Source organism: Pithys albifrons, chromosome Z (genome assembly GCF_047495875.1).
Source record: "Pithys albifrons albifrons isolate INPA30051 chromosome Z, PitAlb_v1, whole genome shotgun sequence".
Taxonomy (NCBI): domain Eukaryota; kingdom Metazoa; phylum Chordata; class Aves; order Passeriformes; family Thamnophilidae; genus Pithys; species Pithys albifrons.
In genome coordinates, this window is record NC_092497.1 from 27,949,678 (window position 1) to 28,021,766 (window position 72,089).

The following is a 72,089-nucleotide window of genomic DNA, read 5'->3' on the forward strand; positions in this document are numbered from 1 at the left end:
GTAGATGAAAGAATTATAAATTTGCCTGCATAAGCACATACTCAACATAACCAAATATTGGCAACCTGACCTATGTTCTCCACAGGCTGCAGAACAGAAGGGTCCTGTAGACTCAGCTGTTAACTCTGGTTGTTTCTGGTCTCATTAGCATTCTGCCAGCTTATTCCTGAACAGTTTGTTGCAAACAGGAAAACACAGAAGAGAGTGACTTATGGAAAACAATTAGGTGTCCCTCAGCTTTTTTGTCTCTGAATGAGAACTGTATTATTTTAACTCAGCTAAAATGCCCCAGGTATATTGTAGACTGAAAGGAAGATATTAATCTTCTTTTTTTCACAGACAGTTCATATACATATGGTTATTGTCCTAAAGCAATCAAGAAAACCAGTAAGTGTTTCTGGATTTTGCCTCTGGCTTCATTTTCTTGGGATAAAGTGGAATACAATTGCTGCTGCAGTTACCTCTGTGTTCTTTCTTATTTTGCTGGATAGGAGCTCATTGATTTTAGCATAGTGAGTGTGTTTATTTCATTTTTATTTTTAACTTATGATAAAGCATCTACTGCTACCATTGGGAAGAGACTGTGAAACAAAATTTATTGCATACTGAAGTAAAAAATGTAAAAAAGAAGAGGAAAAAAAGATAAATAAGGACCTTAACTTCTTAGATGTCAGTCCGATTGAGCATCTAATGTGATCATATTATTCATGCTACTAGAGGAATCTTCCTGGTCCTCAGTAATTACCATGACCATGAACACAAGAATGTTTTTTGAGGCCACTCCTTACAAGACATTATATACTGGACCTGGGAAGAACTTGCACTTGATGTCATTCATTTAACTGCACTGAGGCTGGACTGTATCTTTCTAAATTTGTATCATGGCTTCATTTTGGTAACCACAGAGGGAGAAAAGGTTAAAAAAAACAACTAACCAAACAACCAAAAACCGAAGGCAAACACTTCTTTCAGAAATATGTTCTGAAAGCAGATTAACTTGTCCTTTAAAACTTGGGGAACTATCATAGTGCCATCTCTTATTACTTGATTTTTTTTTTTACTCTAAATATCAGTGATTTTGGTCAGGTTTATTTTTCTCCACAGTCAGTAGTTGCAGAGCCATGACCTTGCAAGGTATTTTTCTGGCATGACAGTGAGAGTTTCAGTGTCTCTTCCTCCTTGGGTTGTGATTTTCTGGCAGTAGATGGGAGGAATTGAGAATAGTAAGAACAGCTCAAGTGCTTCAGTGGTGTCACACTGGGAAGCAAGGTTACTCTACCTGGACTTGGCCAGGGCAACTAAATTAAGTCCTGATCTCTTAGATGGTGGAAAGGCTGCTGACAATGAGACGTGAGACAAGATTTACCAAAGGCAGACCTTACATCTCCTGCTGTCCTTGTTGAAGCAAGGGGCTCCCACAGTCTCCAATCAGAATAGCAAAGTCTCATAATCTACTGAAGATGCTTCATAGATTTTTGGGTTCATCTTCTTAGTTTTGCAATCCTCAAAAAGGGGAAAACTGCTCTTTGAAGAAGTACTGATGAGACTATTAAGCTCTTCTTGGAGGGCTATACAGACTATCACATACCCTCAGTGACCCTCAGTTTGGAATGATCTAAACTTGATCAATATAGGTTTCCAACTACACTTCTGCAATGGCTTTCCAATGGACAGAAAAAAAAAAGCTACATAATGGCAGTCTTCAGGGTCTCATTAGCCTGTTGTGCCTGGCAAATAAATAAATTAAAGTAGTTTAAAAGGCCTGGAATCTGCTACTATCTTCAAGATCTTGAAAACAATTTGGAAACAATTTGAAAACAAAATGATGGGTTTTGAGCTATTGGATTGACTCCACAGGACAACACATTACTTTGGTGTCTTTCCATGCCTCCTTACTTTCCTTGTGCTCAGTATGCACAGGAGATGTATTTAATGAGGGCCTTCACTCCCAAGGCAGAATTAATGACTTCATTTGCAGTACACAACCTAAATGCATTGTATTCTTTGGCTTTTAAAATTCAACCTCCTGTTATGCTTTTGCCCATTTCAGTCCTGGTGATGTATTAAAGCCAGAGATCACTCATAGCATTTGCACTTCTCAGTTAAATAGTGAGGCCCATTATCAAAGATTTCACTCTCTGAATATTAAAATAAAAGCCAAGCAATTTTTTATTATCCAGCCAAATAGTTGTTAGATACCTTCTGAAAATAGCACTGGGAACTACATGAAGGAATATAAGTGCTAAAAGAGCTACTTCCTATATTGGTTTATAGCTTATCAATTTTCGTTTTTGCATAATAAAAGAAATAGTTATCTTTATGGGACAAGTCACTAACTTGTCCTCCCATTAGATTTCAATAACACTGATCCAGTTATTATTACCAGGTCAAAGTCTGGATGCAGAGTGTACAGGATAGGGCCATTTTCCAAGGTGCTTTTTTTTTAATATCTTTCACAGAACTCAACCCTGAATTTCTTGCAGAGAAGCAGCTCCATCTTCAGTACTGCATTACCAAACTAACTAAAACCATAACCACTGTGACAGTGCAAAGGTGTTTGCTGGCAAGAATATTAGAATGGAAAAACTTAACAGGAAAAAAGTCAGCATCTAATGATTATAAGTGACCTTCAGATGACAGATAAAGTTAGGGGAAAAAATACAAGCAAACAAAAACACAGTGGAGCACAATGAACTAAACTTATCCCAAGTACAATTCCAGCCATCTGGCCAGTATCTGCTTGTCAAAATATGTTTAATGGGGAAAGAAAGAAATTAGATATAAAATCTGCACGAGAACATAGCATATTGGTATTATTTGGATAGATCAAGATGCCCTTGGTAATGCCATGCTTTGAGATTAAATACTTGCTAATGCTCCTCCAAAATCAAACTATGATTCTTAACATTTTTTCATCACTTTCATCCCCCTGCTTTTTGTTTGTTGTTTTTTTCCCCACACAGCATTTTATAAACATCCAATGTGCTATTTTCCTGTGATCAGAGTAAAGAGGGGATTTAGGCATTTTTTTACCTATATCACCATGGAAACAAGATCTGTGTATGCATCTACAGTCCCTCTTTCTCTAGAGTAAAAGCTTTCATTATCTGTGCAAGCTTATGGCTAATTGTTCTGCATAAGATATGAGTATCTTATTCCTACTCACTATTTAGGAAATTCATTTCATATAGTTGTGCATAACAGTCTATAAAGAAGGTTTTATGAAGCCAATAATGCAGATACAATACTTGAGGAATTCCTTTTGGATTGGACATATTTATTTTTCCAAACATTTTGTTTGAGAGAAAATGAGATTGCTATCTGCTGTTTCCTTATTTTTTTGCAGGAAAGCAAAGGGTTGTTGACTTCCTCTCCCCTCCCTTCCTTCCTTCTTTCTGAAGGTACTGTACTCATCTGAAAAAAAAAAAGAGAACGAAATTATTGTTCCTGTTCTCTTTCTTAAGTCATTTGAAACATTGTCCCTGGTAGTTTTCTAAGTTTACTGCAATCTCTGAAGTGGGGGGGGGGGAGAAAGAGGGAGAGAGAAAGAGATATTACGAACTTGAGAGCAGGTAGAGTTTAGGGCAAGACTCCTTCCAGCTTCAACAATTGGTAAGTTAAGTAAAATGCTTTTATGGTTAACTCCTTAAAAGTGCAATATATATATATATATATATATATATATGCTTTTGCATTAAGAAAAAGCGTGAATCAGATACGCATTTAACTGACATAAGGATAATAACCATATGCTTTGACAAGCAGTTTATTTATGGTATAGATAACTATAGTCTTTTTTAGATACTTGTGCTAATAGTGTATGGTTTAACCTATGCAGATAGGAAAGTATTTTCCAGTGAGACTGATAATATTCATAATATTATCTGATTTGAATTCTGTGTATATGAATCCTGCTACCAGAGTTGTGTTATGGACTTCACTAACTTTATCCTAACAGCTTCAGAAAGAGTCACTGGACCATTGCTGAAATATAGACAGTAGCTGTGTCATAAGCAAATCAATGTATTTTATTTACTATCTGCCATTTATCCACTGAAGTCTGCTCCAACCCACGAACCTGTGCTATAGTGGGAGAAGAATTACTAGGGTCATTGGGGTTTTTTTCCTTCAAACTGTGCTGTGTTTAGGACATGTTTATCTCTACTCACCTGTGCATATGATTAGTCTAGAAACAGCAACATTTAAGAAGTGGCAAGACAGTTCCCAGTTCTCTCAAGGAAAAAAATACAAATCAAAACAAAAAGTTCATGTTATGTAGTACATAACAACACTGAGACTGATCACCTGTGTCAGCAATAGGATGGACTCAAATGTTCGTCTGTTGTTTGCCTTGTTGTAGACAACAATAGCATTTTTTTTATGTTGGTCATAAAGGTATCAGAACTGGCATGTGAAATGAGTGACTGAATGCAAGAGTTATGATTCAAATATTGAAAGAGGAAAATCCTCTCCTGCACACCTTTGTAGAAGCAGAATGCAGAGGTGAGGGAAGCATTAGGACAGGCATCCATTTCTTTGCAGAAGGAGAGTTGATTATCTTATGATTCAGTATTTCTTCAAGCTGCAGCTCTCTGAAGTGCAGGGTCCTCTTCAGAATGCCCAGAGCCCTGAAAGAGAGGCTACAAATGGTGGGTAGACATGGGAGAGGGCTGGCAGCCCTGGTCCCACCACGATACCTGGGCTGCGCTTCCACTCTGGGACAGCCTTCTGCTTCCACCCCTCCACTGAACCAGCTAGTGGAAAGGACTTTCTGCCCCACTTCATCTGGCATCTTTATGCAAGCTTATCCATAAGAAGGAATGCTCCACCACAGATCCAGCCCAGATTCTGAGTAAGTTGTAGATTTCTTTTGCTTTGGGAGCAGCTTATGGGTTCTGCCAAAACAGAAGGAAATAACTTTTTTCTTGAAATTCTTAGCTTCATATTGCAGCTTGGTCTAATTTGGCAGCAGTTACTATATTTGTTTGGTTATACTTAACCCACAAAGAATCCTCAGCTAATAGCAGGTGTATGCCCGGTGTTGCCATGTAAACTACTTGTCACATCTTTTGCTTGGGATATCTGGGTTTATTTTTATGTGACTACACACTGATTCAAATTAAATAGACAGTCTGGACATCTATTTTGACAGTTACATGTCAAACATCTGGAATACTACTCTGTACTTCAAGTAAGAAGTAGAGGAGTCTCCAAAACATAAAAAAATGCCCCCTCGTAAGCTCTGTATTTGTAGTGGTATTTTGCTCGAACTCCATAATGTTAGCCTGAATTGCAATAACTTGGAAGTTTTGGTCTGGTTGGTTCAGTAGTTCAGTTTGCCATAGAGGTAAGAGCCAGTTCTAGTTTTTAGGTAGATTTTGTTTCTGAAGATGATAAACATTAATGTATTCTTGAATTAGGGCATGCATACAATAAATTCTTTCTCTCATACATTGTCAGAAATACATCAATAAGAGCATGTGTGTTCAAAAATGTAGTAGGTGACAAAAAGAAGTACAAATTATTTTAAAACTCAGCCTCCAATAATGAGCACAGAGAAAGAGCTTTTTTAAAGGAATGTCCAATAATATAACAGTTAAAAATAGACCTTGAATTTTGAACTCCATTCTTAGATTTTACCTATTGGCTTTTATTTTCCTTCTAATAATACAACTTTGCAATCATTTGAAATTAATTCATTTTCACTTTGTGTAATTTATTGTTGGGGCAACTCTAACATGATTTAGTATAACAGGAATCTGTAACAGAACTAATATCTTTTTTGAGGTATCAAGAAGCTGATTTTTTGGTTGACGTTATATTTATCCCACATTTCTGAGATGTTTACAAGAAGAGAAAGGTGTAGTCTGAATCTGGATTGAGTGCAGATTTACTACCATTTTACACCACAAATTATATATTTCTGAAATGATTTTCTGGCTAGTCACTTCAACGTTGTAAAAAATATTGACACAACAAACCAAGAATAAAAAGAGATAAGTTGCTTTTCTTTTGCTTAAAGTCTTATTGCTTCTGTTGCTAAGTGCCATACTTATGTATATAGCATAAATATGTGTATGGATTTTCCCAGAGAATTATTTAAAGCCATTATTTCCATTTGATTTATTCTCACATATAATGAAAAAAAATGCAGGGAAATTTTGCCTTTGTTCAGAAATAGAAAAATAAAACTATGCAACTAATGGCAAAGATGTTGCAGCAATAGGTTTTAGCCTGTGGGAATCCCAAGTTAACATATATGATTCAAACAGCATAGAAACTGAGAGAAGTCTTTATGTAAAAGTTGATTGCCTTTTTATTTTTAGGCCCAGCTTCATTAATGGTGAATAGCATTGGCAGTGGGAGTTCTGGATGCAGAATAGTAGCATCCTAGTAACATTTTGGCATCTCTAATGTAGAGGGTTTGACCAGAAGATAATGTGAATCTTTGAATCTTAAGGAGATTTGGTCTTGTGTTTGGGGTTTTTGTTTGTTTGGTTTGGGGTTTTGTTTGCTTGGTTTTGGTTTTTTGTTTTGTTTTGTGTGTGTGTGTGTGTGTGCTAATTATTTTTTAGTCTTTTAAACAAGGTCATCAATAAGAACCTTGCCTTAAGACTATCTGGATGGAGAGCAGATACTGGTGATCTGAAAAATGTGATGTGTATCTTACAGATAAATATTGTAACATGTCTTTAAGGTGCTGTTTGTAGTAGTGGCAAACAGATATACAGGATTTAGAATGGGATAGGCACAAGGGGATGAAACATGATAGCAAACACAAGAGAAGGCTAATATATAGATGCAGAAGAGCATGGATTACCACAGATAATGTTTAAGTTGTTTCCCATCTTTGAAATTGCTATGGTGCAGCAAAATCTGGATGGACCACTCCACTCTGTTAAACATGTCAGCAGAACAGCACCATGAGAAACAAAAGCAGTTAAGGCTGCAAAAACGTTTTAGGGTTTTTCTATGGCTGTGGTTTAAGGACACAAATGAGGCAATGGTGTGTAAGGAAACATCTTATTAGTTGACAAAAAATAATCCATAGCTTCTGAGCACTAATATATGTTCCTCAGTAGCAACTCATGCAATGAAGCGAACTGCTCGTTCAGATAGACCTTTTAAGTGCTGTCAGATTGCTATGGATAATTTTAAAATTATTCATTTGTTTTATGGACTCATATCCTACTCTATTTTTAGAAAGAGATCACATGTTCAAACAGTTATTTTCTTCTTAAGTGCAGTTGTTTTTCACATTCTAGTTTATTATATCAGAAGATCCCTGTAAAGGACTAAATGTCATCTTGGAGAAGGCAAAATAGCACCAAGCCCTTAAAAAGAAAGAAATGTCTGCAAAAAAAACCCTCCAAAAAACAACAAAAAACCAAAACAAACCAAAACAAAAAAACCCAAACCACCAAAAAACAAAAACCACCCAACAAACAAGTAAAAAAACCAACCAAACAAAATTTACTAGGGATTATCTTTTTTCTGCTTAAAGGCAGATATTCTGAGACTGAGACCACAGCTTTCCATTGCTGTAAGAATGCAGAGGCATTTTATTGCTGATATTCAGATTTTTATCCACTGAAGAGGCCTAAGTTAGTGCGCAACAGTTTTAAAACATACATTGAATGCATGCTGGATGTCTGGGTTTTGTTTTTATCTATCAAGCAAGGATTAGTCCTTCTTAATTGGCTTCTGAAATACTAATAATCCAATGAAAAATACTGCTTAGTGTTTGCTTTAGTTTCTTCCAACCTTAGTACATTTTTTACTTGCTTCTGTAAAACAAATGGTTTTATACAAGCATTACTCTGCTCTTGATAAGCAAAAAGCAGTGCTTTCTGTCTAAACCAAAACCACAGCACATTAAGTACTGTAAAAACTTCTAATGTTACTGATGGTAAATAAGCTAAGTAATCATATAGTAAAACAAAATATTTGTGTGCTCTGGAGTTTATGGGGAGAAATCATGTGAATAATTGCACTTTTTTAAACTTTCATTTCTTATTTCCTGCTTTTTATGTTAGGAGAAAACCCCCATTATTAATTATTTGAATGAAGGATGAAAGAAACATCCGATTTTTAATTTCTCTTCCCTCCCTCTTTTACTGTGACACCTAAAACACAGAGACATTTTTCTTTCTATTTTGTGGGTATTCATGAATTCATCTGATTTAAAGGAAAAAGCTCAGCATAAAAAGTTTCTTGAAAACATATTTTCCCCTTAAAAATATAAAAGTGATAACACACAACTTTTCATCTTCATATGCTCATTAGCAGCACTAGAATTCACAGAACACTGAAAAATATAAATGTTATTGAATCTGAAGATTCATTTAGTTACAAAAAGCTACAAGGTAAACTGAGTCTCTTACACTGATAGTATCACCTTTCGCTAACAAATTAGAGACTGGTACAACAGATTTGAAATTGAAAGCAAGGCTATGAGAAGGGTCATACATTTTTAGTTGTTTTTCTCAGATGATGCTAGGAGGAATACTAATACAGAGCAAACATGCATTATCCACACAGTCCTCTTCTGGAGGACTGATGAGGAGCAGAAACCACCAAATTTTCCTACATGGAGGAATTTTGAAGCATGGTATTCCCAGAATGGAGGAGCAGGTGTGGTGGCTCTGGGATCACAAAATCATGGAATATTCTGAACAGGAAGGGACCGATAAGGATCTTCAAGCCCAGCTCTTAAGTGAGTGGCCCATATGAGGATCAAACCCACAACTATGGTGTCATTAACAATGTTTTCTAAACAAGTAAGCTGATCTCAGGGATGGACGCATGTGGCTTTGACCCTGCTTGGGGGGGAGCAGCTTGTTCTGGCAGCAGCACCTCTGGCAAGCCACAAGTGTGTTCACTGTGAAGGGCAAGATAACTTCCAGTCTCCCTCTCCGCTACTTTGTTGCTATTCCTGACTGTGCAAGACTTGCTTATACTTTACTCTTCCCTGTTTAGGCTTGCAATGTAACTCTTAGACTTTTTTTGCAGTGATGAAAGTCCTTCTGTTCGGGAAGGGCTCTGGGCTGCATCTATCACTGAAGACTTTGTAAACTGGGAAGCGCATGTTCTCTTACCAACATGCAACATACTGCATTTAACCAAGATTATATCCACTCCAAAGATACCCAAGAGCATATCGGAATACAGTTTAAGGTTCAGTTGTTTCCCTGAGCTGCTTTCCAAAATACCTAGTATTTCAGCTTGATGCTTTCACTTCAGGTAAAAATTATTTGAAGCCATTATTTGAAGACAATCTGTCATGCAGTCCTTTCTGGTAACATTGTTTTTTCACTTGTCTCCTTTTTCTTAAAAGTATTTAGAGTACATGTGTAATGAAAACTATATCAGGAGGTGAAAAGGGAAGGGATGAGCCAGTTTTAGAGCATCTATTAGCTTCTAAGGAAGAGCAGAAATTGTTTGAACCACCTGGTAAGCACCAGCCCACACTGGGTCAGCTCCTTAGTGCAGATTTCTGAAGCTGTCAAGATCATTCTGTATTTGTCCAAAACTATAGTCCTCTGATAGGAATTCCAGAAAACTGTAGAGGACTTCCTGGAAGAACAAGCTGACAAAAATATGCTCACAGGTTCATTGGAAGTTAAACCCATCCATTTATAAAGGTGTAGGAAAATACGTTTTTTCCAGAGCACCATTGCAAGGAATTGCACCAGTGTGAATGTTATATCAATGAGTTTTTCTGCATAATGCTGTACTCACAATATGAAATCACCAAGACTTCCAGATTGTATGTCTGTAGGAAGCATTTTGTCAGGATGCTACAGGAGCAATCGCATACATCACCAACTCCTCTTTCCTCTGCCAGAAAAATAGAAATACTAATTAAAGACCTTTGATTCCAAATACATTAAGTGATTAGTTTCATGTCCCACAGAAAGTGAACCCCACCTAAATTTCAGGCATAGATAAAGAACATCATTGGATGTCACAGATATCACTGGATTCTGCAGGCAAATGTTCAGTACTCAAGATTCACTCTAATGACTTGCAGTGAGGATTTTCACTGATTTGTTCGCTACTAAAAATACATGAACAAGCTGCCAGTGGAAGGCACTGAATGTGGTTAGGAGAGTAAGTCATAACAAAATTCAGTGGGTAATGTCCTCCTGCCCACAGCACAGCCAAACCTGCTATTTCTTCCAAAACACAGTAGTAATTAATTTGTCCACATTTTCATATGTGATACTTGCTTTTTTCCAGGGAAAAATCCAAGGTAGAATGACTGGGAGTGGGAGATTACTTGAATGGTTAGAGAGAGTTATATTAATGTGTAAGGTGTTCTTTTACAGAACTTTATTTCATAGTGCTGGATGGCCATTCTTAATCATGGCGTCATGGTGTAGAGTCAAAGTGATTTGATGAGGTTTTTTGGTTTCCTTTTTTCTTGTGATGAAAATTGGAACCAAGTTAGTACCCAGAACAAGTCTTTATTGTCATCCACCATGATGGATTAGTACTAGAGTGGTTTGGGAAATGTTTAGAATCTCAGATTTCAAACTGTATTGAGTTTCTTCTCACTCTTTTGGTTTAGTTTGGTTTGATTGTTGTTTTTTTTTCCTTCTTTGGCAAAAACTAATTTCTTGTTTGTTTGTAACTCTAGTCTCTGTTCCAGTATCTGCTGATAACACTTGGCTAAGTCTGAGCTGTCATTCCGACTCCATATGCTAGTTTATTGAGTTCAGTAAAATCAGCATTTTGAATCTGTTTCAGCTTAAAATAATTAACCACAAGATTTTTTTCCTGTATTTACCACAGGAATTTGTTTTCCAATTGATGAAAATCACGGAAATGAGATAAAATTTGTTTTGAATTTCAGATTTGCCACAAACTAATGCTTATTTTTAATGCTTTCTGGAAATAAACAGAACAATTTAAACCAATATGCAGGATTCATTTTGGTGATCAGAGAGGGAAAGTATTTGTTTTGTGCTGTTCAGTCAAAGAGAAAGTTCAAGTTTGGCATCACAACTGAAGGGCAAAGCCAGAGAGAAAGATATCTTACATTACTTCCTTGCAGACACTTCATATGATCAATCAATCAATAAATCATTCTATGAACACATTTCAGACTTATAAAAAATGAGCCTTCATTGAATGAAATTGTGAGATGTATGTGAAAGTGATTTTTCTGGACAATAAATGTATATTCAGCAGCATTTCAATGTTTTAACACAGATTTTATTGCTCTGGCAGTCTAGAAAGCAGAACTCCCTAATCACAGTACAGATATATCAGAAGAATTTTCCCCTAATGCCCCAGTATTTTGCCTTAAGAGACATTTTAAAGTCTGTCTCATTGCTTATGATCCTCATTTATTTCTTGTTGGGTCTCAACAAAATAAACACAGTTGTGCCCTAGGAGTAGCACTGTGATGTCTAATTTCTTTACCATGCTTCCTATTGTACTTAGGTTCAGAGGGAAATATATGTCATTACTAAGCCAGCCTAATTACAAGGGGGTAATGGAGGTTAATAAGGATTAATCAGTCTTTTCAGCCAAGCAGTTTTCCCAGCAAGAGGTCTGCTCAGACTTCAACTGAAATAAAATTTATTCATATTTTCTAAATATAAATATAGATATATATATGTCTGTCAGTTTCTGGATTAAATCTTCGTCTTTTTGTTCTTTTAGGATATAACATGTCTTACCAGAACACACAATACCTACCACTATAGGTTTTAAATTGTATGAAATAAGGAATTAAGCACAAAACAAATACAAAAACAAATACAGAAAACCAGTGGTCATGCTGAAGACTATTAATACTCTGCTGTGTTTAAAAAAACCTAGATTTTCAATAAATCTTGTTGTGTTTTGGAAACTTTATATGAAATCTCTCCTATACAATCTTCTCCCTTGGCTTTTCTCCAGGTATGTGTGCACAGTTTACCTGGTACTTTGTCTTTTGAGATTCATGCAGTGCCCAGAATATGCAATTTTTGAGGTACATGCAATAATTGCTAATAGAGAGAACCAAGAGGCTGGCTTGAAGAACCAAGCTGAAGGTGGCCCTTAGCTACCCTTTAAGATAACAGAGATGGGAGGAGAACAGATCATCTCTCTGGCCTCTGTATAGGTGGTAAGGACACTGGGACTACAGTAAGAAGGAAAGCTCAATGTATTTCCTTTTTAAAGGTCATGAATGCCAGTGGAAGGTTTGCTTTAAAAACAGCAGCCCAAGTAGGACAGCACGAGTGTTATGGAAGGGAATGCTTTTTGATTATTTTAATTTTGGATGAGCTGCATAGCTCCATTATTTTTCTTAATACACTGTACAGCCTGAAACCTCTCTGTTTTGTTTGTAGTGTTGATTGATTATGCATCATATGTGGAAAGATTATACCCAAATTGTTCTTTGAGGACTCCACACTCTATTAAACGTCACTGTTTTACTACCAGATCCTTCCTAATATTTATATTATTTATTTGTTCTTCTGTTTACCCTGTCTCTTATAATACTTATATGATAAGAAAAAAGTCCTAAAGATTCACTAATGTTATTTGATAATTTTCCAGAGGAAAAACTATTTAATACGTAAGAATTCTGTGGTGCAAGAAAAGTACTATTTTAATTTGCAGTGGCAGATATGGGATAGACAGGAACTGGGGATAGAGTGATCGGACTTCTATAAACAGTGATTAAGGTGACTCCACATACTTTATAAAGGCAGGGACACATTTGTGGTTCCAGCCTATGACATGAAAGCTCCTTATCCACTTAAGAAAAGGAAGAAATTTTTCTAATTGCCATCTCCTCATAACTGTCAAATACCAAGGCTTGTTCTCAGCTACACCCCAGATTTTCCATGATTGTTCAATACAACACAGATGATGCCAGAGAAAGAATTAAGTAATTTGCTTAGGATGAATTTTTTAATTGTGTAACTAACTGAGGTGGCCAATTCACCATTAATTCCAATGCCTAGTGAGGTCAGGATCAAGTTTGATTTCCAGTTGTCTGCTGGTACCTGTTAAAATTTGTGCATTTGAAACTGCTGCTTCATGTGCTCCAAATGTCACCATCAGGGTCTGAACCATGTGAGACCTGAACTTTGGGCAGGGACTGGAAACACCAATGCCCAAATGCTCTTGGGGACTCAGTCCTGTAAGAATACTTATATGTAACTGAATATACACTGATGACATCAAATTTAGAGCAAAATATAACAGCTACAAATAGGAGACTGATTCATTTGTCTCCCCTCTTCTGAGGAGTTTGGACACACATCTCTACCTTCTTAAGGGAGTGTCCTACCTGAAGCCTCATGTTTTTTGTCTGGAGCCAGACCTTTAGATAGACAGAAGTGCAAGTGCTAAGGGGCAGGGAGCAGAGAGAAGTCAGATATGGTTTTTAAGGGCTGCAAACTCCATCCTTCTAGAGAGAGATCTGGACTCCTCACTGGTGCCCCTTCTTCAGGTTTTTTGAAATTTTGAGTCACTTCATCATCATGAGTGATTGCATTTATAGCTTGGCTATGGTGTCAAGCTTCTTCCAGTTCATTCTCCTTATAATCCCTTCTCCCCAGTGCCAAAGGTCCAGAAAGAGGCACTGAGGATCCAGTATGGGTGAGTGCCATTTCTTAAGGTACATCCTCATTTTAAACTCAGACCTGTACTTATTTCCTGGGTAACAACTCTTGGCATTCAGCCTTCCATTTCAGTTTTATTTTCCAGCCATGTGTAATTAGTCTGAAAATTAGTCTAATACAATTTCTTGTTGACATGAACATGGGAGCACCTTCAAACACAGCCCACTGTCACACACTGGTTAGCCTTCTTGAGGCAGTAGTTCACCCTTGCATATCCTCCAAATTTCTATTCAGAATATGAATGCATTTTACTTCCTGGTTTTGGTGGGGAAAAAGAAAAAAGAGAGGAATTATACATTTAAGAACCCTAACCAACAGGGATTATGCAGTCAAAGGGTTATAGGCAAAAATCTTCAGCGAGAAAATAATGATTACTAAAGATGGGACAAATGGCTACAGGAGAGGCTCAGCTGTTCAGGGAATTGGTGGGGAGATGGAAAACATGGTATATGCAAAATAATCTACAGTTCACCTGGGCTTCAGTGGACTTTAACGAAAAGAAATAGAAGTTCTTCAGGTAAAGATAGATTGAGAAGAAGCGTATGTGGGCATACCTCCTCCTGCTCAGTCCAGATGTCACTGCCCTGGCTCCTCTCTAAATCTCTGCAGGTACAAGGCCTTCCACCAAACCATTCAGTGGTATCTCACTTCCTCAAGACACAGTACCTAACTATGTATGTTGCTCAGCTCACAAGAAACAGTTCTTTGCCTTTTAATCTTAAGTAACTTTTATCCACATCCATCCTTTATGGCATAAGAAAAAGTCAGAATACAACATCTTTGGTTCAGGGAAGCTCTGAGCCACAGACCTGAAGACCTGTCTAAAGACCATGCTGTAAAGTTGATGTGATACTCCATCATGTTTCTTATATTCACAAACCCAATATTTTGAGTTAGCTACACCGCTAGCCTGAGCTGATAAGTATGGTTTTACAACCTCCTGTGCCTCACCAGCAGCTGTTTCAGGCTGTGCTTAGTAAGTTTCTGTGGAGAAATAGATAAAGGCAAGAGGCTGGGTCAGATTTCACACCCCTGCTGTGGAAGAGGTGAGGCAGGCCTGCATTGTGGACAAACGGGTAGAGGTTTGCCAGTGAATAGTACCCCTGTCCCTTCCTCCTCACTCCAAAGCAGCCTTGAATTCCATGTTGGTTTCAGCAAATCAGGTAGACAGAGATGCTCAGCTGAGGACAAATAATCTCTGTTCTCTTACACACTTTTAGGCCAGATAATTTGCTTTGCCTTGTAGGCTCCCACCATGCTTAGTGTGATACGGGGTAACTTTGTGTGAACAGCTAACACTTCAGAGCCTATGGACTTCACATCCACTTCATTATGCAGGTTGTCTATGTGCTGATGAACATTTTAACCAGCAGAAAAGGGAAGTAGAGAGGGATTGAACAACAGATGGAATACAGAAATGAAGAAGGAAGGACACATAAGAGAAAAACTAAGAAAATTCATAAAGAGGAAGAAAAAAATGGAGAAAGGAGGATAACAAGAAGAGAAATAAAGAACCAAAATAGTAGTGAGCCTAAACTGTACTCAAAAACCACTTTGTACATACCCTAAAATGACTAGAGAGGTCCATAAGGCTCAAGTACTGCTAAGGTCATTGCCAGTAGGACCCAAGAGTAGATGGTCAGGGGTTAATCCAGCCATACTGCTCTGTGACCTTCATCCATTGTCTTGTTAGGCAACAGAAGAGCAGTGAGAATGACAGCAAAGGTTTCCCTAAAGTAAGGACAGAACATACATAAAAACAACAGTAGGGATAGCAAAACATTTTGCTAAACTGACTACACAGAATTCACAGTGGAAAGGAGAAATACATTTGCAGCTAACTCAGTAGTTTGTTTGTTTGTTTGTTTGTGTGTTTGTTTTTTAAATCTAATTAACGCAACCATTGGAAAGCAAATATAGTAGGACTGCTCCAGGCTTTCAGCAGAGGAAATCTCAAAATCGAATTTAATACTTTCAATAATTACTGAAACAAAAATGATCTGTAAGTTTTGGAAAAGTGAAAGTGAGTTCATTTTTATACTATTTTAAAGCAATTTCTCTATAACAATGAATACCAAACTAACTATACTCCTGTGAAAGTGCTCATAGTTCTTGGTCTCTAAAATAGAGTACCAAACCAAGTTACACACATGTCCAAAATGATTTCAAAAGCTAGTTTATAGGCAGTACAGGAAAGCAGTACAGGAAAACAGTACAGGTGTGCTTTCCAAACTTCTGTGTTTCCCAGCTAAAATAAACAGGAATTATGCGAACTGAGATGTCAAAATCTGGCAATAGCCGAGACAATGAAGGGAGACTACTGCACAGTTTTCTGAGAGAAGACCAATTTCTTTATGTTAGTGACATCTCCCAGACTATATTAATGTAGCCACACTTTATAGGAAGCCCTTATAGCATAAGGAATATCTAAAATGTTTGAAATCCATACATGAGGCAAGGAAGGCACAAAACAGTAAATGAAGAAAAAAAATTATTTAATAAAATAAAATCTCTTTGAGAGTTCATTGCTTCTTTCGCCTGTTTACTGTGTCACATTAATCTGTCACATTTTTTCAAACAACTAAGAGTCTTTGGTGTGTGATTGTATGATTTCCATTAAGTTTTTCTGCAAATGTTATCACCTGTTAGCACACCTTCTGAGAATGTAAGCATTTTTTTAATTTGGTTGTGGGTTTATCTGTCATTGGACAGCAGAACACATAACAGAAAACATTGTGAGAATTACTTTCAGACTTCATTGAAAGTCTACCCATAAGCCTTAACAAGCCCTGATTATGCTCCTGGAAGAATTACAGATGTTATTACTTTTCCTTTACCAAGCATTTACTGAGAAAAACCCCCACATTTCTTGATGGAAAGAAGAAGTTTCATCCTGAAGCCTGATACCAGCAGATGAAAGTAATTTCCCAGGGAGAAGTGAAAAGACAGCAAGGTCCTTAGTACTATCATGCTAATGTAGGAACAAAAAACCTGATCTGATCCACTTCTCATTTTCAGTCATTCCAGGTAATTTTCATGAAGAATTGTTTCTTTGTTTCCAATTCTATTAGTGATGGAAATCCAAAAAGGGAAGAGGGATATTTATGGCAATATCTGTAACTTGATAGTGTTCTCCATTTAAACAGGCATATATCTCACAAAAAGCATGGGGCAAGAAGACGTATATCAGTGGACAATTAAGCTAATGGTTAAATCATGGACTTCTTTTGACGCCAGGTCAACATGTATGTCCGAGTGAGAAAGCAAGTATTTATAGAAGTGGTGTTAAAAAAAGATTTAACTAAACTTAACGACCGTTATTCACAGCTCAGGCTTGTTTTTCTAAAGGCTTCCACAACATTTGTGTCTCCCTACTCAGTATCTGCACTTACTGATTTTGGATACTTTCCCTAAATCCGTATTTATTTTTATAAGGTAGTCCAAATTTTTGTCTTCTCTCAGCTCCAGACTGTAGTGGAAAAAATGTTCTCTTCATTTAAAATGTAATTAATCATTTGGGTTAGCTTCAAATACTGTAGTGTAAAGACTTCAAGGCTGATTTGTGTGTCTTAACATATAGTTAGTTTGTATGTAACATGCACATAGTGTATATACTCAATAGAATATATTAATGTACACTCATTATATGATTTTTCAAAATTTTGTGTTGAAATGTAGATATTTGCCTGGAAAACACGGATGGAAAAGACCTCTTGCATGGACCACTCTAAAGAATAGAATAATAGGGTTGACACTGATTTTAGATGTGGGTTTGAACATGATCTTTTACCTTCTGTCGAAAAGGGTTCATGCTGCTATTGAAGGAAAATAGTAAGGAAAATTGTAAGGAGGGATCAGACGTGGACTAACTGAAAATATTTGATTGGCTGTAATGGATATATTTATATTTGTACAGGTAGTCTTGGTATTTTCAAGGGCTGATAAATAACTCAAAGCAGTGTAGATTCAGTAGAGAGCACTTCTTCACTGATGAAATGAAATGAATTCATCTTAGTAGAATTCTTTTGTCAGATCCTGAGATAGATGTAAGTTTTGCATAAATAGCAAATGAGAGAAAACTACATAAATTATTTTGTGCTTAGTTCAACAGCTGTATGACTGAATACATTTTAAACCAAAACATATTTGGAAGTACAGTCTGAGAGCCCATTAAACCTATTGCAGACAAAAAGCAGTGTTTGAAAAAAATCCAGTTGGTGGTTCAATGAGGCTGAAGCTCACCAACTGCTCAACTCAAGAAATGTAGTAGTGTTCAATTTGCCAGGAATCCTTCCTATATCCAATACAAACAGCTGTTAGTTTTCATCCTTTCCTTATAGATGCCAGTATTTCAGGCCTCAAGAGGAGAGCAAAAATGCAACCTTACAGGACATTTACAGATTACAGAACTTTACAGTCTTACAGAACTTTCTACAGTTCCACATGTTCAATTAAATATGGCATTTCTCTTCCAGTCAAGAGAAGCTGTTTAGCCTTTTCAGCCACCTTTAGACTTCCTCCACATTCTTCTGCTTCACCTTCTTCTGAACAAGCAAATACAAGTCCAAACCTCATATCAAAGTAACCCATTTCCCTTTGTGATAGGGTATATATCACTTTTTCTCATCTTGGTCTCATTCTTGGTTTTATGGCCGTGTTGCCCAAGAGCAAAATCAGAACAGTAGTAGTCAGTATTAAACTCTGAGAAACTTCACAACTTCACATTTTTATGGCTGAACACATTATTACTCTACAGACAAAAGGCACTTTCATACAGGAAGCATATCTTGGTTCTACTGAGGTCTAAAGAAAATTTGCTGTTGACTCCAGTGCAGAATATTAACCGGGTGCTGCAACAATGCATATCCTTGTAGAGTGAATAGTGGCATGTATATGCATTTTTTAATCCTTTGTCTGTAGAAATGAGTGGACATGAGAAAGTATATGGTGATTCATATTCTGTATTAAACTCTCTTCCTTTTTCATGGATGCTGACAACATTATTAGCTGCTGCATAGATATTCTGTTTTGGAAATACCTACTTTTCCTATTTTGAAAGGACAGGAAGAGCTAGTTAGTGGTTCTATTTTTCAAAATAGTTTATTTCCAAATATACTTATTTACACAAAGAAAGAAACTGTGAGAATACTTGCCTCTTCTTAAGAAATTGACTTTTTAATAAGCTCTGGAGTGCAAGGTTTAGCAGCGGTGTTATTGTTGTTGTAATGGTTTAAGTGCCAATACAACACAGAAATCTCTGTCTCAGTGAAATTTCCAGACCAAATTTTCAAAATCTTGAAGCTGAAATGCTACCAATAAAAGCTAGAATTTTTGATGACCATCCAATGTTTAGAATCACATTACATAGCACTACATTTTAAATACAAAGTTCTGTAGAAATAAAGATGTTTTAAAGTGTTTGTATAGGCAAAACAGAAGGTCTCTAGGTGATGTTTAAATGTAAAAACATTTAAATTAAAATAAATATAACATTAACAACAATTATTGATAATAACTGTAATAATAATAGTAATTATTATTATTATTCACACCCATCCTCCAGATTTGCTGTTGACTATTAAAATGGGATCAGCAACTGCAGAGTTAGATAGGAAAAAAGTATGTGAAACTGTGTTAAAAACTTTAAAATTCTCTATTGAAGTTATTTAAAGAAGGGTCTCCTCTCATTTCACAGAATAGTCTGAGTTGAAAGGGACTCACAAGGACAATTGAGTCCAACTCTTAAGTGAATGGCCCATCCAGGTTCAGCCCCACAACCTTGCTGTTATTAGCACTATGCCCTAACCAACTGAGTTAATCTTAGGCTTTATGTAACTTAACTATTTCTTGCATGGTGGTGCAATCTCTCATCCCTTCTATTATTTCATCAGAACTCATGCTTTTACAGAATTAAGTTCTGGACAAGGTTATCATGCCTCCATTCAAATTAGCAAGACTTTGCTATCAGAATGAAAGAAGAAAGAATTAACATATACATTATAGGGGTTTGCAGATTTAAGGGGAAAAAATAAAGCAGCAGGATGATCAATATTTAGACTTCCTTTCCTTTTGCATGGTCTTGTGTTGGATTACATAGCACCTCTGTGATTGTGCTGTTGATTGACTACTTAAACCCTTTCCTTTGTAGGCTTGCTGCTGTGAGACATGTAGCTGTGGACAGTGGAAAAATCCCATATGTTCAGTGAAAGCACTCAAAGGTTAGTATTGCTAGGAAATTACTTCTTTCTAGTAATTTCAAGTAGTTCTACAGTCTCTGCCATAACTCTGTATTCCAGAAAAAATGAAACTTTGCAGAAAATAGGCTGTGCAAGAAGGGAGTTACTGGTAGACTAGAGACAAGAGAGCAATTAGACAAAACTCACTGCCATTTCTGTGTATTTTTGGCAGCATTTCAATAATCCAACAAAAGCAGTGAATAATATAGCTGATTCTCAAATGCTATGGGCCTTCTTAAGAGTTTTATACCCATATTAGTGATAAATAATCAGATACATTGAAAGATATTTCAGGGATGAACCAAGGAAGGAAAAAATTTGCTCTAGAAGCGCATTTCATGTTCAAATTTTGTGAGTTTAACTTTGTTAAAATTTATTTTTATAAAAAGTTTTTTTCTTTTGGAAAGAAGTGAAGGATTTTTCCATATTCGGAGGATTTCATTGTTGTTCTCCCTTTTTAATAAGTCAAACCTTCGTACCCAAAAACTATTTAAGACCTAATCGTTCCTTATTTTGATCATGGAGTTAGGATGACAAGGAAACATAGTAGAATGGATACTCAAAGTCCTCACTGAATAAACATGCACACTTCTATATATTACATATGTATGCATACACACAAACATTGTGTGCAGGTTTGGGTGCCAGGATACAAGAACAATGTAAAACTATTAAAGAGTGTCCAAAGGAGGTCAATGAAGGTGGTGAAAGGCCTTGAGGGGAAGCCGTGTGAGGAGCGGCTGAGGGCACTTGGTCTGTTCAGCCTGGAGAAGAGAAGGCTGAGGGGAGACCTCATTGCAATTACAACTTCCTTGTGGTGATCTCTTCTCTGTGATGATCAGTGACAGGATCTGAAGGAATGGCCTGAAGTTGTGTGAGGGGAGGTTTAGCTTGGATGCCAGAAAAAGGTTCTGCACCCAGAGGGTGGTTGGGCATGGAACAGGCTTCCCAGAGAAGTGGTCACAGCACTAAGTGTGCCAGAGTTCAAGAAGTGTTTGGACAATACTCTCAGTAACATGGTGTGATTCTTGGGGTGTCCTGTGCAGGTCAGGAGTTGGACTCCATGATCTTTGTGGGGCCCTTCCAAATCGTGAACTTCTATGATTCCATGATTCTATATTGTCTCTATATACATACTCTATTTCCAGCCATTGAGCTAGCTACTGAAAGTTATGTTGTGGTATAATTAATAGATACTTGTCCAAGATACAAATAATTTTTTTATCTTTTCCCTCTACACAATGTACTTTTTGAATTGCAAGTTTAGAGTTCCTTCAATTTTTGCTTCAATTAATACTCCTTCTCTGTGCCTTGTTTGATTCCTTTTTCTAAATTTTCTATCTTAAAAGTTTTGTCACTGAGCCTTTAGCTTCGCACTTTTATCTCAAGGATAATTCCGTAGTCTATGCTGTTAGGAGGAAGCAATCTGTTTGCAAGAAGTTTTTTAAGATGCTTTCTCTTCACCATGGCCTAATGAGGTCACAGAGATTTGCTTTTATCTATCTTTAGAAGAAAGGTTTTTCAGGCATGGAGCTTCCTGAAAAAGAAACAGGAGTGTATTTAGTACTCCATTTACCTTCATAGTCTCCACCCAGCATTTCCAAGAATGATGTTATAAATAGCATCAATATTGTCCCAGGTGATAGAGGGAATATGTGTCTAGTTTTCCAACCTAATCTCTGCCTGGGTGGCTAGATACATGTACACAAACACACTGTAAGTGCCTCTCTCGGGAGGGCTACAAGGATGTCATGAGTTTATGCAGGGAAAAAATTGGAAAAGCCGAAGCCCAGATAGAACTTAATCTGCCACAAAAGACAACGAAAAATGTTTGTATAAATACATTCACACCAAAAGTGGGCTGAAGAGAGTCTTCATTCTTTATTAGGTGTGGGGTTCAACATAGCATCCAAGGGTGAAGAAAAGACTGAGGTACTTTATGTCTTCTTTGCCTCAGTTTTTATTAGCCATACCAGTTGTTCCCCAGCTATCCATGACTCTGAGCTGGAAGACGGGGACAGGGAGCAGAATGAAGTCCCTATTATCCAAGGGGAAATGGTCAGTAACCTGCTATATCACTTGGACCTGCACAAGTCTATGGGGCTGGATGGAATCTGCTCAAGGGTCTCAAGAGACTTGGTGAAAATGCTCACTGAGCCACTTTCCATCATTTGCCAGCATTGTGGCTATCTGGGGATGTCCCAACTGACTGGAGGTTGGCAAATATGACTCCCATCTACAAGAAGGGCTGGAAGGAGAATTATAGAGCAGATCATCCTCAGTGCCATCACACAACACTTACAGGACAACCAGGGGATCAGGCCCAGCCAGCATGAGTTTAAGGCAGGTCCTGCTTTAACAGCATGATTTCTCTCTATGACAAGGTGACCCACTGAGTGAATGAGGGAAAAGCTGTGGATGCTGTCTTCCTGAACTTTAAAAAGGCTTTTGACCCCATTTGTCATAAAAATCTCCTAGAGAAATTAGCTGCCAATGGCTTGGATAGGTGCATTTTTTCCTGGGTTAAAAAACTGTCAGGATGTCCAGAGCCAGAGAATAGTGTTGGACAGTTACATTCAGCTGGCAAGCAGTCACCAATGGTGTTTACCAGGGCTCTGTATTGGGTCCAGTCCTGTTCAAATTCCTTATTGATGATCTGAAAAAGGGGTTTGAGTGTCGCTTCAGTACATTTGTGGATGACACAAAGTTGTGGGGGAGTGCTGGTCTGCTGGAGAGTAGAAAGGCTCTGCAAAGGGATCTGGATAGGTTGGATTGATGGGCTGAGGCCAACTGGATGAGTTTCAAAGACACCAAATGCTGGGTCCTGGCCTTGGGTCACAACAATCCCAGGCAGCACCACAGGCTGGGGACAGAGTGTCTGGAAAGATACACAGTGATAAAGATCTGGGAGTGTTGGTTAAACAGCAGCTGAACATGTGCCGGGAGTGTGCCCAGGTGGACAAGGAGACCAGTGACAGCCTGACTTGTATCAGAAATAGTGCATCCAGCAGGACCAGGGCACAGATTTTCCCTCTGTCCTCAACACTGGTGAGGCCATGCCTCAAATCTTGTATTCTGTTTTGGCCACTCACTAAAAAATGGACAGGAAGTGCTGGAGCTTGTCCAGAGAAGGACAATGGTGGAGGGCCTGGAGGACAAGTCTGAGAAGGAGTGCCTGGGGGTTCTCGGTTTTTTTTTTGCCGGGATGAAAGGAGGTTCAGGGGAGATCTTATTGCTTTCAACAACTACCTGAAAGGAGTGAATGAGGTGTGAGTTAGCTTCTTCTCCCAAGTAACAAGGCTTCGGGCAAGAGGGGATGACCTCAAGTTGGTCCAGGAGAGTTTTAGATTGGATATTAAGAAAAAGTCTTTTCATGGTAAAGGTGGTCAAGAACCAGACTGAGCTGCCCATGGAAATGGTTGAGTCACCATCCCCGGAAGTATTTAAAAGATGTAGACATTACTGCTTAGGGACATGTTTTGGTGGTGGGCTTGGTAGTGTTGGATTAATGGTGGGACTTGATGATTTTAAAGGTTTTTTCCAACATAAATGATTTTATGATTCTAGAAAGCCAAGGGAAATGTTAGCAGCCTTACTTAAGATGAACTAAAATGTATAGGCAATGTTTCAGATGTACTTCTGTTCCAGAAATTGCCACCTGTATGATCAGTGGAACATAAAATTTTGCCAGAAGAAAATTATTAATCTGCCTCGTAACCTAGAAAATCTTAGAGCATCCTTAAGTGTCAATTACTGCACAGTCCCAGGGGGTTTGTTGACATTAAATCTACATTTGGTTTTATAGTGGAGATTTCGCCCACCTGTTTAGAAACAAATTCCCCCCTAGATTAAGTGTATTAAACTGAATGTAATTTGGAGAGTTGTCAAATGTCATTCCTCCCCAAAATCTGCTAGGTAAATATCTCTGGGATTAAAACAAAGAAAATTAATTAATCTCTGCTCTCTTATTACAATACAAAGTGAGAGAAGTCAGGAAACACGGCGCAAAACCTGATGGTACACAGTGTCCTTAGATCACTTGGCTATTGTTTTCTCTCACAGCAGCACACGTTAATATTACAAAGAAGCTTAATATTTTTTGGCTTTGGCTTTTCATGTCACAACCATAATAAATGTCCACATTATTGTTTGTATTGCCATATCCTTTAGATGCACCGCCAATTTCTAGAGCCTGTGTATGCACAGCCGAGGACAGAATTTTGCCCACAAACAGCCTGACTGAATTAAATTAAGCAGAAACACTGCCATACAGATTCAGCTGAGAAGTAGTTGTCACGATACAGAATATTTATGTTGGAAGGATGTTGTGTAAGTCAAATTTGATTTAAACCATCCAATCTGCTGTAGGAGATGAAAGTTTCTTCACTAGGTAGCTTAATTCTGCTTTGTCTTATATAGGTCTAAGATGTCCTTAGTGGTATTTATTTTTTTTTAAAAAAGAACAACCTTCAAAACAATAGAGTAGGCAATAGAATGTTAAACCCAGAAGAACAGGAAGAAATAAAGAGATTTGGATTTTTTGCTTATTTTAAGGAATTTGGGCCACACAGAAAAAGATCAAGTATGATGAAGAACGAAGAAACGAGTTTTAGTGTGGGCAATACTCAAGCCTCTCCCTTCTCCCACTGCCTGCAGCCACTCAGCCCTATTACAAAGCCACACAGAACAACTCCATTTGATGAAGAATTCAGAACGCATCTTTCACATTTCCGCTATAGTCCTCTTCCTCTTGAAAACACGGAAACCTTCCAGGGGTCTTTGGAAGGAGGGTCTCGGAAACGCAAGAGCATGCCAACAAAAATGCCTCCTTCCATCACCCTTGAGGATTCCTCATCACCACCAGACAGACCTGAAGGTCATAGTGACATAGGCTCTTCCAGTCTCCCCTTGGTGTTCCAACAGCCAGCACAGCCCAAGTACAGCTCCCAGATGATTGACCTCTGCAACTTTGGTTTTCAATTCTACAGAACTCTGGAGCGTTTTGAAGCCAAGTCCATTAAGCAAGAAACAGTGAAGTCTAACACGGCATGGCCCAGTAGCCCAGCATTTATGCAGGCTCCTTACCCTTATTATCCCAAAGTCCACCCTGGCTTAATGTTTCCTTTCATTGTGCCACCAAACTTTCATTTCAGGAACCCCTTTCAAATGAAAAGACCTGCAGAACCACCCTTCAGGAGGGCCGAAGTAAGAGGCAGTGGTGAAAATAAACAGAAAGTGGAAAGAGTAGATGTCAACCTTCAGATAGATGACAGTTACTATGTTGATGTAGGGGGTGAACAGAAACGCTGGCAATGTCCCATGTGTGAGAAGTCGTATACATCCAAGTACAATTTGGTCACCCACATCTTGGGACACAGTGGCATTAAGCCACATGCTTGCACGCGATGTGGCAAGCTTTTCAAGCAGCTGAGCCACTTGCACACGCATATGTTGACACATCAGGGCACTCGGCCACACAAGTGCCAGGTGTGTCACAAGGCTTTCACTCAAACGAGTCACCTTAAGAGACACATGATGCAACACAGTGACATCAAACCTTACAACTGCAGGATATGTGGAAGAGGTTTTGCCTATCCCAGTGAGCTGAAAGCACATGAGTCTAAGCATGAGAGTGGCCGAGAGAACATTTGTGTGGAGTGTGGTCTGGACTTTCCAACTCTGGCCCAGCTGAAGAGACACTTAACCACTCACCGTGGCCCTATACAGTACAATTGCTCTGAATGTGATAAGACCTTCCAGTACCCAAGTCAGCTGCAAAACCACATGATGAAGCACAAAGACATCCGCCCGTATATCTGCACGGAATGTGGCATGGAGTTTGTGCAGCCTCACCACCTGAAACAACACTCGCTAACTCACAAGGTAAGTGCGGGTTGCGCTCTCACCTTGCCTCTGAAAGTAGCAGGAAGATTACAGGCTACTAAAGATACATATATCTGCTTCCTCATACAGAGGGCAGACTATACAGTCTCACACTGGCTTTTGCCAGTTTTGCCACTCTTATGCAGAGCAGAAATGCCATCACTGCTGGCAGGAGCATGAGCCAGATGTCTCCGTCAGTCTTAAGAAAGTACACAGAAACCCACTTCATTATAAACAGGTGCTCAATTAAACCATCTGTATTACTTCCCAAAACCTTATTCACATCTCTGTTTCTGGGTTTTATCTTCAGAATGACCCACTGTAATGCAACATAATTTTTCAGAGCTACATAATAACCACCACCACCACCTGGCCCCCAAATTTTAAAGGATGTTTTTTACTGAAATCCAGTTCTTCTGCTTTGATCCCTCAATTAGGAAATAAGTGAGTTTGCACTAGACTGCAACAAAAGAAAATCTATTATTACTCATCATATTTTGAAGAACCATTATAATGAAACAATCTAAAAATAAAAAACCCTAAGAAAAATTCCCCTTTGTGCAGGTGTTATCCAGAATGCCAGTTAATAGAAATGGACAAGCAGGACCATAATCACAGCCAATTTTTATCAAATAGCCGTCTTGCCACTTCTGACAACAGTGACAACAGAGTCAGTTTAGGGTAGGAGCAAGCTTTAGAAAACTTCCAGAAAGATTGCTTTCAAAAATAGGAAAATTAAAATTGTTCTATTCAAGAAGCTCTGAAATTGACTATCCACCTTTACACAAACATTGTTAAGACAAGTCAAAACCCCCCACATAAAAAAAATATTGCTTCCAGGTTTGCATATTTTTTCCTTTAATTCTTGAATTTTGGCTTTCACATGGAAAAATTCTAAAAAATACAGAAATCTACAATATTTTGGTCTTATATACGTATTTTCTTCTAAAACCCAACAACCTCTATTTCCATATTTGCTTTTTCTTTCCTGCCTAACGATTATAATTTCTGCTCTTCTTGCAGAATCCCTGGTCTTTGGATTTACCATGCAAAATTCTAGTAACAGAAGAGTAGGTAGTTTTTTTAGTCATAGGAAATTAAATGTCCCTGAGCCGTTAGAGAGCTTCTGCTTCTTTGTCCACAGCTGCAGGTAGATTTTGCTGTGAACATAGTTTACAGTATATAGGTCACCAAAAGAAGCCTCCCATCAGATAAGTAGACACTCAAAGCTGCTGGTGATATTTACAGTTTTATCTTTTAAATTAACTGTGAAAACTACTGACAGTCGTGTTGTGCCTTTGTAAAGAGGGCCTGCAGAAGAAGTAATTGCTTTCAGCACCTCACTAGTAAATCCTCATTACCTTCAGCAAGTTATACTCAAACTCTTCAGGTGTTTGGTGGCAAAATCTTTGATTTTCATAGTATCTAAATCACATTTTGAGAAGCTGACAGACCACAAGGGTGTAACATTTGTAAATTCAGAATACTGAATTATGCATTAGTAAATTGACTGGATGGCACAAAAGGTGACAAAAAGGTTCTATAAACCACAGAAAAAAGGATATAATTCCATTAGGGTTGCTGCAAATCCACTAAAAATAAACAGGTTTTCCCCTCTTCACTGAATGTAGGATGTAGAATCTCATTAGGTGACATTGCTTGGCTGCTGCTCAGTTACTTTGGATTATTTTCTATAGCTTTCTGTAAAACAGGGTAATGCCTTTTTATGGTTCAGTAGTATTCAATGATCAAAGACAAGCACTACTTTAGTCTTATAACTGGTTATTCTTGGTCAATAAATGTACACATTTGACCAATAGGTTATTTCAGAGTAGAACAGGAAAGGATTGATACAGACTCTCATTGATTTGTAAACCAACTTGATTTTTTCATTAAGCTTACATTTTGTTTTGCTTCTCTGCTTCTCAGAACCTTGTAAGAATTTCTCAGGAAAAAATACATTGGTGCCTACTACTTGAACGAATGTTAAAAGTGAAATAGTTTGGTATCTACTTCTCTAATGTGGAATGAATAATTCATAAATTGCTGTACCAAAGATTAAAGAATTTGGAACACTTTCCATCTACAGAATTTTTCTTTTCTTGCAGGGTGTGAAAGAGCACAAATGTGGAATTTGTGGCCGGGAGTTTACTCTGCTGGCTAACATGAAACGACATGTCCTGATCCACACCAATATCAGAGCCTATCAGTGCCATTTGTGCTTCAAGAGCTTTGTGCAAAAACAGACTCTCAAGGCCCACATGATTGTTCACTCTGATGTCAAACCCTTTAAATGCAAGGTAAGTGCTTTTCATGGCAGAGGCATTAATCCACAGTATATTTCTCTGATACTATCTTCTTGTGATGTTATAGAATTGGAAAAACAAGACTTGCTAACACACACTGCAATCATATTTAAATCAGCATAAAACAGTCTGATTTTCTTTATTTATCTGGGTTCTTCTTATGTAGCACATAATAATAGAGTTAAATACCTGTGGTTTACTCCCTTCTTCTTCAATATCAGTAACTTTCATCCTCACATAGTTTTGGTTTTATTTGGCTTTGTGAGCACACACAAGTGCCACAAAGATTTGAAGACAACAAACATACCTGACATTTGCTTTGCACAACCACCCAAACAAAGGTCTGACTGCTTAATAGCTTGAAACACTGACTAAAACCATAAATCAAGTCATACACCATGCAGAGGATCATGGAAAAGCAGCAGCTACAATTTCACACAGTGATGCTATGCAACTGTTCAAAAAACGAGTCAAAAAAGCCGCAGCAAAATGCAACCACAGAAGGGATTTGAATGGGCCAAGTGTAGTTACCGGACCAAAACTCAGGGCTGATCAGTGTGCTAATAAAACAGCCTTTGAGACCACCTGGCTTTTCCACTATCCTATGCAAATTCCAGTTTCCTGCTTTCCTCCAGTGCATTGGAGGCTGACCTCCCCTTTCCATCTTACCTTCTCCTCCTTCCCCGTAAACCTTTAAGGCTTTTTTGACCCTGTTCATCTCTAATAAATTCCTTATAAATTATTCATCTTTATATTCTTACTCAGGATAACTACTTAAGTTCCTTTTATTGTCCATCTTGTTCCTTATTATAGTCATACCTTGTGAAGTCAAAGGTCATAGATTTTATTCTCAATTTAATTTGCTCTAATAGGGTTGTAGATCCAGAATGAAGCATATTACCAAGTTTATACATCAATAACTGAAGACTGGTCTGGAAGCAATTTCTAGAATTCTTTCATCCTATGTCTTTATGGAATTGAGTATTTTCTTAAAAAGAACACTTCATCAAGAGGTAGAGATGGATGATGAATTTTAAGTAGAATTATCTCTCTTGAAAAAATGTGGAAGTTCAAAATGTTATAGAATATATAATATTCAGTGCTAATTTTGATAAGAAAATGTAAAAATGAATCTTTCTGACTTCATAATTGTGCTTTGTCATTTTACTTGGAAAAAATAGAAGCAAAGTCTTCCAGCTTTAGTGTTTAATTTTATTCTAATTTATGTCCTATTAAAATACTACTTTGTATACTAGAGCTTACATTAGTCTATATTGATAAAAGAATTTTTTTACTGAAATATCTGGGGAGTTTCTTTTTAAGTTTGCTGGAGATTTCCATTCTTTGAGAACATCTGCAAACCTGTCTTTCTGTTCCCATGTGGTCAAAGCTCTTCTGACTCCTCAAATTTCAGAAAAGAAACTCAGTTTTTTCATCAGCTGTTGTGGGTGCAGTATGTGGACCCACACAATTTTTTAGGTATGTGCATATTAGCTGGAAGGTTGTGTTTAGCTTAGTGTTTTATGATGATAGACTATTAAAGCCTGGAGATGGCAATAGCTGAAACTGGGAAATGGAGTATCACTAGAATGTTTTCGAGTTAGTAACAAAAGCTCTGTAAGAACACCTGTTTTTCTTATTTTTTTACTTTTGTTTCCCCACCCAGTGTTCCTAGGAGGAGAGAAACAAGTAAGCACAGTGAACTCGTTTCTCCTCTGGTCAAAGGGGTATGAATCAACATAAGCGTCCCTGAGAGTGGAGATTGCAACAATAAGCAAAGGCAGAATCAGGAATTGCTCTTCATTGTTAGGAACATCCTAACATTGCCTCTCTGACAGAGCCATCAAAACACCCTTGAAAGCAAATATTTCTGGTTGGTACTTGGAGGGTTAAGGCAATGACCAGATAGCAGCCTTTTGGCACCAACGTCCTCCTCAGCAGAAGGAAGGATATAGCTGTATGAACAGTCTGCTTAACAATGGCTCACATGTCCCCGGGGAACCGCCTGCAAATAGATTTCATCTTGCTTTCTCTTGTACTTTTCAAAGCTTCCTGTTTTCTCACGGTCCTTTTGGACAGTTTACAGTCATTCTCCCTCTCCCTCTCTCTTTGAGGAAAGGAACACCCTTCTTATGAAGAAAAAAAGAAGAATGCAAGGGAAGGAGAGCACAGCAGTAGCCTTTCTACTTCACCACATGCAATGGTTTTCTTTACCTTCTCACAGCAAAAGAAAACATGAGCTTTCCTATGTGTCTAATCACAGCTAAGCACAGACTATCAGAAGTGAGAGAATAGCAAATAGTTGTCCCTTCTGTTTCCTGATCCAGCTGCAGCCTGGATCTGTGATTTCTCTTTGAAGAGTGAACTTCTCTATAGCACTTAAAGTCCTGAGCCCATGTTGCCTTGTTTATTTCTACTTAAGAAAAAACCCTGAAGAATTATGAAAGTGTTGTGCCAACTGGTGTAACAGTGCTAACTCTAACTTGTAGAAAAAGGTTCCATGAAATTTGCTGTGGCTTTTAGTGCTCAAGCAATCAGTGTTTCAGACATCCAGTAAAGAACACAATGGATTTTTCTCCAGCCCAGCCAAATACACTTTGCAGCGCATGTTTTGAACCCTAGCTTTTTCCCCCATCTAAAACTGTGTGTTTTAATCAGGAGTCAAAACCAATGAAAATGTGAGAGAGAAGTACTTTGAGAAGAAACAAAACAGGCTGACAAATCTAGAAGTGTGATACTTCATGTGTAGTCTTAGGAAGACAAAATCTAGGGTTGAACTAATGCAGGCTTTTCTAGCAAGATGTTCTGAAGCCCATTTCATCAGCCAGCGCAACAAAGTGTGTTCACCAGACTTGCAGCCAAGGTCTGTTTCTTCAAGGTTTAATTTTATTTTGGCTAAAATAGACAGCCTATCAAAAAGTCCACAAGCTCCTGACATCTCAAGTTCTCTTGCATAAACTTTGCATCTCCCTGAGCGCTATGGTGCTTTGTAGTGAGTTCTTCTGGAGCTCTCTCCCACAAAACAGTTTCAGGATCTTCTTTCATGCTCTGCTTAGTAGTACTCACATCCCTGTCATGTCACAGAGAAAGAAAACCTGGTGCAATCTTCTAGTTTGATCTGTAGACTCAGGCTGTTCATTAATCTTTAGCTGTGTACCCCAGCCAGCTTTAAGTTGTAGTTTCTCAACACGTGATCAAAAACCTGCTTCTTTTACCCTCTGGATCATAGGTACTCATCAGAAAGTGTCTTCTGCCTTTTGAAAAGGACCTGTTACACAAAGACAATGACAAACAGAACCATCATTCTGAAAAACAATTTTCATATCTGTGTTTCTTTTATTTTTCTGCCACACCTCTTTAGTGCCATTTCCTCACATACCCAGAGGAGACTTCGTGATTAAATATCCCTGAGACATGCATGACTTTGGGAAGTGGAAAACCTGTCAACTTTATTCAGAGACAAAAAACTTTTATACTGTACAGAACCATCCTTTATGAAGTCCCCTGTCTTTTCATTATAAAAAAAGGAAAAAAAATAAATGTGTTGGCAGAAAGAAAATAAATGCTCCCAATAGGTTGATTTTAATGCTCAAGAACTTATACAGATTTGCATGAAGTACTCTAGTAACTCACCTATTCACTTTGGTTTTCCTTGGTTACCAGTTTAGATAGAGAAATAAAGACTAGCTATACAAAAGCAAGATCTGGTGACAACATAGGTCAGCCCCAATGCAAACAGATAATGAGAAGCTTTCAGCTAAGTGTTAGAGAGCTATTATTGGCATTCTTGTATCAAGAGTGGTATTGACATGTTATTTATTGTTCTAGCAGCTGTCAGGATACAATCAGGAGCTGTTATTCCTTGCCAGTTTTCTGTGCTTATCAGTGCTTCTCTTTGTTTCATCCCAGCACTTTCAGAGTGTTTTTTGATGCATTCATTTCTCTGAACTTACATAGTATCTGTATTATTATCTACTATCTATATCATAATGCAAACAAGAGACAGTAGGCACACCTAAGTGGCTGGATGACCCTTGGAAACAGATGTCTCACTTTTAAAAATTGATAATTTATTTTCAGTGGTTTCTTTTTTTTTTTCCCCTCCTACTGTCTTGGTGAATTCTTTGCTGGTAAATTTATTTGCTAGAATGCTCATTTTAGCAAAATCTCAGAGAGAAAATCACAGAAGGGAACATATCCAGCTGAAGCAAATAATTTTTTTAAAAGCACATGAATATTTCTGAACTCTTTATTTTTACAGCCCTGACTCAGCTTTAGTCTTCATTTTAAAACAGCACACATACAAGTTCTTGTACAAATCAATTAATGCCATTTTCCCTCAAGAGGGTTTAAACTGCAAAGGACACAGCACTATTTCACCAAGGCTTTTTCCATTACCTACATTTCATCCAGATATTCCAGGTGATGACTTTCCAAATTTGAGTCTACAAGTAGTGTATCAGACCTTCTATAATACCTGAAAAAAATAAAACCAGAATTCAGATTATACAAAATATTTATTGGAATCTTAGTAATTTCTTTTTAATTAAGGAATTGTCTATCAGATGATTATCCTACTAGAAAGAAGTTCAGTTACTCAGTAATGGTGATTTTTGCTCAAATAGTAATTAAGGTGATTTTGGCTCAAATAGTAATTGAGATGATTTTAATAAATTAAGATCTGATGGTAAAATGAGGCAGGGACAAAAAAAAAAAGAAAAAAAAAAGAGCTGAAGTAGAAAGCATACACAGAAGTTTGCAAGGATGGAAATAGCCACATACGGAAAGACCAGAAGATAAGTAAGACTAGATGCTTGTAATAGTGTTGTCAAACTCTCATGTCTTGACAATACAGAGTCCAGACTACAAAAGCATTCATCTAGATAAACAACAAAAATGAAAAAAATATACCCTTATTGTTCCGTCAAAGGGAAAATTGCACGATCAATGGCTTGAGGTGGCAGGAACATGCTACAGGGAAAGCTGAGTCATTCTTGCAGCCTCGTGACTGTTTAAATTCCAGCTTACTCACCAGAGACACCAAAACACAGACGTTGATGAAAAAAGAATAAAGGGATCAGAGAAAAATACATGACCAAGAAACAAACTAAAATAAGGAATTGCTTTTTCTAGCGTTAAGCAAAATGTACAGCCATTTAATTTCCACTTAAAGGAGAAGTAATATTCTGCTCTGCTGTGTCATAGAAACCCATAATCGGTTTTAATTCATATCTTCATCTCTGTCTGGTATGGCTTTTGATTTAAGGCGAGATTTATAAACTGCAGATGAAATTCATCAGGACAGAAAGTTATACTTTGCATGTCACTCAAATTAAGAGCCTTCCAGATTACTCACCTAAATCCCTCCCCTCCTTACAACAACATGGGGAATCCTTCACTGTGGTCTTGGTCACCAAATTTAATAAATATCAGCAGTGCAGAGGGCCCCAGACACTCAGACACATACTCTAATCTGTAGGATTTTTGCCTGGAACTTTGAAAAACACATTGCAGCCAAAAGGTGCCAGGGCTCAAGTTGAGAAGTATAGGTCCTAGGTACATTTAAAACATTCTCCTTGTAAATAAGGCTTCAAACTAATAATTTTTATTTTTATTTTTTTACAGCTGTGTGGAAAGGAATTCAACAGAATGCACAATTTAATGGGACACATGCACTTGCACTCAGATAGTAAACCTTTCAAGTGTCTCTACTGTCCCAGCAAATTCACCTTGAAAGGCAACCTAACCAGGCACATGAAAGTCAAACATGGAGTCATGGAAAGAGGATTTCATGCTCAAGGTAGTATTTTTCAGCAAGGTTATTCTTTGTGAGATCTCAAGATTCATATCATTAAACCCAAATGGTTTTTGTGCTACAGATCTGTGAACTTGCACCATGGATCCAAGGCTATTGCCAGTGATAGAATTCCATAAGCCTGGGAAATTGTTATTAACTGTGTTACTACAGTGTTACAGATCATAGATCCCCAATAGATCATAAATTAATCCTACACTAACAGAAGCAGAAAATCTAGAACATTTATGGGTTTTGCTTGCTGCTTATTGGATTCCAGTCTAGAATGCGGATGGAAGCCTGAACAGCAGGTGAAGGTCATAGGCTCAAGATCCATTTTATAAAGGAGCATATGAATAGGAGATACTACTCACCCATCTCAAATTAAAAGGATTTTTGACTACTCAGGGTATTCTGCAAAGCATTTCCTGTCTGCCACCTACTATGTACCATTCCTAAAGTCATTGTCAGGTGTGCACACAAGTCAATGCTAACTAAAGAAGTTGAAGAATTGGAGAGGATTTTTTTGTGAGTTTGATTATCGAAAATATGTTTTTTAATATTTTGTGGAGAAATAATCCTTTAATGGGTAAGGTTTCTTGGCGTTTCTCAAATTCAAGCTTTAAGGAAGCCTAGCATATATGTAAAACACTTACTTTAACAATATTTGGCATAAAATTTACAGAGATCCTAATGAGTAATGAAATGTGTGTTTTTTCTGTAAACCTCCTACAGCACCATACTGGTTAGACAATTACTGATAATTGGAGATTGCCTAAGAGCTTTTCATTGTACAGAGACTTTGCAGCCCTTGAGGCTTATCAGACACAAGACAATTTGTGAGGCCTATCACCTGCTTGTGTATAATTTTAACAAATACATCCTGTTGCAAAGTAGCATCTGTTATCTAGTTAGGCTGCATAGACAGAAACTGGATTCAATTACAGGGGCAAAAAACAAACCAAAGAAAACAAATGTAAGTAAAATACTGACTCTCATATATTGGATGAAATCCTCACCTCAGTACCGTTACTAAACTTAAGTTAAGATGAACTATGCCTGCAGCATCTGAACTTTAGTGCCTCCTGGTACTTTCAGCATATTAGAGTACACAGTTACCTCCTGGGTAACATCTGTATTTCCAGTAAGAGGGAAGACACTCCAACAAATACTAAGACAAATGAGATAAAGGACAACATGCAGACTTACACTACACCTCTCAAAGTCATAATTTGTTTATAATGATTTCCTCAAGCTGAAGCACTATGCAGTTCATTTCAGTTATTTGGTTTCAGTAGATGAAAGAAAAAGTTTACGAGAGTGGAGACCACTGCCTGCTGAGACTTTATTGTCTTTTTACTTTTAAAGTATTAACTTTGAACCATAGTGTTCATAGAACAAATTCATCAACATGATTTTAGTCTCTTTCAATCCTCTAAACAATTAATATATAAAACCAGGACTTGGATTATGGACTGTGATATTTTAGATCAAGGTTTTTGTTTAAAAAAGAAGGAAGAATTGGGTAGGTTCACTGACAACAAGTAGTTTATAGAAGGCCTGAGCACTTCAGTTTTCTTTCTCACTCCCTCATCAAAAGTCAGACATATGTAACACAGTGTTTTGTGTGTCCTGATCTGGCTGTGAAGTGTATACAATAGCACTCATTTTTGCTGCATCTCAAATCTCGAAGGAGATGTAAATAATGAAGTACTTGGAGTTAGTTGGATGGAAGACAAAGGTAAAGTATGAATTAGAAGACCACCTTAGATTTTGTTTTTGAGCCATGTGTCAAATAGTAAAGTTTCCATTATATAAATTTTTCCTTTTCTCCTCTCCTCAAATGACTGCAAGGTTTTGGAAGAGGAAGAATTGCTCTGTCGCAGACAAATGTCTTGAGAGGCTTGGAACAGGAAGAGCCCTTTGATCTTTCCCAGAAAAGTCAAGGGAAGGGAATTTCATTTCATTCTGATGGAGAGAGTGCCAAGGGAAGCTCATGCCAAGAAGAAGAGGAAGACAACTGCTATGAGGCAGGGAGGTACTGCCCTGCCATGTATCATCATAATGACAACAAGCTGTACATGGCTCAAGATCTCTCTAGCAAACCTGAGTGCATGATGAAGGACTTCAGAGAGTCCTACTGCAATGAGAAGGAAGATATATTAAGTGAGGGAGGACTGGGGAAGAGAATAGGAAATTCAGACAAAGAGGAGAGCCAAGGAGAGGGTGAGCTTGCACACAACCAAGAACATCTCAGCTTTAGATCCTTTGAAAAGGCCAGACTTGGCCACTCTCTCTCTGATTACTTGTATTTCAAGCACAGGAACAAGAGTTTGAAAGAATTACTGGAAAGAAAAATGGAAAAGCAAACAATGCTTATTGGCATTTAAAATAGACACTTTAAAACAGCTGGAAAATGGGGACCAGACTGTAATTTACCAAGGCCTGGAAGTCTGTAGTAGTCTTAAGGAATAAACAAGCCAAATTATTAAAAATAATTTAGAATAAACCACATACATTTAAAGGTCACCAAGAAATGTGATATTGAATAATAACATTTTTATATTTATCCATTTGATAAGCAGACAATGGGTTAGGTACAGAAGTTTATATTTTATATATGGGGATAGATACTTGCAATTTTCTAGTTAGCAGAAAGCATCATACTTTAGCATCTGATTTATTATCTGACTAAATATATATGAACAGTTCTAACTGTATGACTCAAAAATATCTGAAAATATTAAGTATTTCAAATTGTAAGCCAGAGTACTATTAAACATGACATACATGAAGATGCTGTCAACATTCAAAACTAATGCAGTCCAAATACTTTGATTATTGAAATTACTTTTAATTCAACCACTTACAGTAAGAAATTAAGAAGAAATACTAATGTCTTGGGAGTCAGTGAATGGCAGCTTTGTAAGGCTTTGAAAGGTCAGGAATTTATTACAAAAGCTCTTCCTCTGGTATAAGGAATGTTCATGCATGATTTCAGTCAGTATGGGAGTATTCAGCAATTCTTCAACTGAAATAAGGTAGACTGTGTTGGCATTTTGTTCTACTGCTTATTCAGACCAATACATCTAATGGGCAGCAGCAACATGTAGCATTCACAGTCTTTCTATAGTTACAGGTGAAGAAATAAGAGTAATTTCATTGAAAAAAAAAGTAGGTTTGCCATTTATCTCTTCAGTTCATCATGACTAGTTAAGATAAAATTGAAATACACAGGTCTGGTCAATTTTAATTTTAGATGGTAAAAATAACACTTATAGGAAAAGCAGTACTTCACAGAGGAAAACTAGTTTTTGATTCCTTCTTATTGGAGTCAGAAATTTTCCCTTACAAATGTGTCTTGAGCAGGAAGCTCCAGGCCTTTAAGAAAAATTCTCTTGAGCTGTTTTTACTGAGTCATACCCAGCTTTTCATCCTCTGATTCCCATGCAATCACAGGTTCATAACAAAGATACAAAAAGCACATTCCATTACAGTTTTCATTAATTGCATTAATAGTTTGGCCAGCATATTACTTTCTGCATCTTCAGGATAAATAGCAAATAGCCTGCACCACATTATTGCTTATAACAAAATAAAAATTTAATAAGGAACATAATTTGTCATATGATCTTCCAACATTCCAGCTTAAAAGGTTAAAATCCACATACGTGGCACATCTCTTCCAAATATTGCTACCTTCTTCACTTAACTGCCAAATTCTTGATTTTAAATAAATTTCCGTCCTGCTCAATACATAACAAGTTATAATTAGCTGTAGTCATATACTTGTGGTTTGCTAAGACTATGGTTATGTAGCTGCAGCTCTCTGCTGCTATAACACACACCTTTCAAACTAATGATTCTCACACCTAGCAGTTAATCAGCATTCACAGGGCAGAAGTCCTTATTCCTCACAGAAAATTGGATTTCTATAGTTTAAGGTTGCAGAAGGTTTCATTTTTCAAGACTCAAACATGGCATAATAAATATTTTGAATGAAGAGCAGAAAAAGCTGGTAATAATAGAAACAGTAACATACAGGTGACTCTTCTAAATGCAGCTAACTTACATAAGTACAGCTGATGTGCATACTTCTTAAAATCAAAAGTGTATGCCAAATTGATGTGGAATGTAGGTCAGTTTAAACCTAGAACAAAAGGAGTCTTTGGAAATTAAGTGTGTTTCAGAGATACATAGCCATGGTTTTTTCAGGGATGAACTGTTTTACCATACACTCTCCTTCTTGCTTCAACTGTGAGATGACATCTCTGGAAAAAGAAGCCATCTTTCAAGGAAGACATTGTGATCACCAGAAGAATTAGGATATTTTCAGAATGAGTGTAACTGCATTCTTACTTAGACTACAGGGGAAATGATCAGGTAGAAATTCAGCATAGACTAGGCAATGGTCCCTTAGAAATGGGAACTACTCCTTCAGTTACCTTCTTGGCACTATCTTGTCTCTGCCAGACAAAAGCTCCTGTTTGAGAATTTATACAGTCAAGATCTGGGAGCCACTGAGTCTTAGAATTGTCTCTCTCGGTGGTGTAGTTTTCAGCTATGCATGATTCCAGAGCAGTGCCTTACGCTTTTCCAGCCCTGTTAATTCTCATGCAAAGAAGAGCCAGTGAGGAATCATGAAACCTCTGCAATTTTTAGAATGGTCATCATATAGGTGGGTTGAACTTAGCAAGTCCTTCACTTTTGGTGTGAGTAAAACAGGAAGACACACAGTCCTTCTGTTGCAAAGCCTTTTTATCAATTCATTGGAGAGTGTTATGGGACAGGAAGGCAATCATTACCAAGAAAGAAAGAAGCAAATAATTTCATAACAACAGCAGTCCAGGCAAATGGAGCAAAGATTTTCAGCAGAGTTCAGCTCCCAGCAGGTAGTATCATAGGATGTAATCTACTTGAACTTTAGCAAAGCCTTTGATACTGACTCCCATGGTATTCTCTAGGAGAAGCTGGCAGCCCACAGCTTGGATGGATATGCTTTTTGCTGTGTTAAAAACTGGCTGGATGGCTGGGCCCAGACAGTGTTGGTGAGTGGAGTTGCATCCAGCTGGCAGCTGCTCACCCAGTACTTCCCAGAGTACTGGGTCCAGCCTGTTTAATATCTTTATTAATGCTCTGGAGGAGAGGTTTATGTGCATCTTCAGTACATTTGCAGATGACACCAAGTTGAGAGGGAGTGTTGGTCTGCTAGAGAATCAGAAGGATCTGCAGAAGGGGCTGAATGGGCTGAACCAATGGGACAAGGCCAATGGAATGAGGTTCAAAAAGACCAAGAGCTGGGCCCTGCACTTGGATCACAACAACCCAGATAATGCTACAGGCTTGGGAAAGAGTGGCAGGAAAAGCTGCCTGGTGGAAAAGGACTTGGGGATGCTGGTCAACAGTAGCTGAACATGAGCCAGCCTTGTGCCCAGGTGGCAAACAAGGCCAATGGCATCGTGGCTTGGACCAGAAAGTGTGTCTGGAGGACCAGGGCAGTGATTGTCCTTCTGTCCTTGGGACTGGTGAGGCTGCACCGAGAATCCTGTGTCCAGTTTTGGGTGCCTTCCTTGAAGAAAGACATTGAGGTGTTGGAGCATGACTGGAGAAGGGCAATGAGCCAGGCACCATCACTGCAGATGTTCAAGAGATGACCATGGGGCACTTAGTGCTAAAGTCTAATTGATCGGGTGGTCTTCAGTCAAAGTTTGGACTTGATGTTCTTAGAAGTATTTTCCAACCTAAATACCTCTGTGATTCTATGATTCTGTAACCACAAAAATTATGCCTACTGTAAGCATGCAGTCCAGATTTCCCCTAGAAATCATGTAAGGGATTGTGACAGATGTGTCCTTGGGAAAGGAAATCACTGCAAAAAGCTCTGGTTTGTCTAAATGGTTAACCCAAATACTTTCAACCACACTGTTACTGCAGTCAGCTTACCCTTTTCTCCAATTGCACTCCTCACTGGAGCAGAAGCACCTGATAACTATATACAGAGAGATGGAAAGGAGTAAAAGTTCCCAGAATGGCAATATTATTTGAAAACAATTTGTAATGGGAATCCCTTTTCTTGCATTTTTCCTAGAAAGTACAGAATATTCCATTACAATGAGGCTTTGAGATTCTGCCTAGTCACAAAGTCACTCTAAGCTAATTGACAAACACCCGAGTGTAATTCATGCTAGAATAGTAAAGAACTTATCTAAAACTGTAAGTTACCAATAAGAGGAGTTGTAAACAAAACTACTACAGAGATAAGGAGGCAGTACCAAGTGACCCAAGCAAAGTGATTAGGAGATGACAGTTCTCCCTACTGTAGAACATAATACAAGTAGGTCTGAGACACTTGTCACAAAGAAGCCTCAAGGGAAAAATTAAAAGTGAAATAATAGACTTCATTGTGGTTCACCTTGCTTTTCAAACATAAGTTATTTTCACTGTATTTACATTGGCACTGCTTTGGGAACAGACAGTAACAGTCTTTGCTTTTTAATAGCTTTGAAAATACTTTAGAGAAATTTGCACTCATAATGAAGCTATTTCCCATTTTTTAATTTTCAAGGGATTAGTTTCCTTATTTTGCCTTGTATAGAGGCTCAGAAGTCCAGTAGAGACATTACCTGTCTGCTGGACCTTGGGGGATATATTTTCTTCTTTTTCTTATTCCTGATATGAGTTTATCTACTTTCTTGCTATGTTGTGGAAAAAAATTATTTCTCTTACTATTCTCTGCTATTTTGGTTTTCAGTATGTGGTGACACATGAAACTAATGCCCAGTCTCTGCCATCTCTATATAAAATCACATCCATACCATTTCCCTGCATTGTTAGACAAAACCTAGCTTCATCTTCTTGGAGGGCATTACAGCAAATAAGGGGGGCCACCAACTCTTGCAGTCAAGATGCTTCAAGAAGCCAAGGTGAGGAAAGGTAGATTGGCACTACCATAACGAGTCTGGGTAAGTGAAGGCCTATGGTTTGTTAAATTAGAGGCTTTTCTGATGTTTAAAGCAGCACAAAGAATTTTGCAAGACATTTCAGAGTACAGAGTAAGTGGTGGAAAAGCCAAAAGTTGAGTTAGTAAAATTCAAGAGTGAAGATAGACAACATATTTACAGGGAAAGAGAAGTTGTAGCTGACTCTGGAACAAGATGTTTTGAGTCTGGCCTCCAGAACTCAGCCATCTCCTTGTGAATCTGAGTTTTCTTGGCTGCCAGACAGCCTTCAGTCCGTGAAGGCAGACAATTGCTCTGTGTTCAGAAGCTCAAAGGGTAAACCACTTCATGACAGTATTATAACTGAAATTTATCCTGTGTTGTTTTTTCTAAAAGAAGTTATTGAAAAGACCAAGTAATGCTGTTGTACCCACCCTTTTACAACTCTGTGTTTGTCTACTACCTATTCTTTGGTTTCTCTCTTTATATGGTGCTGCTGGACTCTGCTGTTTTGAGTGTACATTTAAGAAGTAATATAAGTACTGTATTTATTATTGCAAGAAGTTTTTAATAATTATTAACAGTTTTGAAAATAAGTCATGTCTGCTTAGCTGAACAAGATGTAACAGAGCTAACATTTTGTGCTTCTAACAGATTTTGCAAATAATGTGTTGCATATTTATTTCACATAGAACATGGAATTCCTATTTAAGGCCACAATTCAAAAAGTGAACCAACTATGTGTGACTATTTAGTTTCTGGCTTTCTGTCTCAATAGTAAAAGCATGTATGATGTATTGTATTAATTTAAGCTAATAAATATGTACTGGAAAATTTGCAGTATTTTGTATTGAAATCGATCTGGAGTTCTTGGCATTCTAGGTATTTTATATAGTAAATGCATGGGGTTGGTCTGACAAGGTCCTATTTCATGCAGCACCACTGAAGAGTGATTCTTGTAAAGGGAAGCTTAAATCAGTGATGGATGACTAGTTAGAAGGCGAGAGTAGGAGATCTGCCAGGTCCTCTGAGGCAGAGATACCTCTTTATTATTATGGAATACACAGAGGACATGAAGAATGTTCTGGAATGATTATGGTATTTGTCGACTTGGCTTCAGACAAGCCAAATATTAAAGATCCTTGTCTTAGAGGTGTCTCAAAGACCTGCGTCATGTAAAAAGAGAGGAAAAACCAACCAGATGTATTGTAACATTGAAGTTAAGAAAGTAGGAATACCTTTATAGATTAAGGAATAAGTAAAAGATTCTGAGCTCAGAGACTCATTGTTACTTTTTCTAAAGGAAAACATCACTTTTAAGTGACGATTGCACTCTTGAATTTGTTTGTTTTAATGAGATCCTGATTAAATTGCCATTGTCGGACTTCACAGAGAATATTTGAAGCTGTTCTTTGAGCATAGAGAGAAAGCAACTGGAATGTTTGCTATAAAATAACTCAATTAATAGCAAAAATAGAGATACCTTGTTTCTAATTCTCTGAGGTAAATGCCTTAATAAGTGCAAGAAGGGTTATGCAAACACTAGAACTACAGGCAGAAGGTTAAATAAAACAGAACTAAGCCTTTATTTTCTTTTCTGTTTTTTTTCTTTTTTTTTTTCCTTCTCATGTTTTGATGCTAGGTTGATGGGTTACCTCTTCATAAAGATGACAAGAATATGTTGGATGGTGATCTAGTTCATTTCCATGTGACTCAGCATCACTGAATCTCAAAGTTTCCCCTTTTCCAGTCACAAAAATGCAAGGTAGAAACATGCATGTTTGGCGTTTTTCATCAATTTCCAGGTGAAAAATGAGCTGTGCCCTCATATGTTTTCAAACAAGCAAAAATTAAGTAGAAGAGAAAGCGAGCCTCTCAGATGTTCCCAAGGGGCTTTTCTGTGACTGTAGTGACATGTGGAGATAGATAAATTAATATCAATGATTCAACAAGAAGTGGTGGATCATTAAAAGGAAAACCAACCCTAGTTCTATACAAATGGTATGAAAAGTCTCTGAGAATAACAAGTCACTCAAGATGCAGTGTGTTAGATCTACACATTAAAATCGTGGTTTAAGTAATGAGGCTGTATACACAACCTTTTACCAAATTTGTGTCATTAATACACTCCTAGGTTCATGTAGTGTGACACAATTAAGTGTATCTGTCCACTGGTTCGTAAAGCGAAAATCTGATCTAAAAATACATGCAGCACACTGGTCATTTCAGCACTTACAAACGATGAAACACGAAATATGGCTCACTGTTAATGCTGTTTCCAGAGATGATAATGTGTGATATGCTGGTGTGTTGGAAGATACAGCATAAATTTCCAAAATGATCAGAGAATAGCCACTTTATGAATAATTTTTCTGGTGTCCTAGCATCCTGATTAAATACTGAATACTCTGAAAAAATATTTTACATCTAATCCCATCATAGAAATTATTTAATTTGGATGTAACCAGACTTTCCCTTTACTGAATTACTTACTGGAGTGAAATATCTATTGTAGTGGGAGTAATTTTATTCAAAATCTCTATCAATTTACATCAGTAGAGAATGTTGGCTTATGTTTTTGGAGATGAGATTGTCTGTTTATACTATACGTTTTTCAGCACTTAAGTATCCTTACAGTTGCAAATGGAAAATTATTAAATAAGAAATTATGTTCAAGACACTAATTAGCCAACCAAAAAATGGGTTGCAGTAAAATGAGAATGATGGAGTTGCATGAATAATATATATATATTTCTTGCCTTATGGAGAACTATTATAATATAAATGGAGATAGGAACTGTATAAGAATGTCAGAGGTGTCACAAAAATGTCTCTGAAAGAAATACAGCTAAACAAGGTAAGTGTCAAATATAAACACAGAAAAATATTTACCAGTACAGAGTAATACGCTGCAAGGGAATTCTTCAAGCTGCTTAATTTGGTACAGAGCTTGTCATTTTCTACTACAAATTATAGGACTTTTCTAGAAACACCAACTCTTGATGGGTTTTGTTTGTTTCATGGGTAAAGATAATTTTTCAAAATTATTATAAAAATCATTTGTGCAAGATAGAGAATCTATTCTCCAGCCAGACACATAAAGATAATGATAACTGTGATGAAGTCTTCCTGTGAAGAAAGATACACTAAAATTAAAACAGTATTCTGCTTAGTACAATCTATCTTGGAAGGCTATGACAACAGCACCACGATCAGACAGGTCCAAAATTATATGCATCTGATAAATACATTTCCAAACACTGCCTGGAAGCTTAGAAAGAAATGTGATCTCACTTAGGCAGAAAAATGAAAATCATTCCCTAATGAGAGTTTTTATTAACCTGGGATTAACCACATGGCAAGGTCTGTTAGATTGTATGAGACAGACTTCACGTGAACAATCAATTAAAACTAGACACTAGCAAAATTAATTCCACTCAAAGATTTCCTACAGAAATGTCTGGGGTTGCTCACGACCATACTGGTTCACATATGCTTGTTAGAACCACTCTGTGGGAGGCAGCGCCCCACAGCCAGCTGGTAGAATGGATCATGAGAGAGGATTGTGCAAATGTCACCCATGCCAGTGCAGTTAGTTTGAAATGTATTATCCTCAGGTTAAGAAAATGCACCTAATTTCACTCTGAAGGGGATGAGGCATGCTTGTGCAGCTTATTCAACCCAATCTTCTATCACATGCAGCTGTGGGACAGAAATATTTTAAACAGCTGCATGCATTTCACTATTGAATATCTGATAAGGACACACATTTAACATTCTTGATTGCAGCAGGGAATCAGTGGATTTGTATTAGGAGATCCAATACCAGTACAGCACAAAATCACCCAACTACTCATTCCCATTGGATAATGTAGGGCCTTCTAATTTCCATCATGCCCGTGGTTCCATTGTGGAAGTCTAACAACTAGCTGATAGTCTAACAACTAGCTGATAGTCTGTCCTGTTTCCTCAATTTCTTACAGTCATACACTTCCAGGTTTATTTTATTCCAGGGCTTTAATTATGCATTTTTAGTCTTTCTGGTAGAACTAATTTTTGTGTAGATCCTGAAAATGGGAGAGAATAAATGTGAGTGATTACTTACATGTGTTTCTGACAGATAGTGGCAAATTAGCAAATAATATTTTATTATTCTTCTGCTTTTTTATTTTGCATTTTTTAAAAAATATTTCTTCTCTTTTCATTTTACTTGTTCTCTTTGCTTCTTTAGGACCCTAGTGCATAGATCTCTGATTACCTTTCAACAGGGGATTCTAAGTGGTCAGAGTAATCTCTGAGGTGGTCAGGGTGATCTGCTGCAGAGACATTTTCATCCTTTTCTTATAAAATGCTTGAAAGGAAAAAAATTAACCAAGTGTGATGGATGAGCAGCCAGAATGACAGATCCATGTGCACTTAACAGAAATTACAGAGCCAGTACTGTGAGTGCAACACATTACTCCATGCTTCTAAGCAAGATGAAGATTTGAACGTTTTCAGATTAAATTAAAAAACCCTCCAAAACATTCCAGTGTTTCAGGGTTTGGACTTTTGACATTGCAGACTGAATATGTGAGTAATGGCAGGCAGTGAGAAGATACAGGTTCACCCATAATAGACAAAGATTTTAACCTCATCTTTATTTTTTAGACCTCAGGAATTAGCAGTCTAGCCTGCCAGAGTATATTATAACAAACCAATTTCCACATGTGAGTTCCTTCAAAGATAAATGAAAAATAAAATCTCTTTAGATTGACAGCAACCATAAAATCCTGCAATCAGGTTATGAAAGCTGGTCTCATCCCATTCAGATCATCCCAAAATAATAGTCTTATAAAACAACGCAGTCAGCAAGCCTAGACTCACTTTTGCTGTGTAAATGTGGGGGGTTTGCACAGTTAAAGGTTTCTTTGCCAAAAATTATCTGCTGCCTTCTCTTTTCTGCAGCTCAAGCACCTCAGTTACAGTGTTGTCTAAAGAGAGGATCAATTAATTGCCTGTACATCAGAAGATTTTCCCCATGTTGATTTTTGTTTCCAGGAATCATAAAAAAAAGGAAAAAGAAAAGAAAAAAAAAAAAGAGGGAAGCAGGGAAGGACAGCATAATCATTTCGAAGATCAAAGTTGAATTAAGAAATAAGCAATCTTATCAATATTAAGTGCTTTCCAAATGTATATTAAACATCCCTAAAATTTCATTTGTTTTAGAGCTGCTTTATGATGTTAACATGAAGACAAGGCCTACTTGCCCAGCAAGTAGAAAGCTAGCTCTCCAAAACCATTTAATTAAATATGTATATTTCCAAGACTTAGGCTGTCGGATTTTTTGCCATATTGTATTTGCCCATTTCTGACCCTCCTGCCACTTTCTGAGTTACACAGGACAATGCCTGAAGGCAGGGCCATCAGAGGAATCACATCTTCCTTGTCCTGCAGCCCTATCCTCTCTAGCCAAGAAGTCTCATGCATTTTATAAGCTGGTTACTGAACAAAAGCTTTCCACCTTGGTCATGTGGAGTATAACCCATTGCAGTAGGTTTTACAGGAGAGACGTGAGGCTTTTTCCCCACCATGACAGAGTGTGGCAAGCTTCAAACAGCCCCATGGCCCCTAGGGACAAAGTGGCGAGGGTTGCCCAGTGGCACAGAGTGAGGATGGGGACAGCCTCCCCCTAGTGAGGAAAAAGGATACAAAAGGTGTACAAAAAAGGGTTACATCTGTTATGACATCACTACCATGAGCCACCACTTCATCACCATTTGTGCCATAAAGCTCAGTCGCGGTGGATACAAGAGATGGGGTGTTGATCAGACCTGCTCTGTGCATTGCCTGGAATTATTTTAGGAAACGTGCCCTTCAGGAGAGCAAGAATACACTCAGCCACAGTCAGCTAGCCCAAGAGCTCAACTTGGGAGAAACATGCAGTCTTAACCAAGGCACAGTGGTGTATGTCACTTCTTTTCACTTCTCCCTTCACTTAGCTCTACCTCCATTTTCTCAAGTCCTTCATCACTGCAGGGTACAAGTCCCTCTCATAACACCTCCAGCAACAATCTGTCAAGGGTATGCAATCCTTATGCTCATTCTCTCATTTTTTTGTTACAGGTTTCCAACATCTGTAAGGCAGACATACCAAAACTTCAGGTTTAGCTCCAAGCACTGGGGGAACAGGACTTTTTCTCTCTAGCCCTCCTGAAAGCTCCTCTCCACCTTTCTGCTCCCACTGACAAATCTCCCTCACTGAGTGCGTGAGCTCTCTTGGTTTCCATGTTCATGGGGGCACTTCAGACAATTCCCTTCTTCTAGTCAGAACCCATCTCCTCAAGCCTTCTTTATTTCTCCCAACCTTTGGGGTTTGACTTTACAACCTGAATAATGTCCTTTTAGGGCATACATTTAGTTGTTATGGGGCCCTTCTTTCATAGGAGGAATAGTATCACTCACCACAAATGTCATCAGCTGTCCTTCCTGACAATGTTTTTTTTCCTTCTACTCTTTCTTGTTTTTTCTTATTTTTTCCTCCAGGCAGCTGCTACTGGCATGTTTTCTTGACAAGTGGGAAGAAGTAGGTTGTTATGTTTGTCAGACTATAAGACCAAATATGGAGCAAAACTGCTCTATATGCAAATATGCTACTCCAAGTGTACATATTAAGGTTCACTGTGCAAGAAAGTAATAGTTGCTTCATATTTGTGGTAGGTGTCATTGCACTTTCCATCTTTAAATGAAAGTTTCAATTCTCTTGTCATCTGCCATCCTGTTGATGTTGGTTTTAAAAGGGTCAATTTTAAAAACATGATCTATGGGAAAGTTGAACTGACTTTTGCTACAGCACAAACCAAGTGTAACATATGTAAGCATAAAAAGGACTTCATGCATGAAATTCAGCATACTTGAACAGCATCTCAGATCTGTATCCTGTCTTTAATGTGCAGCAGATTTGGACCGACAACCAGGGCAGTAGTTACCTCATCCAGTAGCAATGACAATATCAACCTGAACTGTGTATCCCTAGGCAAGGCATACAGGCAGATCTTACAGATCAGTGTAGTACACTCTACAGACCAAATGGAAAACAGTTTTAGCTGTCAGCTGAGACTACTGCCTGGGGCTTATGCTTTCAGCCCATTATCTGAGCAAGGGATGTACCTAAAACAGGTGTCACTAGACCTTTCAACTTTGAATGTCTGACCATCTGCAGTTGTCTATTCACAATAGAAGATAAAATGGGGTTTCTGACAGTCAAACTTCCTTTGCTCTCTCTTCCTACTCCCAGGGCTGAGCAGGCTCTGATCTGAAAAATGCTCCTGTGCTGGTGTCTGGCTAGACAGAATTGGCCTGGTAAAGCAAACCTGACCCAATTTGACTTGGCTGTTCAATTTTTAATGGCACACAGCCAACTTGCTACCAGTTAGGCTATTTATGCTACAATAGGAAGCAATCTTCCTGACATGCAAACTTCCTTCTTCTGCCTGAGCAGTAGTGCACACAAAGATGCTGAGCTAGATAAAGAACAATTTGACCCTGTAAAGATACGAGTCTTGACCCAAGGCCTCACTTCATCTTCACTGTGCTACCCACCAGCAAAAACCATCATTACTCATGGCAAAGCTGAGAAGACAGAAATAAGTTCTTGCAACAGAGAAACATGGCCATAGTCAGACCTAAATTTGTGGTCTGGAGTCCCTTGGCAAAAACCAGACAATGAAATGTGGCAATCAAAATAGGAATTCAAGGTTCCACTGCAGAGTTTGATTACATTTAGCTTGCTGTCAGGAATGCTAACCTATTAGAAAGGACTATACTCTTTGTTGGTTAAATTGTTTATATAAGATAACTTTCTTCGTCTCCTTTTCCATCCTCATGAAAACTTTTAATCCTATTAAAAAAGAAGCCTGCAATGGGCTTCACAAATTGGTTTCATTAGTCTGGTCGCTTGAGCTGATATACAGTATTCTTCCTGAAGGACATCAATTTAGAAAATTATCTTCTCCATCGAAGAGCACCAAGACACCAATATAAGCCATGTGTTTGAATAAGGCTCTCCTTGACTCCTTATCTGAAGGGAAAGGAGAGATTTGGGATAGCAGCAGGAAAGAAATAGAGAGGCTTCATTTTAGTTTCCAACTGAAAAAAAGATATTCTGTTACAGCCTATACCCTCACACTCTTATATTTCTTACTGTACAGCTGAGCAACTGGAAACTACAATCAGTGATAAAAAAGTGTTTAGGGAAATTAAAATAATCTGAAGTTTGTAATACCCAACTCTAGACTCTGTAATGTCCACTGTATTTGTCTAAGCCACAGAGACAAGAAATCCACAATAAAGCAATAAAGTAAGAGTAGTCAGGGAATGCAAAATAACTTCTCCAAGCTGCTTCATAATCGTGAGGGGTAGCAGAGAAAGGCCTAAAAGGAGTTAACTTAGTTAGTAAAAACACTTTGCTCTGCTAGGTAATTGCCTAAATATTGGCAATAAATACCTTGCCACTTAAAGATCCAACAGTCTCTAAGCAGTTCTTTTTATTCCAAGGCTTTTGTCATCATGACCATAGTGGCTTTGAGTCACGTTTATAAGCATGTTTTACATCTTGCTGATCATTTCCTCTAGTTTCCCAGAAGACTAAGAGGTGAGTTCAGGCAAGGAACACTCTCACAAAGCTGCTGTGTCACAGAGTATGATGTGGGTTCACCTTGGCTGAAAACAGCCCAGGGCAGCACCCAGGGACCTGCCCCTAGGAGTGAGGACTTTGTGTTAACCATCCCCTCAGTATGTTTGCAGATGACACCAAGTCAGGTGGAGTGTTGGTCTGCTGGAGAATAGGAAGGATCTGCAGAAGGAGCGGGATGGGCTGAACCAATGGGACAAAGCCAATGGAATGAGGTTCAAAAAGACCAAGAGCTGGGCCCTGCAGTTGGGTCACAACAACCCCAGGCAAAAAGCCTGGTGGAAAAGCTGCCTGGTGGAAAAGGACTTGGGGATGCTGGTCAACAGTAGCTGAACATGAGCCAGCCTTGTGCCCAGGTGGCAAACAAGGCCAATGGCATCGTGGCTTGGACCAGAAAATGTGTCTGGAGGACCAGGGCAGTGATTGTCCTTCTGTCCTTGGGACTGGTGAGGCTGCACCAAGAATCCTGTGTCCAGTTTTGGGTGCCTTCCTTGAAGAAAGACATTGAGTTGTTGGAGCATGACTGGAGAAGGGCATTAAAGATTATGAAAGGTCTGCAGAACACATTGTGCAACGAGGAAGCTGGGGGTGTTTAGACTGGAGAAAAGGAGGTTTGGGGGATGACCTTAACACTCTCTGCAACTACCAGAAAGGAGGTTGAAAACAGTTGAAGGTTGGTCTCTCCTCCAAAATATTAAACAACAGGGCAAGAGAAGATATATGGAAGTTGATCTTGGGGAGGTTTAGATCAGATATTAGAAATATTTCTTTATGGGATGGGTTATCATGCATGGAGCAGCATGGCCAGGAAGCAGTTGGGTCACCATTTCTGAAGGTATTTAGAAGATTTGTAGACATGGAACTTAGGCAGGGACATGTTTCAGTGGTGGTTTTGGCAGAGTTATGACTCAATGATCACAAAGGTCTTTTCCAATATAAATGATTCTATGATTCTATGCCTTTCTGGCATAGAATCCTCTGGGGGAGGAGCACAGGGAGAGAAGGATAGAGTCACTTGTTCTGCTATTTATGGTAATGCACACTGTGCACAGGGAAAAACACAAGTTGTGTTCAGATTCTAGACCTGTCCAATTTTTTCTGCCAAAGATAAATACTCACTTGTAACTGTGTAAAAGAAGCTGAGGAGCAGAGTTTACAAAGACAGTGAATTTTAGAAAAGCAGTAGCTTTGAACTAAATATCAAGTACCCTGAGCCATATAACTCTCCTTTCAGCCATGAGTGTTTACATAAAGCAAGTTAAATCTGGGAAGTTTGCGATTTGGGGTGTATGTTGCTCTGTGTTTATAGAGAAAGTACACAAAATTCTCTCTCTTTGAATATAGTAGGGACAAAAACAGGAGTCAGATTCTTTGTTCATAAAATCAAATCTGTTTTAAGCCAGCATTCTGTCGAAAATTAGAACTTTCTCTCTCTGGACTTTTTCCAGGACTATCCATGCTGCTGGTACTTCCTTGGCTGGCCCTGGCTCTTTTTGACTGCATTTTTGTTAGGTTCATGTCACACTCATACATATTCATCCTTATGATCTAGCCTGAACCATTTATCAGTGTTCACAGAATATGCTGGAGAAAGCTTTTTAAGTGGTACATATCAGGCTTGTCTTAGCACCTTGCTGGTCTGTGACTTGGGTAGCAGTTTCTACTGTTTCACTTGTTGCTAAATAAAAGGGTATCTAATAATTTTCTCAGTCAGGTTATATGGGAGTCTACTAACCAACCATACGGAGGTTTGAGACCACTATTATGCCAAATTATGAACTTTGGCAGCTTCAACCATATTCCAGTCTGGAAGTGTTGTACTCACTATAAGAAAACCAATTTATATATGCAGGAGTTCACCTGGCAGGTTAACAACATGATGGGAATTGAGAAATGAATTTGAACTATATACAAGTATGCATATTAAGTGGAGCATTCTTACAGATTTAGATTATTAAGTGCTAATGTACTGTGAATTTGATTTAATTAAATTCCATTTGAATCTGAACTTATGTACATAAAAATTTAATTCTTAAAAAACAGTACACAAAAAGTTTCAATGCAGCTTACTGTAGCAATTTAAAAATTAATTGTGTTTCACAACTCTGAAGGTTGTATTTTATGCCTCAGCTTCCCTGACTCCTTGTATGCAATGACATATGTCTGGTCAGTGTAATATTAATACATACTGACATGCCTGAAGCAGTATGTAATAGACATTCAGCATTGTTCTGAAAAATTAGTCCAGCTGATGATATACAAAACAGAAGGTATAACAATGCAATCCCTCTGCCAAAATTGCTCAGTGGTTTTTACATGTGACTCAAGAACACTGTGATTTATTAAATGCTTTGCTGCTTTGAAGTATTTCTTATCCCTAGCCAGCCCAGTTTAGGAATCAAATTGGAGAGTTAGCTAATTCATCAATGGGAAAGGAGCATGAGCAAGCTGGTTGGTTAATCCTAAAACCATCTGAAATTCATTTCAATGAGAGTGGTAATTTGATATTTGTTTAATTGTTAGTGTCACTGAAGAGTAATTGCCTTAGAAAAATGCTTTCTAAGTTGGACCTTTCCTAGCATCCCCTCTTGGCAAATGGAGTACAGGAATTGTTTCAGCCTCCAAATGTACTCTTAGTTCTTGTGATTCACCATCACAGAAAACAGACACACACGTCACTTTCTCAGCTGGTGGTGCAGGAAGACTGCCTTTCTAGAGAGCAGCCAGATTACCTGGATAAAAGTTTGCAGCATATATACCAACTTCCAGTTACCAATATGTTTCAGTATAAAGCAAGTCTAAGTCACATGTTACACTAGCAAATGAAGAGCTAGTTTCTATCAGGGGCTTAGAAACTTTAACAACTCGTGGAATTTTGTAATATCCTCTAATGACACCAAGTAATGTTTTTGTTTCAGAATAGATACCAAATGCAATCTTAATATTTTCTGAATTAAAACCCTTTCCAGCCACAGAAATTTTCATGAAAATCAGTACAGCTTTGCAGGAGAGAAATAGTTTGACTTGAAACAACCTTTTCTGACAGGAGTTAGTCAGAAAGCATTTTTCAATTGTAGCCAGTCCTGACCTTATAAAAACATACTGTTCTCTAAAACTCAAAAGCTAGGATGGTTCCATGTGCACTACTGTGTTGCTTTGACTTTTCTACTTCCCTTAAAATGTAAATCCATGGCAGATCGTTCTATTTTTTTATCTTTCACAGTACAGAGACATGCACATTTCTTGTCCTTTACAAATGATTAATAATGTCATGACTTTTTAACCAGTGGCTACGAAGAAACACTTTGCTTCTTACCCTCTGCTTCATAATTTGAAGTCTCCCACCCCCATGCATGACACATAGGCCTGTCATTCTCTTTCACTGTCATTTCCTTCTATTTTATCTAAGTGTTTCAGAGTTTTCCCCAGGAAATACTTTTCTATTCATTTTTAGTGCTTTTAAGGGAGAAAACAAGATGAAAGCTAAAGAAAAAAATGTTGTCTTTCTTGACATTGTAAATATAGCTGATGCTTCCCTTTTTGTAACCATGTGGGATGCAATCTGAGAACTACTAGGGTAAATAGCAATTACTGAAGCCTTCGTTTCACAGCACAGCAGACAGCTGAAACTGAGTGTGTTTCTAAATCACTCAAAAAGCAACACAGAATCAGAGAAACAGGATAAGAGACTTCAGTAGATATCTAAATCTCATTTGCTCCTCTCAAAAGCAACATTTAACTATTTGTTAGTTCTTATTAGTACCTTTGAACCCAGGAATATAACTTGACTTTCTTCTTATGGTACGAATCTGGAATAACTACTTTTAGTGTTAGGCTGTTCTTACATGGAAGGCTGTTAATGAGACTCTGGTAAAACAGAGGACAATAGTTTCCTTTTCTCTTGCTACTTTTGTGCAACAAGCAAAATACAGATGACAAAATGTCTCTCCACATATTTCACGGGCACCAACAGCCTCTGTGCAGACAATTTACTGAATATTGTCTCCAAAATCCTCATCTGATAAAGTAGCAGCACTGGGGGAGAAGGTGTGGGGGGGGGGGGGGGGGGAAGGGGAATAGATAATCCTGTAGTAATTGAGAATTCCTTCACCATCAGTAAAGTCTTCTTGAAATGGTAATTAATCTAAGAAGCAGGAAAAATTGAGAAATAGGAATTTCCCTTGGTACCATGGAAACTACCAGTTGTCTGACTGACAAAGGAAAACAGATTTGTTGTATTTATAACTTCAGCAACTGAAAAGGACACCGTAATTACAGAACTTCAGAATCACTGGATAAGTGAGGTTGGAAGAGACCTCTGGAGTCATCTAGTCTAATGTCTTGTTTAAAGTGGAACGAACTAAATCAAGTGACTGAGGATGTTATCAGTTGAGTTTTGAGTATCTCCACTGAAGACTCCACTGCCTGTCAAAGAAATCTATTCCAGTGCAGTGGAAATTCTCCAATGAAAACCGTTCCTTATTCCTGTATTCTGATTTGTGCCTGTCACCTCCAGTCCTGCCACTGCACTTCCAGGAAGGGTTTGGCTCTGGCTGTATCTGCAACTACCTCCTGTCTTCCCATGAGGCAGTTGCAGATAGCACTAAAATACACCCTGCAAAGTTAATTTCCAACAACTCATCCCACTCTCCTATAGTGTTGCAGGAAGTTATTCTCTACAACAGCTTTGTACTTGTCCTTGTTAAACTTTCTGAGGCTCCTAACACCTTACTTCTACAGCCTGTTGAGATTGTCAGCTTCTCCTCAGCATGTCACCATGTCTACCATTCCTTTGCTAGGTATCAGTGGCAGGCTTGCGAAGGGTGAGGTTCCTATCCTCCAGGTCATTAACAGAGATGTTAAGTAGTATGGGTGCCAGTATTGGTTCCCTGAGGTGCACAATGGATAGCCAGTCAACACTTGGACTTCATACACATGTTCACACAAACCCTTGAGTCCTGTAATCCTGCCAATTTTCCACCAATTAGACTATCTTAATATCCAGTCTCCAGCTCACTAGCTTGGGTACTAGGATATGATGTGAGATTGCGTCAACAGCGCTTCAAAGTGTGGTGCAGTCATCTCATCATAGGAGTCAGTAGATTTAGTGGTAGTGAGCTTTGAGTTTCTAAAGATTCATTTTGGTGTATTGCCTTTTGCCTATTTATTATAATTTCTTTCCTGGTTTTGACCATGCTACTTATATTTGGTCAACACTTCTGGTTTCTGTTGTCAATTTGACATGGTAATATCTGAAAACTCAAAATTCATGTCAAAAGAGAGAAAGGTGGCACACGATCCCTGCACTATGAGAGGAAACCTGCACTGTCTTGTGGCTCCTGCTAGCTGGTACACAGTTGATTTTGAAACATATTTTTTAGATGGAATGCTATTTTACTTTATAGTCCAGGATCTCTGGCTGTCTGAAGTCTCTGTGAAGGCACTATAAGCTCTCCTCTTCTGAAAAGAAAGGAAATTTTACTTTGTGCTTGCAGAGCCATGATTTGTGATAGATATTGTTTATTCACTGCTGATCAACAATGCCTTACAAAGACATTATTAAGATAACAGATCTTTAATTTCATTAGAAATATGATAAACTTCAACTGCAATTTAAAAATCAGCTGATTTATATAAATTCCAATGTCTGGCCAAAACAAACATTGATTTATCTTCATAGAAGACAGAAAATCCTTAAGGGAAAATCCATAAAAAATTTAGTTTTCTTGCAAAGATCAGGTTAGCCAGAAAATATTTCCAATACATCAGCTGAGACTAGGTGTGATAAGTCACTAGAAGCTAGTAAAAATTTTAGTTCTGTCATTTTAAGCAAAGATAGAAGTAATGACACTTATGTACCCCCTTATATAATGCCCCAAGTCACTCTAAAAATGAAATGTCTGCTAGCAAGCCACTGTTGAAACTTTTATTGCAATCAGTCAAATATTTCAAGTATATATTTGAATACAAAACAGAAACTACTACTACTATTATTATTATTATTATTATTACTACTACTACTACTACTCCTACTACTCCTACTCCTACTATTACTACAACACACATCAAATGGTGTGAATAGTCCATTTGTTTCCATACAAATCCCTATAATGAAAGAAAGCCACACAGACTTACAAATGTTAACAGTGTTTTGTGATGTCTCCAACATCCATGTGACCTCATAAATGCCTAATGCGCTCTAATAGATCTCTTTTTGTTAAGAGAAAGAAATTTCATTCTTTCTCAGGATGTCGTTCCTACTTCATTGTACCTTGTAAAAAAAGTATTAGAATAGTAGGTCCTGTATCATTGTCCTTGCATGATATCAGTCTTGCAAACACCTTATTAACACATACCTAAATAGTTTCCAGGCAGTTAAATGCCTCCCTGACATCCAATCCCGTCAGATCTCGGAAGCTAAGCAGGGTCAGCCCCGGATTAGTACTTGGAAGGGAGACCTCCTGGGAAATGCCTGGTGCTGTAGGTTCTAGTCCTGAGGACTTCACTGGCACTGTCCAAGCTCACTCGGTCGTGGCAGATGAACCTCAGGACTTAAACGGTGGGGCCAGTTCTGTGCACGCTGAGCCTCACCTAAAATCCACTGCGCAGGCTGGAAGGGCACATGGGGAGAGCCCTTCCCAAATCTTCATTCGCGAAGTTGAGCCACACACACAAATAGTTTCCACTGGAATTTGTGTAAACATTTGATGTTATTCAACTAAAAATCACTTAATTTTGCACCTGTCCCTTCCTCAGTTTAAATAACACACACATATTTCATCTTCCCGCTATTGTTCTTCATATAGGAAAAACATGAAGATCCACAGTATGAAACTTGTAAAAGAAATTACACTAATGTATATTGGAAAAGTGCATTAATATGAAATTATTTAATATGTAGAAATAGTCAGACAATGTGTCTTGGTATTTGCTTGCCTCTTAACTGGAAAAGGAAGACTATTTCTTTTTCTCAGGAAAATCACCTTCTCTCCAGTTACGTATAGCAGAGAAGTAATTTTAAGACAAAAAGTTTCAGAAACTTTGTTCTCAAAGTATAGGTAGAAAGTGATTGGAATGATTAAGCTTTTTGGTTATGGATTCTAAATCATCTCTACTCACCTTTGCAGCAAATGCATAGGAGGACACCAGTATCTGTCTACACAAGCTGCAGATTCCACACACCACCACTCTTCCTAGTTGAGCATCTTAAATATATTTGAAAAATAACATTTTCATACCATGTTGTAAGATCTCAAAGAGAGCATATGGAACATAATTCCTTTTGGGATAAAACTCTGGTAACTACAGTGTTATATGAAGGACAATTTTTAGTCTTGCTGCAGAGACAAGGTGCAACAAAAGGTAACTTTGACTTCCTGATTTTGCATTTAGTAAATCTAAGTTTAAGCTGTGTTCACTGAAATGTGTTTGTGCGTCCTGTGGGCATTTTTCAGACATTTCAGGGGGTTTTCTAGATAAATTAGTTAATACTAAACTTCCGGCTACTGAGAGCCATGCGGCACCAATACAAAACAGTATAAGGTATTCAGAATAGAAAAGTCCATCATGCTTAGTACATATGATGGGACTTTCTTATTTTTTTAGCAATTTAGTAATGTAAGTACTGTAGGTAAAGAGTAGAAAATACCTTTAATCACAAAATTCTTCTAACCATTCTTTTATGTGCAGAGGTGGATGATCGAAGGCCACTATAACCTCTGGGGCATCTCTAAAACCATACATAAGTAACTTTTAGCATTATTCTGTATTTCAATTACTGCTTGAAAATACTCCAAAGATGCAATTACTTTGATAGAGTTATAATTTGTGAAGTTTTTAAGAGTTAACATCTCGTACTGAAAATGATAGAGGGCATATTTTTATTGTATCAGTGCCACAGTAATACAAATCTGTTGGGGGGAAAAAAGCTTTTACACAACAATGTTATGTCTTCTGAAAGTTGAAACTAAGGTCATAACCACATAAAGTTGCAAAAGCAGTGATTTTGCATCTTCTAAGTACATGCAAATTTACTGTAGTCTATAGATGCCTGTTCTATCAGCAAGTGCAGTACAGAATTCATATTTACTTCCATAGATTACATAACAGCAATTTTGTTGTACAGGTGTTGAACACAGAGCTGAACCATTTTGAATATACTTAGAATATGGCAAGTAGTTGGACTTAGGTACTAAGAGTGCTTACCAGGTCAATGACAAACTCGCAGATGCTCTCCTAATAATTCAGAAACATTAACTATATACCTCTTTACATCTACAGTATGAAAATAATTAATTTTATTTGTGTGTCACACAATGAAAACATTGTTTCCTGGGGGTTTATATATTTTTATATTTATTTCATATTTATATATATATTTTTTTCTATAGATGAATAGATTTTGTGCAGTAGAATAGCCAGCATAACTAGCACTAACTGTCTAAGTCCCCAGCGGAAGAATATTTCTCCTGTGTGGATAGTTTGCTCAAACAGGTCAAACTGTATTTGATATACAGGATTTTGAGATGCAGCTCTTTTTGCAACTCATGGAGAGTTCTTCCTTTGTCTTCCCTTCATTTGCCTTCTGCTGTTGCTGCTTCAGCATGGTTATATCTGTATGGCTAGGTCTGAGTCCAGTTATAAAATGCTTTGTCATATGAGCTGATCTCACATTATTTGGTCCACCATGCTTCAAAGTGCATGCGCAATTATCTGGTCCCACGAAACAGCAAAATACTGTTCTGTGAACTTGCCCAGTTTCTGTCTACACTGCATAAATTTATTGTCTAACATTACAACATAAACTTTATGCACACAAAGTTGCTCTATGCCAGAAGAGCAGTATCACATTTATCATGAATAAGAGGAAGTGCACAAAGGACCAGCACTTAAAGTGCCACTGCTTTCTGTGGAGTACACAAGCAGAATATTTTACTTTCTCAGGCCTTTGGTCTTACCAGTTTTGAAACATTTGAATTAATCAGTAAACTTAATTACAGTCTTGCCCTGCCTTCACAGATAACAACATAGGTGGGTTTAGATTTAGCAAGACATCTTTAACACCATTTTGCTGTAAAAATGGTGAATTCAGAATCTCAATTTATTCCATAAATGTAAAGGAACAAGGAACAATAAAGAATGGCTACAGCTACAGGCATCAGCAGCTGCAGTGGTGAGACACACAAAGAAAGATCTATCTATAGTAAAGGTAAAGACCCCTGCCTCCTCTCTTACCTGGCAAAACATGAGGCGTGTGTGAGCAGTAACACTGTTCCAATACGGAAAGAAAATCTATATGCACAGATAAAGATCAATACCAGGAGAACAGCTTCCTTGCAGGTCAGGGCATACCAAAATAACCTTGCCCATGATGAGGCATAAATCTTAAAAAAAAATGTGGAATTTATTCACTCACACAATGAAGAAAATAAGTTAAATTAGGCAAGGCCAAAATTAGCTTTGTGCAATAAATTATGAATCTAATGTGGGTTTTTCCACACTTCTGGATTGAACTTGTCTCTGTTACTCAAACTGGCATTCTTAAAGAATTCTCAGTTTTATATTTTCATTTTTACCCCTAAGGTCGTTTAAGGAAACAGGAAGCATTCTCATTCACTAAGCTTCTGCTTATTGTTTAAACAGCAGCATTCACTGAGCTGGCCTTTAACCACTTTTACAAGGTCTACAGCCTGGGTGTTTCGTGTTGGCATCCAATGAAAAATCCTCCAACAGCTGGTAGAGAGGGAGAGGGAGCTGAATAGCCCTCCTGTATTCCAGGAGGAAATAGTTAGCGACTTACTAAGCCAGCTGGATCCTAACAAGTCTATAGGACCAGACGGGATCCATTCCAGGATGATGAGGGAGCTGGCAGAAGAGCTTGCCAAACTGCTCTCCATCATCTTCCAACAGTCCTGGCTCTCTGGGGAGGTCCCAGATGATTGGAGGTTGGCCAATGCCACCCCAATCCACAAAAAGGGCTGCAAGCAGGACCCTGGCAACTACAGGCCTGTCAGCCTGACCTTCGTGCCTGGCAGTGTTATGGAGCAGTTCATCCTGAGTGCAATCACACAGCACCTTCAGGGTGGACAAGGGATTAGACCCAGCCAGCATGGGTTTAGGAGGGGCAGATCCTGTCTGACCAACCTGATCTCTTTTTACGATAAGGTGACCCACCTGGTGAATGAGAGTAAGGCTGTGGATGTGGTCTATCTGGACTTCAGCAAGGCCTTTGACACTGTCTCCCATAATATACTCCTGGAAAAGCTGGTAGCCCATGGCCTGGACAAGTGTACCTTCTCCTCGATTAGGAGCTGGCTGGAGGGTCAGGCCCAGAGAGTGCTGGTGAACAGAGCTGCATCCAGCTCGTGGCCAGTCACCAGTGGTGTTCCCCAGAGGTCTGTGTTGGGTCCAGTCCTGTTTAACATCTTTATTGATGATTTAGATGAGGGGATTGAGTCCATCATCAGCAAATTTGCTGATGACACCAAGTTGGGAGGGAGTGTCGACCTGCTGGAAGGCAGGAGGGCTCTGCAGAAGGATCTGGATATACTTGAGAGATGGGCTGATTCCAATGGGATGAAGTTCAATAAGGCCAAGTGCCGGGTCCTGCACTTTGGCCACAACAACCCCCTGCAGCGCTACAGGCTGGGCACAGAGTGGCTGGAGAGCAGCCAGGCGGAAAGGGACCTGGGGGTACTAATTGACAGGAAACTCTATATGAGCCACCAGTGTGCCCAGGTGGCCAAGAAGGCCAATGGCATCCTGACCTGGATCAAAAATAGCGTGACCAGCAGGACCAGGGAAGTGATCCTTCCCCTGTACTCTGCGTTGGTGAGGCCACACCTTGAGTACTGTGTTCAGTTCTGGGCTCCTCAGTTCAGGAAAGATATTGAGGTGTTGGAGAGAGTCCAGAGAAGAGCAACAAGGCTGATGAAGGGACTGGAGCACAAGCCCCATGGGGAGAGGCTGAGGGAGCTGGGGTTGTTTAGCCTGGAGAAGAGGAGGCTCAGAGGTGACCTCATCACGTCTAGAACTACCTGAAGGGAAGTTATAGCCAGGCGGGGGCTGGTCTCTTCTCCCAGGCACTCAGCAATAGGACAAGGGGGCATGGGCTCAAGCTCTGCCAGGGGAAATTTAAGTTGGATATCAGAAAAAAATTCTTTCCAGAGAGAGTAATCAGGCATTGGAATGGGCTGCCCAGAGAGGTGGTGGATTCACCATCCCTAGAGATTTTTAAACGCAGATTGGACGTGTCGCTGAGTGCCATGATCTAGTAAATGGACTAGAGTTGGACCAAGGGTTGGACTCGATGATCTCGGAGGTCTTTTCCAACCCAATTGATTCTATGATTCTATGATTCTAAATAATCAGAACTGAAATGAAACAAAGTGACACACAAACTTTTCCAGTGGAGTTCTGGCTTCTATATTTTTTTTAATTTCTACAGGAATGTAGGGGCTTCAAGTACCTGACTATCTACTGAGATACTGCAATAAAAAATTAGTTCTGTTTCAAGACAAAGTATGTTTTATGGAAATTTTCAGGTTAATTGTTAAGATTTCAGCATCGTAGGATTTCAAGACTTCCCATCATCCTTCTACCCCTCTATTTCTGGCACAAGAAGGGCTTACATAGTAAAACAGTTTGGTTAATGACAATTACACTGGGCATGTGACTTGACTGCCAGAAGCTATTCATTTCACAGCAGGAATTCACTGAGATACCATATAACTTCCAGTCAAAACTGTCAAAAACACCTTTAAAAAGGCATCCAGTCTGAGGTGTCTCATTTTTGGGGCACATTATCTTATTTGATTTTCTGATCTGCCAACCAGCATAGAAAATCCCTGTGGAACAGAGTCTGAAATTCTGTTGCTTACATTTCCAGAGCTGGTCTCTTAAAAACTGAAGAAATACCAAAGGTTTGGCTGTAAGTACATTATTTGTCCATAAAATACATGGAATAATCCCATCACATAAATGTTACTTCTTAGACTCTCAGTCTTTCTGTCTAGAAACTGAGAAAGCAGAACATTTAGATTATCTCAGGAAGTCCCAAGGAACAGATTCCAGTTCTCACATGAGTTATCAATTATGATTGTAGCAGCATATTGAGAATATATCTCTACTCATGCTCAGAAACAGAGAGACATGGCAGTCCCTCATGACACTCACAGGAAATTCTTTAAGGTAATTTTCTATGTGTTTTCTTTTAAAAGAATATCTTTATTGGAAGCATATTGGGCTATTTAATAGAACTTCATGGGTGTTGAAACTGATGAGAAACATTCTTGGCATATATGTGAACCAGGTGATCTGTTACTACCCTTCCTCATGCCTTCGATTTGCCCTAAATTGCATCAGGAACTGTGACCACATCCAGAGTAGGATAACACCTCTGATGGAGTAAGGACTCAATGATGTAGTCTTATTCTGACACAAAGAAGCAGACCTTGCTTCCTCTTCACTATCTTTTTTCATGGGTCTCCTTTCTGAACATGCAAGTTTAAGGATGGAAACACTGAAAAAAAAAAGAAAGCGGCACAGCATGAGTCTAATTTGCAGCTTCCAGGCTATCTGCATAAATGTCTAGACTAATTACATGAGCAGTCTTGCTCAGAACACACCCTAACGGCCTGGTTCACTATTTATAAGAACGACCTTGAATATTTAGAAGACAAAACCCATGTATGTAAATTATTCCCTGCAGCTAACAGGAAGATTAAGCATTTATGCAAGCAAAATGCTATAACATGCATGATAATTGGCAAATTGCGAAGTGTTAGACCTCTTGCTAAATTACAGGGAAGGAACTGGACCAAGCACAACACAATGGAGGAAAAACATCACATCTGGCTTTATATGTGAGCCCAAGAGAGAAGAAACATATCACCTTGAGACCAGAGAAAACATCTGACTGCTGAGATTTAGGGAGAAAACAGCTTGCTATTTGGACATCTAAGTGTGAGCTAAGGAGAAGAGAAAGCACAGCAAGTCCAATATTGCTCATAAGCCTTAGACACAACATACTCTCACACAGTAATAATCACAGCCATACTGGCATATTGCTTCTTATTTCTGCTATTTTGGCAGCATGAAAAGGGGTTCCTTGATCTGGACATTTTTAGTTATGTCATCAGGATTTGACAAGAGCTCTTCAGACAAATATTCTTGGGTAAAACATCACTAACACCCCAATTCCTAGGACTTAGAGGAAAAAAGCGGCTAATGATATAAATACTCCATTAGATAACAGTCTTGGGAAGCCCTGACTTGGTTCAGGAAGTTGTACATACACTCTGACCCTAAGAAAAAGACATCTGAAAGTAGTTTGCGTCAATACAAAAAGAACATTAATGACATAAATGGCACTTCAAATTGTGTATTATTTAATTGTAGCAGAGGGTGACTGATTATATTTAGCCAGTAGGTAATAAATTGATTGTGCAGAATAGAATGGTCCCATAGCAGTAAGTTATTCAAAATCATCTGTCAAGATGCAAGAACACCTCTTTGTTTCGCTCTCTGCAGGTCAGAGGGTATTTTTAGGCATTCTAGCTTACGGAGAAAACAGTAAAAGCAAGCTGCTAGTGCAGGCTCTGATTCAGAGAGGTTCTCAGACCATACTTAAAACACTCACAGTCATTTTAGGAATAGAGCTAGCTGTAACCAGGTACAAAGCAAGACAGCTAACTGAAAATATATGTCTCTTAAAATGAGTAAAAAGTGAAAGAATAAGCTTGATTTCACTGGAAGAAAAGGGAGCTACACCAATATGGCTACAGTTGCACAGGCCAGGATTTTAATTTCCTTTCTCTGACCTAATGTGTCAGTGCTGATATATAAGGTGGAGTGGGACAAGACAACAGACATAAAACTCTTCCATCGTAAGTCACTCTACACTTCTGTGGTTTGCTTGCAAGAAACAAAAAAACAGCCCAAGACACAGGTGTCACTAACTTGGTTACAAACACTTTAAAAGCAAGAGAAATTCCTTGCAGTCTGACCAGTTGAGCCCATGAAAAAGTGTATATGGTGTAAACTTTCAGGCCTGAAATTTGACATGCTGATGTTTTCATCTTTTTGACTGTTCATAAAGAGCTGCATTAGGGCTACAGCCACCATAGGTTCTTTTCTAAAGTCAAGCACACACTTCCCTTAGCATTTTGTGAGTTTTCCGAAGCCCTTACTTGTAAATGTTTACAAATCTTAAACCCTTCCAAAGGGTAGTAAAAGTGCAACAAAGAAAATTTTGTGGTCTGAATTTCCCCTGAAAGTACTTAACCACTATGGCAATTTTGTAGATGCATCATCCTTTCTCCATCGCAGTTCTCCTTTTCTGTCCTTCTGATGTGAGAACTGATAAAGCCTCCAACATAAAGAAGAAGTTCTCAACAATGTCTCTGTCTTTTATTTCTCCTTTTTTCCCTCCCTTCCCTTTACCCCTCTCCAAGGGATAGTATTACAGAGAAGAAGCATGAGAAGTTTCTCAAACTATTTTGTTCATGCTTCACCATACTTAGGATTTTTTAAATTATGTAAAGTGAATTTGTGAACTGATTCCCTTTCCTTTTCTCTCTGTCACCAGTCCTGCAGCACATGGTGGCTGAAAGGAGTGCAGAACCACCCTAACAGTTAAGTCAGCAATGAAAACCCCCATCACTGAAATCCTGCCATGCAGAACAAAGTCCATTTACTGTCATAAAGCTGAAAGGACTGTTACTGTACTTTTAAGTAGTTATAGATGGAATAATTACTTGGTGTGCTGATTTGGGCTGGGTCAGAGTTGATTTTCTTCACAGTAGCCTGTATGGGTCTGTGTTTTGAATTTGTATTGAAGACAGTGTTGAAAATATAGAAATGTTTTTGTTATTGCTGAACAGCACTTATACTGAGCCATGACCATTTCTGATTTTTGTATTGCCACACTGGTGAGGAGGCTGGGGGTGCATGGAGGTTGGAAGGAGACACAGCCTGGACAGGTGACCCCAGATGACTGAAAGGATATTCCAGGACATATGACATCATGCTCAGTGTATAAAGGTGGGAAAAGAAGGAGTGGGTGGACACATGGGGTAATGGCGTTTGTCTTCCCCAGTAACCATTAAGCATGATGGAGCCTTGCTCTCCTGAATTGGTGCAGCATTGCCTGCCCATTGGAAGCAGTGAATGAATTCCTTGTTTTGCTTTGCTTGTGTGAGCAGCTTTTGTTTTCACTAGTGAGCTGTCTTTATCTCAATCCTTTACTTTTCTGGCTCTTACCCTTCTGATTCTCTCCATGATCCCACTGATCAGGGAGTGATCAAGTGGCTGTGTCGTACTTGATTGCTGCCTGGGGTTAAGCAATACAACGGGAATTCTCAGTGCACTCTCTCAGCTGTTACAAATGTCACTGTTAAGTTACCTTTTCCATTATTCTTTTCTAAAATTTTCCATTGAGATTGGTGCTGCCAATCTCCTGCTACAAGACATGTCCTGTTCCTAAAGTAAATGTGGTAATCTGTTAGCCTGAATTGCACAGTAGAACACAAGACTGCAGGTGAATAGTTTTCTATTTCATTTTGATTTAGCAGTTTCTGCCGCATATGGCTGAGGCCCTAATTTCTCTTCAACCATCTCACACAGGTCCCCCAACTGTTTTGAAACTGAAAACAATGACTAGCTTATGACTTAGGAAACTGGACATGAAATGTTCCTCTTACAGTCTACCTAGAATACAAAGCCTTGAAAAAAACACCCTTAATGTGAAATAAGAGGACAATTTCTTTTTGGACTGGGTGTTGGAGTGGATGCAGGGGCAGAGGCAGGCCACTGCGAGGACACATTCCCTTGTGACTCCTGGAACAGGGTGTCACGGCCGTTTCAGGCAAACAACAGTCACATTGCCTGTCCAATGATACCATCACTCCAAGCAACTAGGAGAAAGCTTTGTGTTTGACAGTAGTGAGTGCACCTCTTTCTTCTTACTCCTGAAGGCAGTGGTTATGACATGAACCTAGAGCTGTGGCTTTTTGTCAAGAAAACTAGAGTGGCCCGCTGGTAAATTGCTTTGATATTGTTCGTGGAATGGAGGTGACCCTTTAAATTACTTCAAAGATGGGAAGAAAACTTAAGATCACTTCTCTAACGGCCTGTTCTTACTGATATGGTGAAACATAGCTCATTTGAGATGTGCGTTTACCTTTATCCTGGTAAATTTTGAACTTTCAGAAGACTGATGGTATATGAAATTAAAAGACTTCACAAATTATTCATCTGTGAAAACTTTGTACCAGCACCTCAAGCCAAAGTAATAGGAGGAGTATCATATTCAAATGAAGCAGAAAAGTAGAAACAATCCTGGGTCTAAATGGAGAATCTTGCAATTGAGTAACTGAATTGGAGGCTGAGGACTCCAATTCTGTCTAGCACAATCCCAGTCACAATACCATGTTGATCTTATCCCACTGAAAAAGAATTATATTTGACCGCATACCACAGGTCCTGTAAAGAACTAATGAAAAGACTATTCATGCCCATTTAGGATGTCTACTAGATCATTGCTGATTCCCAAGGCCACCATGTTCTTATTACACCATATCTAGCTAAATTCAGTGGTGTTTTCCAGTCTGAGAAGTGGAATTAGCCAGACTAGCTGCCATCATGTCTATTTGTAGAGCACATGATTGTCATATGATTTAGAAATTTACACAGCAACATTCTGGATAGAAAAGAGACAACATAGAGGACAGGTTTGGGTCCAGAATTTTCATTGTAACTCATAACCCTGGCACTCCAAATGAGTACTGAGACCAGGCAACTGTCCAGGAGGGGTGATCACCATCCTCAATATTGAAGAGGCTAAAAAGAAAACCTTGTCTATACAAATGTGTAGAAGACAGCTACATGGTAGTGTGCTGGGAGTTTGAAATCTTAATTTCCACTTGTTTCTCACAAGACAGGATAGTCAGCAGGACATCCAAGTGTATAATGGAACAATTCAGTTTGAAATGAAATTCCAAACCCCAGCTCAGAGCAGGTCTAACCAGGTCAGGTTTCTTAGGGTCATGTTGAGGTGAGTCTTGAAGACATCCAAGAATAGAGGTTTTACATCATGTTGGGGTAACCTCTTTCAGGATTTGATCACCCTGATGATAATTTCATTTATCGTAGTACCTGATCAGAATGTTCAATATTTCAACTTGTAGCCATTGTGCCCTCTCTTACCATCATACATTTCTGAGAATAGTCTAGCACCATCTTCTCTTTGTCATCTGAGCAAACCCATTTCTCTCAGCCTCTCTTCCTCTGACTAGCTTGGTGGCAAAAAGACAGAGTATCTCAGTCTACTCTGTCATTTGTCACCATTTCCCCTGTCCCACTGACCAATAGGCCTTAACATTTCTTTCTTGCCAATATACTCAGAAAACCCCCCAACTTTCTTACTATCCTTCACCTTCCTTGCTAGTTTCAACTGCAGCTAAGATTTGTTTTTCCTAACTCCATTTCTGCATGCATGGGCAATGTCTTTGCATTCCTGTGGTGCAGTCTACCCTGCTTCCACCCTCTGTGTGCATCTTTTTCATGTTTAAGCTCAGTCAGGAGCTCTATGTTCATTGTGGCCTTTCGACAGCTTGATTAACTTTATGTACATTGAGATGGACCATTCCAGTGCTCTGCTGTCCCTGAAGATCAACCAGTCTCCCCAGATTCTTTCCTTCTAGCATAGTTTCCTACAAGGTCCTGGAAGTAGGTCCCTGAACATGCCAAAATCTACTCTTCTGAAGTTCTGTATTTATCTTATTCCTCTCAGGATTTTAAATTCCACAAGAGTCACTGTTGCTTCAGCAAATGTTGCCCTTGCCCTTTTCACTATCCACAAATTGTTGCTCATTTGTGAGTCACAGGGCATGTTTCCTTACCAGTTTCTCAATCATGTCAACCAAGACATTAACTCCAATACGCCAGAAATCTCCTGGACTGCTTGTGTCCAGCTGCATTGTCCTTCCAGCAGGGAGACTAAAGTCACAGCTGTACTAAAGGTACTAGGGTCTGTGACTGAGCCTTTCTCCAGCTTCCTAAAGAATGCTTCACATATGTGTGTAGGAGGATGTATCAGATAGACACGGATGCATCTCCTGTGCTGGTCTGTCCTCTGATTCTTTCCCACAAGCTCACTACTCACTCATCATCTGTACCAAGGCAAAGCTTCAACTGCTTTATACAGAATTCCACCTCTCCTCTCTGACATCCTTGCCCCTGTCTTTCCTGCAGCCTTCCACTGCAGCACTCTAGTCATGAGAGCTATCCTACCACATCACCATAATCCTGTGTGCAACTGTGCATGGATAGTCCTCCTGCTTGTTCCTAGTGCTCACAGATTTGTGTACAAGCATTTGGGATGGGTCCCAAGTTGTGCTGTTTTTACAGGGAAAGTGTGAGATCCTCCCGTCATGCTGTCTCCCAGATTCCTTTGCTCTCTCTCTTATGCCTTCAGTTCTCTCTGGGTTAGGGTAACCCTCCCTGGCACAACTCATGTAAAGCCATCCTCATTAGGTTAGGAAGCTTGTTTGCACAGACACCCTTGCCACATTTTCTCAGCCATATCACCAGCTCTTGCTGTGACTGTGGTCAAAGATAAAATCCTGTCCATGACAACAGCCATGCAGCCAAGCTGTAACACCTGTCCACTTAGGGCATTCACACGCTCCACTGTAGGGTCTGACAGACATCAGCTGCCCCTCTTGTCCTTTATGCTCCTCCAAAGCATAGTCGCCCTTAATGCACTTCAGGCTGCTCCCAGCTGCATCACAGGTGCCCCTATGGAAGATCAGAAAAAGGTAATAGCTCAAAAGATGAACAAGCCCGGGCAGCACCTCCACACCTTCCAGACTGGTTGTTGGATTGTTGCCTTCATCTCCACAGGAAGGAGTGTCCTGTAACTAACAGATGGCTTTTATCCTTCCCACAGACATGAGGTTCAGGCTCAGCTTTGATCCCATACATCTGATCTGTCCAGATGGTCCCTAACTCAACTTTCCTCATGTGACAGTGCTCCAACATTTATTTTGAGTTGCTGCTTGGCATAGGGACTTCGAACCTGACTTCACTTGATGGTATACACAAGGGTTTGTAGTAAGTTAGAGCATCTGCAACTGGAAAAAAACCCCAGCATTTCTGCTTGGTGAGCTGAAGTCAGACTATCTCACATGCTCACTGCACATGCTGCTGGAATTACTAGGAGGTCCAGGCAACTGCATAGAACCAAGACACATCTAAAGCTCCTGAAGGTCTACAGCCAACTACATTCAGTAGCACAAGCAAAAATGGGTAAGAAATAGCATTATATTTTGTATTACAAAACACAGGGCAGGATCAGTAGCAGTTTTAAGTCTTAGTTCCTCTCACTGCTTAAATTTAACATTCAGATGGAAATAAAGTGACTTAAAAGGTAGGCTGGAAAGGGAGCACACAGTCAGACATTTCCTGAGTTCAAAACACTGTTCATAAGCAGCAGCTTAAAAAAACCCAGAGGATAAAGGTGGTGAATAAGCAATATCTACTTTTAATAAACTTTCTAAGCAGTATGGGACAGCAGAAAGGCATGTAAGCAGCCACAAGAGATGCAGTTAAAAACAAAACAAAACAAAAATTTTCCTTCTTATTTTACAATAATTTTCAGGAAACAACCAGGAAAAAAACACAAACCAAAAAACAAAGTTGAGTGGCTTTCGATCCATCATTGTAGGCTTCCTTACTTCTGATACTGCTGTAAACTTCTAACATGTCTTTGTTTCATGTTATTTAAATGTGTAGAAGGTTCATTCAATACATGAAAACTCTTTGTGAGACACAGAAGCATTCAGGAGCTCTTCTGCAATGAAAAAGTCTTTCACCTTCATTTTTATTGCTTTGAAGCAGAAAATTAACTTGGGAGAAGCACAGAGAAAGTGATCATCCCTCACCTAGACTCAAAATATTTCTGGAAAGAAATATGGTGAAGAACAAAGTATTAGCTCATGCAGAAAAGCAGAAGCATCTGCAGCAATGTCAGACCTTTGAAGACTACACATAATCCAGACCCCATCTGAATGTAAAAGTGAATATGTTTACAATTAAAGTCAGAAAAGGTGCCCAACTTTCTCTTAAAGGTATAGCAATGTAAGCCTTCATAATTGTCTTTGGTGCACAAGAAGAAACATTAACAGCCTGTCTTCTAGGTCACTGATTAGTATTTCTACAGAATACTCTAAGAAAATGTATTGTGATCATCAACAAAGATGAGTTGTTTCAATAAATGCAGTAAGTTTCAAATTAAGTACTGTAAATCTCAAGGTTTGCGGTCACCATCAGCCATCACCAACCACTAGAGGCTGCTGACTATTGCCTGGATTGTCTATTTTAAGATGGTATGCATTAAACATAGGGCAAACCACTCATTCTGCCCTGCCTTTACATAAGTGACACAGCAGGCAAGTTCATCCTTGGAAAAAACATTGGCAGCAAAGTATAGTCAAGAAACGCCACCTGCTGTCTCCTGGACCACGGTTCAAAAAGGCTGTTGGAGTGCAAGGATGCGCACAAATATCACGTTTAGGTTTTTTTTTTTTTCCATACAAGGGTACCCAAAAAAGCCCTCATATCTTCATCTGAGCTACTTACTACATAACAATCTAAGCAGTACTTTCTACAGAATCTCTTGTAGTGAAACCTAGAGAAAAAAATGCAGCAATTCATTTTGAAATGTAAATACCTTGAGTTTTTTTCCAGATTGTTAAAAAAATAAATCTGTTAATTGAATTTAAGATTTTTGACTTCTCTTTGATTTCCAAGTTCATCTTTGATAAAACCTTTCTAGAAGCTGCAGTAATAGTGCACATCCTATTCTCTGAGGCTGTCTCCAAAAAAACTGTCTAGTATCTCAGCCCTTGACATTACAGTCACTCTGACTCAGCAAAATCTCTAAGTATTCCCTTACCTTTAGGCAAGTTTGGTTTCCTGATCTTGGGGTCTGGGAAACCAGGAGTCAAAACCACCAAATAACACTCAACTAAGGACAAGGCTGGAGACCCTTCAGCACAAAACCAGTGTGCTTAGGACCTTGATGCACCAAAAGATGAATTCATAAATAATCACTCAAATCTAAGATTTCACAATTAAGAAGACTCTGCAACTTGTTATGACACAGATTTGAGCAGCATATTAGAAGTTGCTTACTTCTCCTAGCTTATTTTTTTCCTTAAAGGAGCATGTTACCAGTCTTCTACAACACTTGTGGAGCAACATTTAGTATTCTAATTTTAATTGTCTGACTTTTGTGTGTGTTTCTTTGAATCTGTTCTTTAATCTTTGTTGAGCCCCTGCTTCATTCTTCTACTGAAGTACTGTTAGTTATGTACAGGCATCTCCTTTCCTTCTCAAGACAAAGACACGTTATTACTTAAAAAAAAATCAATTTAATATTGTTACTTTGAGTAAATAAACCTCAAGAAAACAAGTAGCCAAGAGAACAAAGAATGGAAAAATCAGGTATATTGACAATTTTAATAGAAGTTATCAGTTGCAGGCAGGATATAGACTCAGGTAGGAACCTAACCAATTCAGATTGGAATGAACAAGCAAAGGTGTTTTACTAGGAAACACCAACTTCTTGCAATTAATACAGATCTGACCTTATATATTTTCTATGTAAGGCTAAATGGGTCAAACTGTCTTCTATCACCTAAAAGTGTCACATTTATGAACTTTAACATCCAACAGTTGTCCTGTCATCCTGTAAGCACTGGATGACATCAGACAGTTGTCCTGATAACACAAAGTAAAATGAAGAGTAGTTAATTCCTTTCAGTTTTTGCCACTAATATTTGCCACAAAGCAAGCAGCCTTTATATATCTTATATCAAATTTATTTGTGGAGAAAAGATTAGGAGCTTCTCAAAGGTTCAGAGAGTGATGGAAATCTTGAAAGAATGTCCAACTGAGAGAAAAGGGTTAAAAACCTGTACTCCTGAATTGTGTGGAATTACATGCTCTGCAATACTACAGAAAAATAGCTGTGTTCTTAGAATAATGTATATAGTACTTTAGTCTAAGACACCACTCATAAGAAGCTTGCATGTGATTCACAAAAATTTGATACACACTTGAAATTATTCTTCACTTACACTTGCATGAAATTCCATCTACTGTGTAACAGTTTTTGTGCATTTTGGTATTAACAGGACACCTGTGACTGAAACCAATTACAGAGTTGGAGTCTCAGACAGAAACTTCTGATCTGCTGTGGCCACATTTGCTTTGAAGCTGTTTCTGCATGGTTGGGTTCCCGTTTCTTCACAGTGGCTTACTGACTTCAACAAAGTTTGATATACTACACACAGATTCATTCACAGAAAGTATACTCTGAGTTCTGACACTTGCTTGAGTGGGGCAGAGACAAGATAAAAAGAACAGAAGCCGGAGCAGAGATAATGCAGCTAAATTTGAAGAGTAAGAGTACCAAGCTGGACTCCACATAGTCTAGTGCACACAGGACCGCAAGTTCTGTATCAACAGGTTCATTATGTCATATACAGAAGTAAACCAAAAGCACCCAAATCCAGGCCAAGGTTTCCAATTCCTTCTATTCCACATGGTGAGTATAGATTTTTGA

The 72,089-nt window shown here is 38.5% G+C and overlaps 1 protein-coding gene across 4 annotated transcripts; it reads left to right on the plus strand.

The window, feature by feature from the left end:
* The first annotated feature begins 3,497 nt into the window (after positions 1–3,497).
* ZNF366 (zinc finger protein 366) lies at positions 3,498–41,625 on the plus strand. Of its 4 annotated transcripts, none has more exons than XM_071580794.1 (6): positions 3,498–3,612; positions 19,780–19,849; positions 24,422–25,750; positions 27,859–28,050; positions 33,682–33,856; positions 35,705–41,625. In XM_071580794.1, the coding sequence occupies exons 3-6, from the start codon at positions 24,452–24,454 to the stop codon at positions 36,238–36,240; spliced, it is 2,202 nt and encodes a 733-aa protein (XP_071436895.1). In that variant the 5' UTR covers positions 3,498–3,612; positions 19,780–19,849; positions 24,422–24,451; the 3' UTR covers positions 36,241–41,625. The 4 variants fall into 4 exon arrangements, with proteins under 4 accessions (XP_071436895.1, XP_071436897.1, XP_071436896.1 ...); XM_071580795.1 differs by lacking the exon at positions 3,498–3,612 and adding an exon at positions 4,654–4,852; XM_071580796.1 differs by lacking the exon at positions 19,780–19,849.
* Positions 41,626–72,089: the final 30,464 nt, after the last annotated feature.

Bases quoted from the DNA above. Each gene is read 5' to 3' on its own strand.
- ZNF366 (XM_071580793.1), top strand. From the start codon at position 24,362: ATGTTAAACCCAGAAGAACAGGAAGAAATAAAGAGATTTGGATTTTTT. The intron at 28,051-33,681 runs GTAAGTGCTTTT...ATTTTTTTACAG, and splicing joins TCAAACCCTTTAAATGCAAG to CTGTGTGGAAAGGAATTCAA. The intron at 33,857-35,704 runs GTAGTATTTTTC...AATGACTGCAAG, and splicing joins AAGAGGATTTCATGCTCAAG to GTTTTGGAAGAGGAAGAATT.